Consider the following 72,089-nt stretch of genomic DNA (forward strand, 5'->3'; position numbering starts at 1 on the left):
ACCCACACTTGAAAGTTTTGAGAATATAAACAAACTTATAATATAAGCCTGGAAAAATACATTTTATTTTAGAACACCAGACACATCTTTGGGGGATTTCTGCAGGAATCAGAGCATCCTTATAGCTCTTCATGTCAGATGATAATCAGGTAAAGTGTATCTACATTAAACATCCGTTCAGTTTTTCTCTCATCAAGAACATATACAGTAATTGATAGCTCAGGCAGCTTGTGAACCTAACTGAGCCTCAAAAGTGAATTTAGGCTTGTATTCATTTTGTGGTCATCTGTTGTTATTTCTAATATAAGTTTTATTAACTTTCACATTTTAATCTTTAATTTTTTTTAAAGGTTACAGTCAAAATATTAACTATTTAAGATAGAAGTGTTATTTTTTCCATTTTCTACCAATAACTCTTCTTCTCCTGCTTCTGAAAGTGTCACAGACTTGATAAAGAGAATGCTGAGGCCTATGTGACCTATTCAATCAACAATCTGGGCAGGGATGTAAAGCACAGTTGCATATCATTTGCATTGGCCTGCTAAACCCAGGGTTGTGAGTTCAGTCCTTGAGGGGGCTACTTAGGGATCTGGGGCAAAATCAGTACTTGGTCCTGCTAGTGAAGGCAGGGGGCTGGACTCGATGACCTTTCAGGGTCCCTTCCAGTTTTAAAAGATAGGCATATCTCCATATTTTATTATTCTGAGAATAAAAATCATGCACGTTTTAGTCCTCATTAACATGTGTTCTTTTATTTGTGGGGCAAATATACCAAAGGACTCTTTCTAATCTCCTTATGAATTAGATTTTAGAATCGTGGTGCAGGAAGTGCAAAGATGGATGTATTCACAAATGAATACTGTATAAGCTGGAGTACTAGAGAAAGAATTATTCCTGATGGCTTGGATGAAATTAGAAATGAAGTAAAGAGTCTGCCTGGAACACTTCATGTAACTAAAATGTTTAGAAGGAACAAAAGCCAAATAATTCATCAGAGCTTACATCTTCAAACGTGACTAGCAATTTTGAGTCCCTCCGTTTTTGGGTACCCAGTATGAGACAACATAAAGGAATCTAAGTTTCAGAGGGCAGGTGCTCCGCACATTCCAAAAATCAGGGCTATTTAAGATGTCTCAAGTTTGTTATCCAAAACTGAGGCGCTCAAAATCACTAGTCACTTTTGCAAATATTGTCTTCAGGACTTCATTAGAGCCTTGAGAACACATCGTAAAAACACTGAACAGCATCAGACCACTCCAAAGTCATAGGAAGACAAGAGTAGGAGGTCAGAATTTGCAGCAATGACATCACCAACGAAGAAGCAGCTATATGAGTGGGTTTACATCATTAGTACATCCTACATACTCTGAGGCAATAGCAGTAATGTTAAAACCCATAAGCAATGTCACTGAGGCAACCAGAGGTGTGAGGAGGCACATACGTGAGTTAATAATACCTTTGCTGTGGAACACATATGTAATAGAGCACTAGTGTTTCTGTACATTATGGGTGGGATTTTCAAAAGCGTTCAGCATTGGCCTAACTCTGCTCCTATTGAAGACAGCAGAGTTAGCCCAATACTGAATGCTTTTAAATCCCCCATTTTATATGCCCATCTCATTTTATGGAGGAATCTCCTCCTCACCTCCTTTGAATCATTATCAACAAAATCGGTACTGACTAATGCTATACAAAAACAAATGAAGGGCATACGCCATCATAGTATCGTGTGGCAGATATAGCTTGGTATGAAACAAGTGCAAGAAAATGCTATCCAGTAGTTTTAGAAATTCATCATTATGTTATTTTATAGATATTACATTAAACAACAAAAAACTATGTTTAAAGAATGCTGTGCACCCATGATGCACCATAGCAACTCAATAACAGTCTGGATGGGGAGTAGGGCCCATAGAAGAGCCTGAGGGACAAGTACAACTCCCATGAAGTACTACGGTGGCTCAGGCAGACCCAGAGATTAATGCTGGCCCAAAACAAAATGTTTTGTTTTGATTTGCCCTATGGAAAGTCCAGGGCCGCCCAGAGGGGGGGGCAAGTGGGGCAATTTGCCCCAGGTCCTGGGCCCCGCAGGGGCCCCCATGAGAGTTTTTCGGGGCCCCTGGAGCGGGGTCCTTCATTCGCTCTGGGGGCCTCAGAAAACTCTCGGGGGGCCTGGGCCCCCGGAGCTTCTTCCACTCCGGGTCTTCGGCTGCAATTCGGCGGCAGGGGGTCCTTCTGCCCCGGGACCCGCCGCCGAAGTGCCGGGTCTTCGGCGGCAATTCGGCGGTGGGGGCCCCCCGCCACCGAAGACCCCAGGCCCCCTGAATCCTCTGGGCGGCCCTGGGAAAGTCCCCCAAAATCAATCTTTTCCCCTGGAAAATTTCTATTTCGATTATAGCCAATTTTCAGACAGGAAAGTGTTTTGTTAGAAATTTTTTGACCAGCCCTACTTATGGGTAAGTAACCCATTGTTTTCTTTATTTTTGTTTCTTACGCTATTGAGTTTTACTTTCAAGGTTTTACTCCTCAGGAGAGGAGCTGAGCTAATTTCAATGGACTGGGAAACAAAGCCCTTGGAAAAAGAATGTGTTGCACCCTGCTGTTGAAAATCATGGCTCTTGTTTTGTTTGGCACAAACACTCTAACTACACCTACTTCCTGAGCTGAAGGAGAATCTCTCATTAGTTGTTAGCAGCAAAAGTTGCTCCGTTCTGATTCTGTGGACCATCAGCAACCAGCATAAAAGAGAGCAGCCTTCAGGCTACATATTTTATGCCAGGAACCAGGATGACACCCAACAACTGGTGGCCCCAGGAATGGAAAAATATAAAGATGGCTTAAAATCATCTTTGCCTATCCTTCTGGTCTCACACCTAGTCAATCTAAAATTTAAAATGTCATTACAAAGCCATTCAAAAATTAGAAGAATCTAGTCAAACTAAGACAGGAACACTATTTTTGTTTTTTAAAAGTGTCAATTTAACCCCTTTAAGCCCTAAACTCTGTTTTTTTATTTAGAAAATGAAAACCTTACTCTAAGAGTAAATTAAATAAAATGCTTTATGATCAGTATTTGTTTTCATACCTAATAAAAGAGATTTGAACCCTGCTTTAAGTGATATACTACATGCAAACTTAACACCAAGCATTGCCTCCATCATGCAAATATATACGTACAATAGATGTAAAGTATCACAGAGATTTCCCTTTAATTCATCATTGTGATGCCTGTCTCTACAACGCATGCATGCATACCCATGGCATCTCCTCCTCTGCTAGACATGCTGCATTCATTCTCCTGTATCAAGGATTTGAATGCTGCAGCCCGCAGTAATTGGGATTTCCTTAAAAATATTGAACATTTTTTAGTATTAACCACTATCTTCAAAATCCTAGGGCAACGTTCCAAGAGCTTTGATTTGCCCCCAAATGATTTGGTTCCCAGAATGTTTCAATTTCTGGATTTAGCAAATCTGAGCTGTGGTGCAGAAAAAATATATTTTAAAAAATCTTTGAAGTTAGGTGCAGCGAAGAGCCAAGCAGACCGCTAGAAATTGCAGCATGCTCTATTTTATTTTTTCCAGCATCAGGATTCCAGCCCAGCAGGCACACAAACATAGAGTGTGTGCCAGAAAACACAATGAACAAACTAGATATCAGGATTTAACTTTTTCTAATAATAAAAAGGCAGAGGAAATGTGGTTGCTGATGTTAGTTTGGTAATTATCAGCTTCCATATTATCTGTCTTTTTTCACCATTTCTGATGGACACAGCCTGCTGAACTCTACTTTCAAGTTTATAGTCCTAGGTAGGGGCAAAACTGTGCTTGTATTATAAACCCTTAGAATAAGGGTAATTCTCTTTCTATCCTTTCTCCATGTCTTCGCATTTTTAACAAGAGGAATAAAGCCAGCAATCTAGCAGCAGCACTATGCCAGAATGTGAGTTATAAGTCCTCAGTTTGCTTTTTCACTCTGCACTCTGGTAAGAGCTGGAAACTCAAGGTGGTGGGAGAGATTATATTTAGTCCTTGAAGAATTTGCATCACTATCCAGCAGCTCCCACTGCCTAATTAAAGAGAGGGCATCGATATTTTCCAGAAAAAAGTTGTCCATATAAGAGGGAACTTGGCCACCTTGTAGAAATTGGAGAAGGTATGTGGTGGATATTCGAAGAAGGTATTTTAGGTCCAGTCTTATTAAGCATCTTTATTAAAGAGATAGAAGTGAAAGTAACCAGACTATAATTATATCTGCAGATACTAAATTGAAAAGAGTTGCAAACTTCAGTGGGAACAGAGAAATAATGCCAAGAGAGATTAGATACATAGGCAGAAAAATCACGAAATGAGGGGAAAGAATGGGGATGAAGAAAAGAGACAAGGCAAAAGAGCACCATTTTAGGGCAAGTAATTTTTTAATTGATTTGTGTTCCTATCTATTATTAGCTTTGTATTAGCTTCAAACAAATACCGATTTCAGATACTTAGTGGTCAGCCAAATACTATAATTGGATATTAAGTAGATTTCTAATAAGAATAGGATGAAGCTCTGGGGTGGGAAGCAGGTGTTTGTTGTGATGAGAACAAGCATCATAAGATTCACTTATCAGAGGGGTAGCCGTGTTAGTCTGGAGCTGTAAAAAGTGACAAAGAGTCCTGTGGCACCTTATAGACTAACAGATGTATTGGAGCATAAGCTTTCGTGGGTGAATACCCACTTCGTCAGATGAATGTAGTGGAAATTCCCAGAGGCAGGTATAAATATGCAGGCAAGAATCAGTCTAGAGATAAGAAGGTTAGTTCAATCAGGGAGGATGAGGCCTTCTTCTAGCAGTTGAGGTGTGAACACCAAGGGAGGAGAAACTGCTTTTGTAGTTGGCTAGCCATTCACAGTCTTTGTTTAATCCTGAGCTGATGGTATCAAATTTGCAAATGAACTGAAGCTCAACAGTTTCTCTTTGAAGTCTGGTCCTGAAGTTTTTTTGCTGCAGGATGGCTACCTTTAAATCTGCTATTGTGTGTCCAGGGAGGTTGAAGTGTTCTCCTACAGGATTTTGTATATTGCCATTCCGAATGTCTGACTTGTGTCCATTTATCGTTTTATGTAGGGACTGACCAGTTTGGCCGATGTACATAGCAGAGGGGCATTGCTGGCACATGATGGCGTATATTACATTGGTGGATGTGCAGTCGAATGAACCAGTGATGTTGTGGCTGATCTGGTTAGGTCCTGCGATGGTGTTGCTGGTGTAGATATGTGGGCAGAGTTGGCATCGAGGTTTGTTGCATGGATTGGTTCCTGAGTTAGAGTTACTATGGTGCAGTGTGTGGGTGCTGGTGAGAATATGTTTAAGGTTGGTGGTGTCTATAAAACTTATGTGTATGTGTTTGTGTGTAACAGAAAGAAAGGAGATAGTGCCATCTGTGTGATTTCATAAAGTCTTGTCCATGATTTAGTTGGGAGTGGTCCTGCTTTGAGCAGTGGGTTGGACTAGATGACCTCATGAGGTCCCTTCCAACCCTGATATTCTATGATTCTATGATCAGTTTCCAAGTGCAGGGACAGGCAGGTCAGAGACATATAGTTTTCTTACCCTGATGAACACAGGAACAGAGGAATGGCTAAATATGTTCTTAAAGGTAGTTGAACCTGGTTTGCTGACCAGGTTCACCCAGAATGCTGAGCAGAATTTTTGATGTTCTTTTATTCTTGATGTACAATGGCAGAAACTCAAAATTCTTTTTATCAATCAGGCTGCAAAGATGGCAACTTAAAGTACAGAAAAATACATGCAACAAATCTATGTGTGTGCATGAAAAAAATAAACTGGTTAACAAGAATGCAAAACAAAAGAGCAGATTGAAGGTTTGGTTTGGTTTCTGAAGGAGTCTTACAGACAGCATGTGCGCTATGTACTCCCTGGATGATGGAATATTTACATTGTGCTCCCAGTAAAGGCAGAGGATGTCAGAAGGCAGAACAAGAACAGTATGCTAAAATATTAATGTTAGTAAACATTGATTTGTTTAGATTTAATATGGAGGATTAAGGAAAGGGGAATGAAGAAATGGGAAGCAGGTAGTGCCCCAAGGTAAAATGCAGTTTCATAGTTATGAAAATTTAATTTGACTGCTTTAGGAATAATTGCTCATATTTGTAGCAGACTTACACCAGCAAGATAACAGTCTGCCAACGGGACATCACCCTGTAAATGCTCTTAAACAGCTGCATAATATATTTTGACTGGAGAATGGTGTTGTATCCAACCATTATAGAAGAACCACCAAGCTGCAAGAGAGATCAAGTAAGCCTAAGTAATACTGTAGTGCAACATCTTTATGTAATGCAACTCCCTCTTTGCTCTCAAATAAAATTCCTTTTAGAAGCCACAACCTTTTCTCTCTGAACATTGAAAATCTGTCAGACTACAAAAAATACCTTTTAGATCTGATTCCATTTACCTACAGCCTCTTTACACCACTCTGGCAGTGTAGAAGATCATTGAAGTGGGCTTAAATTATATTGAAACATTAAGATAATAAATTATATTGACATCCACTTTAAGGCACTTTATACTGCTAGAGCAGTGTAGTAGAGCCTTAGTGAAAATGAAAATCAAGCCTTTAGTGCTTAACTTGTGAGGTTCTTGTTTTGTGTTTTAAAATTCTGCTTTCAGTCAATAAAAATGAGCATGTTCTATCAAATGGGAGTGGCCTAATATTTCTTTCAGATCATTCTGTCATATAGGTGAATGAGGTACATGTTTTCTAGTGAAGAGCTGCAGTAGCAAATGCACTCCGTAACTGTGTGTCTCCAACAATACCTTTCTCTCTTTCTTTCTTTTTCTCTTGTCCCATTACCCTCCACTCTTCTTGACCACTGAGAAGACATCATTAATAACTGATACAAAGAATCATGCACATGTATGTAGATAAACTGAGGATGACAAAATATCAAGTTGCAGCTGTTCAATTGAAAGCCCTATCTATAGAACTGGTAATTACTTTTAATTTAATTAGGACTCTTGGTATTGTTTCTATCTCATAGATTACATTATAGCATGTAATGTGTTAAAGCAGCAAGACAAAGTGAGGAAAGAAACCACAGAAAATATTGCTTTTTTGTCTAGAAATAATACCATACTTAAACTCTTCCAGAAGCACGTACTACTAAAGGCCAATAAGCAATTTTTATATTCTGTTCTTTTTATGGGTTTTGAACATTATGTAGAGTCAAAATAAGCTGACTTGGGACGGTATATTTCTGGACTTTGTATAAATAACATCTGTTTACAAAAACTGACCTACATATACTAAGCAAAATTCTGCACTGACTTTCTGCCCCAGGCAATCCCGCTGATCTTTCCATCAATGCAAAATTATAATTCTAACTTCAGTTAATCAACAACACAATATAAGCATCAAGATAAAAGAAGAAAAGTTTAGCGTTTATTAAAAGAATTTTCAACAATATAATAATTTCATACAAAATACTGTGGAGGAAATTTTCTGCTGATATAAATGGTCACAATTCCATCAACCTCACTGGAGTTTCACTCATTTACATCAGCAAAAAATATGTCTCTTTGTGAAAAGAGGATAAAGATTAAAATGCTGAAAAATCCTGGCCTCACTGAAGTTACTTGGAATTTTGCTATTCATTCCTTGGGGTGATGATTTCACCCTAGAAATCTAGACAGGCTTCATTCTGATCCTTTGTACTTATGCAGTATGATAATTGTATGATCACATACTATTTTCCCCATAGGACATGATTTAGTGCAGAAGATGAAGGGTGCTTAGTTCAACAAGGCACTGTTCACTATTTTTATCTTTGTTATCCATTATATGGCCCCACGCCTTACATTTGTCAGTAAAACCAGGTAAAAGAATTGAAACAGCAAAACAATTATTATATGAGATGAGGAGCAATAGAAAAAATGTATCATCCTCCAAGCTAGAAGCTCACAGATCCATTCTCTCTTTTATGCCTCCCTCACACATTTCTGTCCCCCATCAGTTATAGTCACCTCTGATTATGGAGCATGAGGCCCAGTGTGCACATGGTAAATTAGTATCTTATTTCCAGTACTTCACACACGTGTGTCAAATCAATTATCACAATGTAATAAAGTCCATGACTCAGACACACTTTATGACACTACTTATTAGAAGTGTTTTGGAATATTCTTTTTCTAAACTTTTGGATCAACTATGGCATCTCTCTTTTGAGGTCCCTACATTTTTGCTTCAAATAATGTATCTTACGGGCCATGGAGAAATGCCTGTATATATTTTTGAGGATTTTTCTACATATCAAGCTCAGGGTGTTCCATACCCTGTAACTCAGAAAAGGGTAGCTAGATAGTAAAGTTTGAATTACAGAATAGTCTATAGTAAAAAGATTTCTCTGATAATCTGGCCAAATCCCCTGCATTGACAAGGACCATCCTGTGAACTAGTCCTACTGAAAAGGTTTGTTTACTAGTTGTTCTGTCACTAAATCTTTGCATGGAGTTGGGCAAGTTACTTTCGAATGCAGATATCAATAGTTAGACCCCAAAACCATGTGTAAGAACTGAAATAAATAGCTTGATTCTCAGCGGTGCCAAATATGTCTTTCCCATTCAAGCAAGTACATCTGGATCCACATCACAACTTCTCCTAGGTCCAGGGCCAAGAAGAACCAGGATTTGTTTCAGAACCATCCATCGGTAGTTGAAACCATGAATCCCTCCCCCCCCCAAAAAAACCCTCATACCCACAACCCCTCCTCACTGTTTCACATGGTTTCCACCTAAAATGACCAGTCAGCCCAGATTTAATGGACCTTTGCCAAGTTTGCTCAAAACGTAGTTCAAGTTTGCTGAAAATTTCAGGAACCACGACAAACCTGTCCTGAATTTAGGATTTCATTACTAAAGTTTCACATGTCTTAACTCAAAACATTCCTGGAAATTAAGTTATGTTTTATTATACAATTGCAAAATTGTGTCTGATACAGTCTTTTCATTCAGATAACTTAAAAACAATCAAATAGCTAGAGACTTAGGGATGCCATGATAATCTGATAAAGAATGCTACTGTTTCCAAGGACGAGTGTGTTGACAGGTTGATAAAGCATTACAACAAAAGTTGTCTATAATTACTGACACATTGGATTCTGCTCCCCACTTCACTGCCCTCCCCAGTAAGCATGGCTCTTCAAAGACTGAAGACTGATGAAACACATCAGTAGCAGTGGCAGAAGTCAGACCATAGTTCCAGTGGCAGAAATCTCCCTCGGAATTCTTTATGCCACAGCCAATTGATTACATATATTCCTATAGCACTGTTTTGAAGGAGGCTAAGAGAACCTCCTTCTCCTACACTGTAACGCCTTCTTAAATACTGACCAGTGAGGTGTTCCAGATAATATCAGTGGGATGCCTAATTAATCTGTCTTTGTCCAGTCACAGACTAATTTACTATCTGCAGTGAGAAAATTAACTAAATTTTAGATGTCTTTCTTGCAAATTAGAGTTGAAATCAGTGATCACACCATCTTTTTGTAATCTTTAATGAGCAGTCAGATTTGTCAGTAGATAAGGCCATTTGTTTAGTCACCACACAAGCACTGAGCTCAATCTGACTCTATTCATACTCTGAAAAAAATATCTACTTTCCATTGGGCATAACCAGAGGTTTAACACATAGGCTTTAGCATTGTTGCTCCCATAGTAGCCTAACATCATCTTATGTACATAACAACTCCCATTTTAATAACTTGAGAGTAACCACACACTCCCCTAATTCAGAGTTGCCAATAGCTCAAGCAGAGGTTCTGAGAACACCAAGGAAAGTTCATCTAATCATTTATGCCCTTTATGATTAATGACATGTCATGACTAAGTGTTCTAGTGAGGAACACTTCAGTCCACTTTGTCTGTCAACATCAGTGAGGACATTGTACCAGCTACTGTGAACTATGTAAAAGACCAACAAATGGTAAAGAAGGTGTCACTTGGTGCTAATAATCTAAAATTACCACCATGTCTCTTACTTCTCCTTTCAAGATCATCCTGCAGGTGATGGTGATCCCAAACCTGGAGCATTTGATCTCTCTCTACCCATATTGCAGACCTTTTCCAGTCAGACTTTAGAACTGGATGAGGAAAGGAGACAGTTTTGGTTGCACTTATAGTTAACCATATGGCCATGATCAGAGGTATCACATCCATTACTGACCACAGATGTTAATATTGCTTCCCTTATCAATGGCCTTTGATATCACTGATCATGAAGTGCTGTTGGTCTATCTCTGGGACCATACGGGATGAATAAAAAAGCATTACATTGGCTTCACTCAATCCTCTCTGACAGACCCCAGAAGATCAAGATGGTCAGTTGTTTTTCATCTCTGAGGCCTCAATCCCCTCATCTTTCTTATTCAACATGTAAGATCACTAAGGGAGACCGACACTTCCTCAGCATACTGATTATACCCAAATTTACATCTTTATTTTATCCAGAGCAGATAATACTGCTCTGCTGTCCAAGAATCTGAAGGAAACTGGAACCTGGATGAAATAAAATTGACCCAAGATACATCTAGGTAACATGGAGGTGATATTTGTAAGAAAAGAGGAAACACTGAAGAACTGACAACTGCTCTCCAGTGACGAAAGTGTCAAAGAACAACAAAGCCCCAAAAGCTCACTTTTTATCTTTAACTAGTCAGGAGTCTGTGACCTTTTTTCGCTGATATTTGCTACCATCCCCCTCACAAGCCGTGATCCCCTTCTCCCCTCCCATTTAAATTCCCATTACTCCTGGTCCAACCATCATCACTGCCTCTACTGGATTAAGATTAAGATTAATTTATAAGGGAATTGTAAAGTCCTTGAAGTTTTGTTGTTATTCTTACAACTTGGTAATAAATTAGTACTATGACTCGCCATTTTATCTTCTAGTCAGGAATATCAGGGGTGTTAATTTATATTACAATTCCATGTATTAATTACACACAAAAATTGTTGCAAATGTTGGACCAAGAATGGCTTATCTGCATTCAATTCTACTACCATAGCATGAAGTAACCAAAACCCCATAAACTACCATAGATAAGAATAAAAGAAAAAAGTATATGATCAGAAGAGCAAAACAAAAGGTTCCTCTATTATGATGTCTGCTTTCCAGTAAGACATTAGATCATGTTATGCTGAATAACACTGAGAACTGAAAGAATTAACCACAATTAGTTCAGACAAATGGCCAGACTATGACCTCATTTACACTGGTGTAAATCCAGATTTCACTGATTTTGGTGGAATTATTTTTGATTTACACCAGTGTAAATGAAAGCAGAATCTGTCCCAAAGAGTATTCTACTGACACTAATAATGATCTATCTCCAGCAATACACATTATCATTATTAGATTCCCCATTCTCTTGCCAAGCTGGAGAAGAGATTGTATCAAATAGTTGTAGATAAAATAGCAGGTCATGATTCTCAGTGTCTTCCACATGTTGTTTAGTTATAGACTATGGAGTCCATTCTCCCATTAATGCACATGCTTCTTGGATTAATGCAGGAGGAGGCATGATATAGTTCAACCATGTCACTAGAGTGATGACCAGTAACATAGTATAGTACTGTACAAGTAACATATTTGCAGATGGTACCTGACTGTGAAGTATCAGCATCGATTCCAAACTTACTGAATCATAATTTTATGAATAATGAAACATATTACACAGAAAAACACTGTCAACTTATATTTCACAGATCTTTGACCTATAACTAGCACACAAAACCTTCTACAGTCTCTCCCAACTTCTTAATAAAGATTTACTAGTCAAGTGCTGTTGTGAAATCTCCTTTGTTATTTTTACACAACACATCCTATGAGATTTTATCATAACTAATTAAAAATAAACTAGAAAAAATGCATTTTGAAACACAGCATCATAGCTTTTTAAATTGTACTTGTTTGCTTTTTTGCTAATTTAAAAAATGCAGTGATTAACAATGGGTATCCAGGTCATCAGTGCAAGCTAGCATATCTTCTATCTCCGTCTAACATATTATACACACAATAAATAATACTTTGAATAATACTGTAGATCTCTAAGTTATTTACATCAACATGTATCCTCAAAGATTTAATATTTTCCTTTTCAGAAAATTCTATCAGTATCTTCTTGTTCTTCTTCCACTATATCATTAAACTCAATATCTAGACTGACAACATCTCACCTGCTTCTAGAACTGCTGCTATTACCACCATATGATAGTGGATATGGATACATAGGATACAATGATGACATGAAGTGAAGCATCCCAAGTGCTTTACAAACTACAGACATAGAATCACTTCATTCACTCCTAAAATACAGACATTCTTGAAATTATTTGCAGGACACAGCAATATTACATGGTAATTTAGGTCAGGAAACATCACACCAGTTGTGAGTTCACTCTTTTTCCCTCATCCATAAAAATTTCTTAGTTAACTTTATTAATTTTATTTGTAATACAATAGTGGCCATAGACTCCAATCAGGGTCGGGTCCACATTGTGCTGGGCACCGCACAACTAATATACAAGACATTGCCACTTTGGTACTCTCTCATAGTGCTAATCTATCTCAGAACTTTGGAAAGCAGCACAATAATGGATTCAATGCTGTTATTATACATAAATATGACATGGGTTCCAAGCTTCATAGAATCAAAGAAAACTAGGGCTGAAAGGGACCTCAAAAGGTCACCAAGTCTAGCCCCTGGACTGAAGCAGGGCCAAGTAAACCTAGACTATCCCTGATAGGTGTTTATCAAACCTGTTCTTAAAAACCTCCAACGATGGGGATTCCACAATCTCCCTTGGAAGCCTATTCCAATGCTTAACTCCCCTTATAGTTAGAAAGTTTTTCCTACTACCTAACCTAAATCTCCCTTGCTGCAGATTAAGCTCATTACTTCTTGTCCTACTTTCAGTGGACATGGAGAACAATTAATCATTGTCCTTAACATCACATCATAACAGCCCTTAACATATCTGAAGACATTTATCTTTTCTCAATGACTAAAGATTGCCATTTTAAAAAATATTTCCTCATAGGTCAGGTTCTCTAAGCCTTTCATCATTTTTTGTTGCTCTCCTCTGGACTGTCTCCAGTTTATTCACATCTTGCCTAAAGTGTGATGCTCAGAATTGTACACACTACTCCAGCTGAGGCCTCACCAGTGCCAAGTCGAGCGAGACAATTACGTCCAATCTCTTACATATGACACGTCTGTTGATACATCACAGAATGTTATTAGCCTTTTCTTAGCTACATCACATTGTTGATTCATATTCAATTTGTGATCCACTATAATCCCCAGATCCTTTTCAGCACTACTATCACCTAGCCAGTTATTCCCTATTTTGTATCTGTGCAACTGATTTTCCCTTCCTAAGTGAAGTACTTTGCACTTATCTTTATTGAATTTCATCTTGTTGATTTCAGACTAATTCTCTAATTTGTCACAGTCATTTTGAATTCTAGTCCTGTCCTCCAAAGTGCTTACAGCCCCTCCCATTGTGGTCTCATCTACAAATGTTATTAGCATACTCTCCACTCTATTATTGAAGTCATTATGGAAAATATGGAATAGTACCAGACCCAAGACTGTGTGCCCACTAGATATGGTCTCCTAGTTGGACAGCTTATCATTGATAACTACTCTTTGAGTATGGTTTTTCAACCAATTGTGCACCCAATTTATAGTAATTTCATCCAGACATTTCCCTAATTTGCTCATGAGAATGTGATGTGGGATTATGTCAGATGCCTTACTACAATCAAGATATATCACGTCTACTGCTTCCCCCCATCTACTAGGCCGGTAACCCTTTCAAAGAAGGAAATTAGGTTGGTTTGGCATGATTTGATCTTGACAAATCCATGCTGGCTACTCCTTATAATCCTATTATCCTGTAGGTGCTTATAAATTGTTGAAAAATTTGTTCCAGTATCTTTCCAGGTATTGAAGTTAGGCTTACAGGTCTATAAATGGCCAGGTCCTCTTTGTTCCCCTTTTTAAAGATAGATACTATGTTTGTCCTCCAGTCTTCTGGGACCCCACCTGTCCACCATGAATTGTGAAAGATAATTACTAACAGTTCTGAGATTGCTTCTGCTAGTTGCTTAAGTACCCTAGGATGAATTTCATCAGGCCCTGCTGACTTGAATACATCTTACTTATCAAACCTGTTCTTTCCCTATTTTGGCTTGTGTTCCTTCTTCCTTCTTGTTAATATTAATTGTTTTGAGTATTTGGTCACCATTAACTATTTAGTGAAGACTTAAGCAAAATAGGCATTGAACACCTCAGCCTTTTTGATGTCATCAGTTATTAGCTCTTCTTGTCTACTAAGTAGAAGGCCTATACTTTTATTCATTTTTCTCTTGCTCCTACTGTATTTAAAGAACTTCTTCTTATTACCTTTTATGTCCTTTGTGTAACTATTTTTTGTTTTTGTCTCTACACTGGAGTGAGCAAACTACAGCCTGCGGGCCGGATCCAGACCATCAGGACTTTGGATCCAGCCCGTGGGATGCCCACCCCTGTGGCGCCGTGGGCCCTGCACTGCTAATGGAAGCGGCTGGCACCACGTCCCTATGGCCCCTGGGGGAGGGGGCGCAGAAGGCTCCCCGTGCTGCCTTGCCTGTGGTACCTCCCTCCGCAGCTCCCATTGGCCAGGAACGAGGAGCTGTGGCCAATGGGAGCTTTGGAGGAGGTACCCACAGGTGAGGGCAGTGCGCGGAGCCCTCTGCCCCCCCCGCCTGAGAGCCTGCCTGAGCCCCGCTGCACACTGCTGCCACCCCGGAGCCGCTGCAGGTAAGCGGTGCTGGGTCGGAGCCCACACCCCAAATCCCTCCTGCACCCCGCACCCCAACTCCCTGTCCTGAGCCCCCGCCGCACCCTGCCTGCACCCCAACCCCCTACTGCCCCCGCCCCCCTCCTGCACCCCAACCCCCTGCCTTGAGCCCCCTCGTACACTCTACACCCCTCCTCTGCCCCAACCCCTTGCCCTGAGCCCCTTCCTGCACACCGCACCCCCTCCCACACCCCGTACCCCAACCCTCTGCCCCAGCCCTACATTCATGGACCTGCATACAGTTTCCCCACCCACATGTGGCCCTTGGGCCAAAAAGTTTGCCCACCCCTGCACTACACACTTATGTTATTCTTCTGTATTCCTCCTTAGCAGTTTTTCCATGTTACCGCTTTTTGTAGGATTCCCTTTCAATTTTCAGTTAATTAAAGAGCTCCTGATGGAGCCATATTGGCTTCTTACTATTCACTTGGCAGTTGTGTGTTTAAAATTGTTTCCTTGAGAAACTGCCAGCTCTCTTGAACAATTTCATCCCTTAGATTTTCTTCCCATGGGACTCCTTTTCCAGCTCTCTGAGTTTGTTAAAAGTCAGCTTTTCTGAAGTCCATTGTCCTTATTCTGCTGCTCTCACTCCTTCCTTTCCTTAGAATCATTTAAGTTATCATTTCATGATTCTAGCTTGCCTATGCAAATATTTTTATAAGTGATACAGAAATAGCAAAGGACCTTGCTTCCTTTTCTTGTTTTTGTTTGTTTGTTTGTTTGTTTGTTTCAGTGTGGAAAGCATTCCCTCATTCAGAGATCAACTTTTTACTGTCATTTCTCTGACTAGCTAGAAGCACATTGCCCAGTATAACTATCTTCCTTCAGAACTTCCAATATACTTTCCTGTATTTCAGTGTCAGATTTACATAGTTTTGATCCAAAGATCTGTTCTTCCACACTGAAGTGCCTCTTCCTCTACTACTAGCACACAAAAAATTTATTGCAAGATTTTTCTAAAAGTAGCTTCTGAATTGAGCTCTCATTACTGGTGCAGCCATAATAAAATGACTCAAGTCCACATTAACAAGTCATGATAGTAAATCCAGGGGTGAAAGTAACTTAAAGGACTTACCAGTACTCTGGAGTCCTTAGGAGGGGGCGGAGCCTCAACTGGAAGAGGTGTGGCCTCTACCGGAAGAGGCGGGACCTTTAAATCCCCGGGCACTTTAAATCAGGATTTAAAGGGCCCAGGGCTGGGGCTGTGGTAGCAGCAGCTGGGAGCCCCGGGCCTTTTAAATCACCCCTGGAGCTACCAGCTGCAGAGGTGGCTGGGAGCCCCGGGGGTGATTTAAAGGGCCCAGGGCTCCAGCTGCTGCTACCGCAGCGGAGCCCCAGGTCCTTTAAATCACCATCGGAGGGGGCCCCAGCCTCTGGCAGAGCTTTAAAGGGCCCAGGACTCCGCTGCAGTAGCAATAGCCGGGAGCCCCTGGCCCTTTAAATCACCGCCAGAGCCCCGCTGCCGCTACCCCAGAGGGTAGCGGCAGTGGGAGCCCTGAGCCCTTTAAATTGTCCCCGGAGCCCTGTTGCCAGAGCCCTGGGGTAGCGGCGGTGGTGCTCCGGCGGCAAGTTACAGGGCCCGGGGCGGTAGCGGCGGCCAAGCCCCTGGCCCTTTAAATTGCCACCTGAGCCCCGCCACCGCCTCCCCAGGGCTCCGGCAGCAGGGCTTTAGGGACGATTTAAAGGGCCCGGGGTGGTAGAGGCTACCTGACCCCCGGACCCTTTAAATCGTCCCTGGAGCCCTGCCACTGCTACCCAAGGGCTCCGGGGACGATTTAAAGGGACCGGGGCGGTAGCTGTGGTAGGCGTCCCAAGCCCTTTAAATCGCCGCCCGAGCCCCTCTGCCGCTTCCCCAGGGCTCCGGCCATAGACGCCGACTCCGTGGGTGCTCCGGGGCTGAAGCACCCACGGAAAAAAATTGGTGGGTGCTCAGCACCCACCGGCAGCTCCCCGTGGCCCCGCCCCCCTTCTCCAGCTCACCTCTGCCTCCGCCTCCTCCACGAGCCCGCCGCCGCTTCCTGCTTCTCCTCCCTCCCAGCGCTTGCACCACGATACAGCTGATTCGCGGGGCAGGGAGGGAGGGGGGAGGAGGGGGAACGCGGTGCGCTGGGGGACGAGGCGGGGCCGGGGCGGGGATTTGGGGAAGAGATCCAATAGGGGCAGGGAGGGGGCGGAGTTAGGCGAGGACTTTGGGGATGGGGTTGGAATGGGGGCAGGCCAGGGGCGGGGATGGGGTGGAGTCGGGGCAGGGCCAGGGGCAGGGAAAGGGGCGGGGGGGTGCAGGCACCCACCGGCGCCGAGAAAGTTGGTGCCTATGGCTCCGGCAGCAGGGCTGTGGCGGCAATTTAAAGGGCCCGGGGCTCCAGCCACTGCTGGGAGCCCCGGGCCCTTTAAATTGCCATCAGGGGAAGCCGATCCGCCCCGGTACGGCACACCGGCTGTTGCCGGTACGCCGTACCAGGGCATACCGGCTTACTTTCACCTCTGGCTAAGTCCCTGGTCCTTGTTTCCTCCTATTTTTGTTCTTTTTCTTTCTTTCTTCTGATGCAGTTTGACATCAGGGGACACACACACACACACACACACACACAAGCAATCTTGCCATGAATAATACTGTGTATCCTTCTTTGGGTTTGTTTGGTTTTTCCTGCTTGGTGGCTCAGCCTGTGTCACAGTTTCAGACTTGCTCATTGCAACCCTAATGGCCAATTTCAGGCTCATGATGAAGAGTATGACAAATAGGAAAATGGCGTAAGCATGCAAGCTTGCAGGGGCTTTGTTGCCAGCTCATTATAGCTCCACTAATGAGATTTTCATTCAGTTTGTGGGATAGCAGAACTCAACTCAAAAAGGGGACAGAGCCATCAGTATAGTGAGATTACTATGCCTTATCAAAAAAGTAACCTTTCTAAAAATCATGATGCATTGGTTAGGGCAGTATCCTTATACACCGGCACAATATGTAAACAATTACTAGATCATTTATATTGCTCCCATCACTTGGCATAATTGCTAAAGTAATCTAAAACGCATGCAGTATACTTATTCATTAATAAATATGTAGTTTATGTACGCTCTTCAAGTAGGGGGGAGGGATAGCCCAGTAGTTTGAGCATTGGCCTGCTAAATCCCAGGTTCTGAGTTCAATCCTTGAGGGAGCCATTTGGGGATTTAATTAGGGATGGGGCCTGGTTGGAGTAGATGACCTCTTGAGGTCCCTTTCAAGCCTGCTATTCTATGATTCTAAAACACAGTTCAGATTATTTTGCTGTCAAGCAGAAACTGGTGCTGTTTATATAATTGTTTTCAGAATGATTCTTGAGATGTATAAAGTAAATTGGAAAAGAAATGGAGACAGTGTGACTCCAAAGTTGTAGTCCCTTAGCAAAACACAAAACGTTTTCCCTAATATTGCAGTAATACATGCAAATTGATCGCCAGAAAAGTTTAGAGCAATTCCTAGTGGCTCAGGGAAGTTTCTTTTAAGTTCACCTGAGAGATCTGCTATCTTCAAAGCATGAACGCTGATGTCTAAGTCTCAGTTGCAACGGTATTTGTTGTTTATTTATGACTATTTCTTTTGATTTCTGTGGCACCTATCTCAGACCCTACACATCTCACATCATTTAAAACACACAGCTATTATGGACAAAACTTGACATCTCAAAGTACAAAGTCTCCGATATCCAATTATTCAAAGAAATAGTTATTAGGCTGCTCAACAAGAACATTAAAACTAACCCCATCAGGCCTTTTCAAGCCGAGACCTCACAAAAGTTTAGATAAAGATAGCTGGCACCTTGGCTCACCCTGTCCATATCACAGATAGACAGTGACAATCCCAGCCAAAAGTACTTGCCCACTGGCCTTCACCAGCCGTCCACTTCACTGGATATGTTTCAGAGTGCCTTAGTACCTCCAGAATGTCTGAAAATAATATTCAAAAATTCAAGCAGAGAATAACTAGCATTTGTCCTTTCAGGACGTTGCTCTGTCTTTATGAACACACACAGTTCCATCCAAATCCATGTGATTTTTAACTGCAAAGTACTATAACAGGATTTTTTTTCACACTGAGAAAGATTCTCGGCTCTGTGATTGAGTGGAGTCAGCCTGGAATAATCAGGTAATCAATCACGCTGTGGAGTTCTACTGTGTGAGTCTCAGCAGCAGCTATAATGAAGGCAAAGAATTTTTCCCCTTCTCCTGGATAGGCAGAACATACACGATCAAAAACACTGAATGCTGCAATGGATCACATTTGGCATGAGACTTCCACCAGAGGGACTCTAGCTATCTCCACTCTCACTCAATCAATCACAGGATATTTGTAAATCATGGTGACCTGGAAGGCAAACCTGCATTTAGGGATATTTAGGGGCCACTGGAAAAATGCTAGATGATAACGATTATCATAATATCCTACCAAACCATCAATCAATCAAACCTCAAAAAATAGTATTCATCATTACAGCAGTATTGAATCTCACAGGCTTCATTAGCCTCAGAAGCCACCAATTGATACTCATCCTTGCCGTGTAAACAAATGTCATAAAGAAGAGCAGAGCCAAGAACTGAACCCATATTTGCTGAGTCTTAGTTCAGTACATTAGCTACAAAATTGTCCTTCTTCCTTCTAATATGTCATATTTTGTTTTTACAGGTATATTTAGAGAGAGGTCCTTGATTAACATGCCAAACAAGGGTGCTCAGTAGCCCCAGGGAACACAGAAGCTTAAGGAGATGCATCTGTTTTAATAATTGCAGTGGATTTATCATCAACTAATTTTTTGGTTAGGGGGTCAATCATTAAAAAAAAATCTTGAAAGGGAACGTTTATGTATTGCTTCTAATTTGATGCTGAGGTTTATATTTATGTAGCAAGAAAGCATAATTTTAACAAGGATTCCCTGACAGCAACTTGTGATTGTGAGAAGCCTTCACTGCCGAACAGCCTCTCTCTTGCCATATGGCTTCTCCAACACCTATGGAGAATTGTTAAATAAAATGAAATTAAGATCTGAAGGACCAGCAGGAATTTCTCTGTTTTGTCCTTCATACTTTTTCACATAACTTTTCCTATAATGGAAAACAGGTAGAGGAACTGAAGGTATGGTCACAGGATAGAGAATAAATGCTTCCCCACAGGAGTATGGCACGGGAAACTTGAGTAAGGTTTTCAAAAGCACCAGATTGATTTAGGAGCAAGTCTTAGGCTCTTAAATCACCTAGGTGCTTTTCAAAATTCTATCCCATGTCAATATTTCTGGAGTTTTGTGATCCTGAGGATTGGCAAACACGCTGAGCTCTACTGTTCCCATCTGGTAACACAGATTTACCGTTTCCCACTGGTGACTAACATAAAATGTTTCCAACTGTTAACATAAATCTATCAGTTCAGGGAAGACTCTTCTCAGTAGCCTTTTCCTCGACAAGTCATTGCCGATCATATTCTTTGACCTGAAAATATGTTGGGAAGTCATGCTATATTTCATGCTCTAAAATCATAACTTCTAAATTTTTAAAGCCAAACTGACTATAATTTTTACTGTGACCTGGTTCTGGCCAGTTTGGCCAAGTCAGACATTACAATGCAGCTTCTTTAAAGTGCTCTAGCTCTAGCTTGTTTGTATGGAGTGGAACTGCTGATAAATCCAACAGACCACTTACATTTTGATGAGGAAAGGAGCCATCACAGCTTGGCTTTGAATCATATGTCTCCAGACTTTCTGCAGAAGAGAGATTGGTATGACAGGAGGAGATTTCTTAGCAAAGCTAAGCTGCCTGTGTCAAGCAAAAGCTTAATTCTGATGTGAAGTCTTTTCCTTGCTTTTAATTAGCACCTTTCTATGCCTTGGTAATACAAACTGCCCATAGAGAGAATAGGATGTAGTAGTACCAAATACCCCAGTATATTTTGCTAAGTACTTCTCTTTATTAGACAGAGAAGCACTTCCTTATACTTGTTTGTTAATTGATTTTCTATTAGCATGTTTATGGTTAGAACCTTGGAATATACACCATGAAGTCTAGAGTGAAAGAAAAGTTTAACAGATACTTCTTGTGTTTATTTGTAAATTCAGTGCCTGTAGCAGAGTCTAGTGATGAAAATTGCAGACCTGGAAACCCTCCTGACTCTGCTGAATTCATAATATTCTCTGAACAGGAATTTATATTCCTAGATATGTTAGGGAATCAATAGTTTTTAGACTCTCAAAACTATTCTGCAAACTTTGGGAGCAATGCACAGGCCAAACACCAGTTTCCAGTTATTCAACCCTACTTTCCAGAAAGACTTCAGATATCCCTTGAAATCTGTGTGCATGGAAATGCTAAGTGGGACTTGCTCTCTGTAACTCTTAGGCTCTCCATGAGAAATGGCTCGTCAATGAGAGATTTTAGGCACATCTCTATGTATTTCCCAGCAAACTTGAACAATATTTTGTAGCAAGGATACCAGGTTTTTGCAGCACTTCACTCTGAAAGTTTTGAAGTAATAACAGTTTAATTTAAAATATTGAGGGGAGTTTACTAAATGCAATAGTACAGCCAAAGGAAGGATGATCTTGTGGTTAAAGTATTGCAGGAGAACTCAGAAGATAAGGATTCAGTTTCTGATTCTGCCATAGACTTCCTATGTGACTTTAAGTTTCTTTCTCCTCTCTGCCTGTTGCCTCGGTCTCTTAAGACTTGTCTACCTGGAGAGTTATTCTGGAATAACTATTCCTGATTACCTCCATGTGTGAATGCTCTTATTCCAGAATAACGGCATGTCTACACTTACCTCCGGATCGATCGATCCAGCGGGGGTCGATTTATTGCGTCTAGGGAAGACGCGATAAATCGACTGCCGAGCGCTCGCCACTGGACCGCCGAGTGCTCTCCACCGGAGCGAGAAGCGTAGGCGGAGTCAACGGGGGAGCGTCAGCAGTTGACCTACTGCAGTGAAGACACCGCGGTAAGTAGCTCTAAGTACGTCGACTTCAGCTATGCTATTTTCGTAGCTGAAGTTGCGTAACTTAGGCGGACTTAGCTCGCCCCCCGAGTGTAGACCAGGCCTAAGACTGCCATATTCTAAATTAGTTTAATGCACTTTGGAAGTGGATTCAACTAATTCAGAATACGGCACTCTTATTCCAGAATAAGAGCATTCATACAGGCAGTTAATCAGGAATAGATAATCCACTTTCAATTAACTCCTTATTTTATTAAAGATTAACTTTCATATATAGACAATCTCTTACTATTTGCATGTACAGCATTTAGCACAGTTGAGTCCAATCTTGGTTGAGGTCTCTTGGTGCTGTTGTAATAATAATAATACATAATGATAAAACAATCCATCCAACAAATATGAGTGAATTATTTTTTTCTATTTTGACAAATTTTACAAAGTTAAGTGACACTCTCTGTCGCATACTGGACCAGATTATGTTACCTTGACACATAGTGAGTAGTACCTTACTCCTCAGTTAGTCCCATTAGTTTCAGTGGGACAACTTGCAGAGTAAAGTACTGCTCAGCATGAAAAAGATTATCACAATTTGGCCCATAACAAGGAATACAGCTAGAAACTCTCAAAAATGGAAATAAACTTTAAAGTTTCTTACTGTTTTATTTATTTTTACAACATTCACCTTTTGACTCTAACCATAAATTTTCAATATGCTACAGATATTTTTACTGAAATGCAGCATTGCATTATAGATGGTGCCAGGAGCAGAGACCAGAGCAAGGGTAAAGCTGGAGGTTTGGGCAGCTGTGTATGGAGCAAATGAGGATACCTGGAAAGCAGTGATAGATCATTTTGGGTTGTGGAGTAAGAAACAGCCTCCAAGGTGAGGAGCAGTTAAATAGTTAACAATAGTGGCCTATAGATTATCATTAGGTTTCACAACAGACAACCCAATGAGATGAATGGGGTAAGTCTGTTAGAGCTATGATTTCAGACTGTCCACAATTTCAGACAGACTATTCTTTATCAGCTCACTTTCAATTAATGTTTTGGAAGCTTATGATCACAACCAGACAGTGCTACAGAAGAACTTATATTTTAAATTAGTATTTAGATTCTGGAGCACAATTCAGCATCAAGTAGAGGACTCTGTAGCTGATGATACAGCTGAGGAATTAAGAAAAGCCTGGGTCCTTGGTTTTAGGTTTAAAAACAATGCAATAATCCCCTGTGAGTTTGATGACTGCAAAAAAATTATCCAGCCTCCCTGTATCCCAGTCAGCACCACTTCAGAGATCTCAGATTCTAGGCCTTCATGGATTTCTTCCTCAAAGTCTGGAAAAAACCTCTGCCTACATTTATCTGTGAATGATGACTCCTTGCAGGGAACTGAAATCAATAAACCTTTAGCCACTCTGCAACCTACTTCAAAACTGCCTGGGAGTTTATTAAAAATCTTTGCCATGTTTCAGTTCAGAACATTAGCTTACTTCTTTTAGCAGGTCCAGAAAGCTTTGCCGGACTGTAGAAGGTTTGTCTCAAGACAGCTGAGACTTTAACCTTTTAGCTAGTGAGACAGAAAGTAGAAACTGCTTACTCTGCCAGTATTTGGAAGTGGTAAGGGAGTCCTGACTCATGAGTGCAGGTTCATGATGATACTGAAGGGACTCATTTTCTTTCTTGACTGCTTTTGGGGATGACCATATCAGTTGTTTGCAGTCAGATCAGTCTGCATTGAAGCCTGCTACTGTAATGACAGTAGACAATACCACATGTGACTGGCTGATGCTGGCTTCTGAGTGGCATTCAAATAACTTAGCAAACCACAAGAAGTACCAACAGCTTCAGATGAATGAGTGTCTGGGACCCCCTCTGGAGGAAATGCTATCAAAAAGTGGAAGAGTTTAATCATGGATTTAACCAATGGCAGCCACAAACTTCAGGAAAGGCAATGGGAAACAACCCTTTCTCCCATGAGAACTATCAAAGCAGAACAAAGGCAAAGCACTGATCCTTGTGTGGTGCTGGCCATAGACCAGAAGGTGTGACAAATTATACTAGGGAGAATGTTCTTGCCATTAAGATTGTGGTTAGGATGATGAGGCACCAAATCCTTCAGGAAGTACAGTGCCTGATATTTGCACCAAGGAAAATAATGAACGGAACCTTTGTAAATGAATTATCAGAATAGAAATATGGAACATGAGAAGTATATATGAAGGGAAGCTTGCCATTGTGACCAAAGAATTGGAAAATATATATATGGAATCTCAGAGCTGTGATGGAATGGTAGGAGTCACTTCATGATGATGGATGGATATGCAACATACAACTGAAGATCTGAGAATATGAGAGAAAATAGGGTAACATTTATTTTACTCTAGGAGACATCAAAGTGTGTGCCTGCATATGACCCAACAGTGATATAATCACTACAAGTCACTTTTGAGTGAAGCCAGTCGATATTGGTCATACAAGATTACGCTCCTACAGCAGCAGCTGACTCTACCATGATTAATGAGTTCTATGACTGGCTTGAAGAGACACCCATTAAAATACCAAGCAAAGGTATCACCCTTGTAATTGGAGACCTGAATGAGGAAGTTGGAAGTTTAAGCTCTCATAAAGATATAATAGGAAACAATGGTCTGGGTTGACAAAATGACAGAGGGAAGTGTTTTCCTGAATTCTACTGCTCAAATCATCTGGTCATTATAAACACCATTTTCACCCAATGTGCTATTTGTTTATACCCATGGAGGTCACCTGATGGTGAAGAAGAACCATGTAATTATACAGCAACACTGGAGATTGAGTGTCCAATGAACAAAGATGTTCCTGAGTGCAGACTGTGGTCAGATCATTGACTGTTAGCATCAAACAGGAAATTAAAACTGAAAAAGTTAAGACATTCAGCATGTCCACTGTGTCTGGACTTGTCCAGAATCAGCAAAAACTACTTCAGTCCAAAATGGATCTGAGGCATTGTCACAGGTGAAAGTGGAGAACAACCCAAAAAAACTCTGGAATAAAATGAAAATTATTGTGCTCAAAGCCACCAAAACACACATTCTGAAAAGTCAGCTTCATGGTTAACTGAGAAGGTCTTTGAGGCGGTGAAAAAAATTACAAAGCGTGGAAGAGAATAGCTTGTAGACTGAAGAATGTTGGAGAAACTACCAGGAACTAAGCAGACAGATCCAGAGATAGGCTAGATGAGAAAAAAGTGAATATATTCGGTTAAAATGCATGGAATCTGAGAATCACAGAGATTCACAGTGGTCAAATTTCTTACCAAAGGTTTGCCCGTGATTGAACACTGTGCCACTCTGTATACCTCATCAGGGCCATTTACAATACAAGACAACAGAAAGGAGGGTATGAAGTTAGAGCCATCAATCCTGCGAGAGAAAGTGGTGCATATTATTTTGAAAATGAAGCCGGGAAAGCACCAGGAATACATAATGTACCAGCAGAATTGTTAAAAGCAAGTGGCGACTGTGGTATTGATTTTATGTGGAAAATTTGCAACTTTGTATGGATGACTAGAAATTGGCCAGATAGCTGTCTGAAGAGAATGTGTCTTTCCTTAAAAAAGAAAGGAGACATAATAGTGAATAACAATCATATTATCTCCCTGATATTGCACGCAAACAAAGCTTTGCTCTACATAATCCAGGATCACACGAAGAGAATGCTAGATGCAGAGCTATCACCAAAACAAGCTGGTTTTAGTGAGGGACAAGGCACAAGTGATCAAATCGTGAACTTCTGTCACATAACTGAAAAATGCAGAGTACAATCACCCATTGATCAAGTGTTTCATCAACTACTGGAAAACATTTGGTAGGTTTTTGACACAGTGGAAGGAGCAGGGATTTCCATTGGTGGACATCTCTTAACTGACCTCAGATATGCTCATGACACAACACTCTTTGCTGCAACCACTGATGTAATGCAACAACTGTTGGAGACTGTAAAAACAGTGAGTGAGGAATATGGACTCTCCTTAAATGAGGCACAAACTAAATGACTGCTTGCTGACACAACCAAAAAATACCCCAAACCCAAGATGCAAGTGGACATCACAATTAACAGACATGTTGTAGAGGTGGTAGATAAATTCATTTATCTGGCACCATAAATATCCAATCAAGGAGGCTGTTCCAAAGAAATTGGAGGAAGACTAGGAATGGCTTACTTAGCTATGGCCTTTCTTATGAAAGTCTGGAGAAAAAACTATGGCATCTTGAAACGTGCTAAAGTTTCATTGGTGAAAAGCTCAATTTTTTCCACAGCGATTTACAGATGTGAATCTTAGGAAATTAAGGTTGTCTACACATGAAAGTTAATCTGTAATAAAAAAGGGAGTTAATTTAAAGTGGATTAGCTATTCCTGATTAACTGTGTGATTAGGCCGCCACCCCAGGTGTGTGGTCAGCGACAGGGGGACAGGGGAACCAGGGCCCACCCTACTCCACCAGCCCAGGGCCCTAAAAGTGGCGGGGGATCCCGCCATTAGGTCGGCAGGAATCCTGCCAAAACACGCTGACCCATACTGCGACAGCACAACCTAATGTCTGGTTCCCTTGGGCTACTTCCTACCACAGTCCATTAGTGTGGCTCCATAGTCTGCAGGTCCTCAGTCTCCTTGGGGTATGTGGTGAACGGCAGTTCCAGCAATACTTCCCCATTCTCAGTTTCCTCTGGGGGCGGAGCACCGCAAGGCTCAGTGTCTGGTCCAGAGTCCTGCAGCAGGCTGGAGATATCTGCCTCCTTCGCTGGCTCCAACCCAATTAAGCCTCTTATACTTCTTGTCCCTCCCCTTTGCTTCCGGCATGGGGGGCAGAGCTGGCTTACCTCCACCCACCAGGGAGAGTGTAGTAGTCCCTCCTCATCAAGCTCAGGGGGAGGCCACTCTGTCTCACTACACCTTGTCTGATTCCATGGCAGTGTGAAGACTGGAGGTAATTTACTAGAATTGTTTGTCAGCACTGCTTTCTGATTTGAAAAAAATGCCAGATACATGCCTCTTGCAGTGGACAATTCAAGCAATTTAAGTGACACTGCCCAGCTATTGCTGTTTGTTAGAGTTTATGATGGTGAAATTTTCAAGGAAGATATTTTTTGCTTAATACCATTAGAAACCTACACCACAGATATGATCATTTTTGAAATGGTAAAAGGCTTTTTTGAAAAAAAAAAAAGGTTTAGATCTGCGGAAAGTAAAATTGCTTGTTACAGATGGAGGTTCCTCCATGACAGGGAAAGAAAAGGGCTTTGCTTCATATTTGGCAGTGATACACCCTTAATTAAATACACTTCACTGCATCATTCACCAGACTGTCCTGTGTGGTAAGGATTTGAAAAAAATCCTGGGGATTTGAAAAAAACAATGAGTATTGTGATGAGGTTAGTGAACTACATACGTTCAAAATCTAGCTTGCAGCAGCATCTTTTTAAAGCTCTTTTACAAAACGTTTCAGCCAAATACAGTGACCTGTTGCAGCAGAACAACGTTCACTGGCTACGTAGGGGCGTGTGTTAGAGAGGTTTTGTGTGCTTCAAAAAGAAATAATAGAATTTCTTTCAAACCACCAGACCAACATGAATGATGTCCCCTCTATGTCACAGGTAGCTTTTCTATGTGATATTACTGGTCACGTGAATTTCCCCAACTTGCATCTCCATAGCCATGCAAGCAGTGTTGGGGATCTGTTTGAAAAAGGGTGTGATTTCAGAAGAATCTTGAAATCTTTCAGAAGACTTAACAGAAAAGATGTTTCACTTTCCCACATTGCGTGTTGTTGCTACAGATGAAACTTTGATTAAATGAATGCAAGAATTTCTAAATAATCTGATCAAAAATTTTAAAATGCAATTTGAGAATTTTAAAATTCCAAAGGATTTGCTTTTATTTGTTTGTGCTCCATTTGTTGTCTCTGCCAATGGACCTTGTCCTTCTGAAGCAAACAATATCCTTGATTCAATTGATGAAGGTGCCTTTCAGTTAGAAATTGTAAGGCTCCAGAGCCCAGATGTCTTGGAGGCAAAACTCGGAGAAGTGGGACTTCGTGATTTCTGGGCTCAATATGCTGACCAGTTTCAGAATAGCCAGTATCTAGCCATCTATCTTTTAATAATGTTCAGATCAATATACCACTGCGAATCTGGGTTTTCTACCATAAACATTATAAAAAACCAACACCACAATCACCTGACAGGTGAGCATCTTCACCAGTGCCTTGCCCTGACCTGCTACAAACTACTTTTCACAAAGTTTCCCAATGTCACCTCTCCCATTAGAGATTGCCACAAACACAGGTAATAATGTTGATTTATAAACTTTGTTAAAAGATAGAAACACTAATACTTGTGTTCCAGTCAAGGTCTTTATTTATTGGCAGCTGAAATTTTTTTATTTATTTATTTTGTCAGCCTTCTGCGCAAATGGCCTGCCTCGTGTCATAAAATTCTCAAATTGGCCTGCGCGTAGATCTAATTGGGTACCACTAGTGGGTCCCAATACACACTCCCCAACTCCCTCCAGCACCAGGCTCCTCCCAGGGCCCCAGCCTCTGCGATTGCTCCTCCCAACTGCCACGGAATCCTCCCCTGCTGGCAACCTATCGCCCTCCTGAGCAGGAGGAAAAGAGCAGCTGCAGCATCACCACAAGCAGATTCACCACACTGCCCTCTGCTGACCCATCACTGCTCAGGGGATTCATCACACAGGCTGAGGCAAGACTGGATGTGCCAGGAAGCAGGGCCTGCAGCACAGCCAGTGACCAGGCAACCTAATGAGCACAGCTGGCCTGACTCCCTAACTGACTACATCACCTGATTGGTTGGACAAGTCAGCAGACTGTCTCTTAAGCTCAGCAGCAGCAGCCGTTCAGTGGCTACTCAAAGCAGGGCCGGCTCCAGGGTTTTTGCCGTCCCAAGCAGCAAAAAAAAAAAAAAAAAAAGCCGTGATCGCGATCTGCGGCGGCACCTCTACCGCCGCTTCAGTCTTCGGCGGCTGGTCCTTTGCTCCGAGAGGGAGTGAGGGACCCGCCACCGAAGAGCCGAACGTGCCGCCCCTCTCCATTGGCCGCCCCAAGCACCTGCTTGCTGGGCTGGTGCCTGGAGTCAGCCCTGACTCAAAGCATTTGCCCACGGCTGCAATAGCTCCTCTGCTTTCTTGTTTCTGCCTTGTTCCAGCTTTAGCCCCAGCCCTAGTCCTGGCTTACCTCACTCCAAATAACTCAGCTCTGACTATCAGCTCTGATTCCTGACCCCTGACTTCAACTCTGACCCTTGGCTCTGGCCTCTGACTCTGGTTCTGACCATGGGCTCTGAATCCTGGTTCCTGACTCTGGCTGTGACCTTGACCCTGGCCCCCACCTCTGACTCCAGCTCTGACCCTAGACTCTGATTCCTGGCTACTGACACCTGATCTAACCACTAGGCATGACTACTCACATCCGAAGCACTGACAAGCTGACCCACCTGAATGGCTCCAGTCCAGCCTGCCACAAGGTGGTGGGAAAACTGGCAGAGCCCTTGTGACCAAAGGCTGCCATACAAAATAAGGAAGTCTTCTCAAGATAGGAGGGGAAGTCAAGGACACCTTAACCCCTGCACCATCTGTTGTGTGTCTCCTATGGTATTATAGAGCATGGAGCAGGAAAACTGTGGCTGGATTTGGCAAGCATTTGTTGGATGGGACAGAAGACAAAAAGTGGTAATAAATGAACAATTTCAACATAGCAGTAGATTAGCAATGGGGTGCCTCATGGATGTATACTAGGACAGTTGCTTTATATAAAGATCAATGATGTGAAGAAGGGTGAACATCAAGATGGCAAAATTTTCAGCTGACATAAAATTATCTAGGACAGCCAACCCTTGATGAAATGATAGGAATTTCAGAGGGACCTTACAAATCTACGTTAATGGGCAATATGATGGCAGGTGAAATTCAGTGTTACAAATGTAAGGTAATGCACACTGAGAGAAATAATTTGAAATACTTTAACAAGTCAGGAACAAACCTGGGCATCATTGTGGAAAGTGCAATAAAAATCTCCGCTCAGTGTACAGCAATGGTCAAAAACAGAAATGAAATTTTAGACTGTATAAAGAATTGGAGAGAAAATTATACTGACAATGTTATATATAAGTCATTATATAAATCAATGGTGCACCGCCAACTGGAACACTGTGTTCAATCCTGGTTACCCTATTTCAAAAAGAATATAGTAGAAAGAAGGGGTTCAGTAATGGGTGATTACAATTATTAGAGGCATGGAAATCCTTCTATAGGAGAAGAGATTGAAAAAAATATGCCTGGTTACTTTAGAGAGAAGACAAAAATGAGGGGACAAGATAGAGGTATTATCAATAATGGAGATGGCAATACTTCCTTTTTCTGCCCTTTGTCTGTCTTGTCTATTTAAGCTCTTCAAAGCAGGAACTGTTTCTTACTATGTATTTCTACCATGCCTACCATGACAGGGCACCAATCTCAGTAGTGCCTCCAGATGACATTAAAATACAAATAATAATAAGAAACTATGAATGATATAAACAAGATAAATTAGCCATTCCTATTTAACCTCTCTCATAATATAAGAAAAAGGGGACATTCAATGATAATGAAAGGTGGTAAAGTTAATTAAAAGAAATACTTTTTACATAGCAAAATAATTACCTTGTGGCAATGAGTTCCACAGGGTATTATTGAGGCAAGAGCTTATCAGTGTTCAAATGAGCACTAGATGTTTATATGGATAATGAAAATATCTACAGTTACACTAAATAGGATTTTTAAAATATTAATGATATAAACTTTCATGATTCATGGAGAAAGTCAATCCCAAACTGACTGTTTAGGAGAATAGGTTTTTCCATAACTGTATACTACATAGTTTCTTGTGTCTTTCTCTGAAACACCTGACACTGGCCACTGTCAGAAGACAGAATACTGGGCTAGATGGACCTTTGGTCTGACCCAGTTCCTCTCTTCTTATCAGCAGTCTTGGCATTTAGCATATCTGCAAACTCCTCCCAGACCAAACTATTGTTGGTCATACAGTCCAGTACTGAGTCCAGGTTGAATTTGAAGCAGCCACCATCACAGAAACCTCTAAGCATCATTGTTGTCTGTTTGTCTCCCATCCCCTTCTATTTCTGCTCCAGCATTTTTTGAGTCACCCTGGGGAGTAAGGGCCAGATCTTTAAAGGTATGCAGGCACCTAAAGATGCAGGTAGGCACATCGTTAAGTGCCTAAATACCTTTAAAAATCTAAACCTAAGTGTCTGATTCTACTCCCTTTGAAGTCAATGACAAAACAATTGTTGCCATCAATATTGTATACCCAGACCTCAAAAGAAATTAGCATGGTTTAGAAAATATAGTAGGGCCCCTGTATAAGATCATAAGAATGGCCATACTGGGTCAGACCAAAGGTCCATCTAGCCCAGTATCCTGTCTTCTGACAGTGGCCAATGGCAGGTGTTTCAGAGGGAATGAACAGAACAGGTAATCATCAAATGATTCCCATTCCCACTTTCTGGCAAACAGAGGCTAGGGACACCATCCCTGTCCATACTGGCTAATAGTAATTGATGGACCTATCCTCCAGGAATTTATCTAGTTCTTTTTTTGAACTCTATTATAGTCTTGGCCTTCACAACATCCTCTGGCAAAGAGTTCCGCAGGTTGACTGTATGTTGTGTGAAGAAATACTTACTTTTGTTTGTTTTAAACCCGCTGCCTATTAATTTCACTTGGTGACCCCTAGTTCTTGTGTTATGAGAAGGACTAAATAACACTTGCTTATATACTTTCTTCACACCAGCCATGATTTTATAGACCTCTATCATATCCCTCCTTATAGACCTCTATCATATCCCTCCTTCGTCATCTCTTTTCCAAGCTGAAAAGTCCCAATCTTTTATAATTTCTCCTCGTATGGAAGCTGTTCCATACCCCTAATAATTTTTCTTGCCCTTTTCTGTACCTTTTTCCAATTCCAATATATCTTTTTTGAGAGGGGGCAACCAGATCTGCACACAGTATTCAAGATGTGGGCGTACCATGGGTTTATATAGAGGCAATATAATATTTTCTGTCTTATTAACAATCCCTTAATTAGAAAACAATATGACCAACTGAGGGAAGTTGCAGAGCTACAACAAATTTTAAAAAATAACGTTATGGGATTTTATTTTAACACACTGGGAAATTCCTAAAAGAACTCCCATGTACACATAGTATAGTTAAAACCCAGAGAGTAGAAAACACCAAGCTTTGATACAATCCCTCCTTGAAAAAATGTCAAGGACACAGGAAAGAGAACATTCATCAGCTACCTCTGCATATTTCAACTACAACCAACTTTTAAAAACAATTTAAATGCCTAAATTCAGTGCTATTCATATCAAGATCCATACCTCTAATTGATCATCAGTGGCATATATTTCAGATAGTTGCGTACACCTCTGTCAAAGAGGTATAAATAAAGGGCCACAATTTGATACCCTTATTCATACTGAATAGCACCTTAAAACACAAGTCCCATTGTCTTCATTTAGTCCTGTAGTTGGGTGTTCGCTGGTGCTGTTGCCTAGTAATTAGGGGATTAGGCCTTTGTTCGCCATGACTCTAATCTTTCCCCAGACCACCCTCATACACTGGGGTGTTTTGCCTTTTGATGGGAGTTGACCCAACCCTCCAGTCAGGTCACTAATCAGTCTCTTCCCTTCCCAGTGTGACAGGGTTCCAAGGAAGATATGGGGGTCTGTCTATTGACCCCTACGGTCATCCAATCCCAATAGGGGGTTTCCAAAGGTCTTTACCCTTTCCTTCCTTCCTCCAGAGAGAATCTAGAAGTGAGGGTTTTCTTGCCCTCCTTAATGAGAGGGGTTGGTAGGGAAGTCCAGGCGCTCCCACTACATGGGGCTCTGGCCCAGGATCCTGTAAGAGGTACCAATGTCCAGCTCCCAGGAATACCTTAAGTCTGCCTCATTGGGCCACCTCCTATCACCCAGTCTCTTGCCAAAGTCTTACAGTTTGCCTCACAGTAGTAAAAGGAAAATAATAAGTGAACAATCAGCCCCTCTGTGCTCAGCAGGAAGCTCTGGAGAAGGAGCAGTGCCCTTCCCCAGGAGCTCTCAGGCCCCTTATGAGCTGTCTGGCTCCCTTTTAAGCTCTGCCTCCAGTTGGAGCATGCTCTGCAGGTGTGGGTGGGCAGGGTCACCTGGGCCCAGAGTTGATCCTTAACCCATTCAGTTCCAGTGTGGGGTTTACACACCCTGTCACACACCCTCCCCATCACATTCAGTGCCAGGGTACCCTCCTGTGGCTCTTGTTCTCCCCACTCCCATAAAAAAAAACCTGTTTTCTTATGGTGTCCCCTTGCTTGGTGAAGTACTGGAAAACTATATGGCTTCAAGGAAAGGTACCATTGCATGATCATAGGGTTGGTATCTTTCATCGAGTTCAGCCAGTGGAGGGGTGCATGATCTGTTACTAACAGGAAAGGGTTCCCCAACAAATAATATCTCAAGGTTTCCATGGTCCACTTCATGACCAAGGCCTCCTTCTCAATGACACAGTAGGATACTTCTCAAGGAAACAGTTTCCTGCAAAGGTAAAGTATGGGTGTTCTTCCCCTTCAAAGTCCTGTGAAAGTACTGCCCCCAGGCCTCAGACTGCAATATGAATCATCTTGAAAAGCCAGGGTGTGAGAGAACTGGTTCCTGAATTAGCTTTCCTTTCAGCATCTTTAATGCCTTGTTGCAGGCTTTGGACCACTGAATTTTCTTAGGGTTGCATCCTTTATCAGATCTGTCAGGGGGTGCTGCAATGGTGGCAAAACTCGGTACAAAGCATCTATATTAGTTGGCAAGGCCCAGAAAGCAACACGCTTGCTTTTTTGTGGTTGGTATGGGGCACTTCTTCAACACTTGTAGTTTTCCAATCAGCAGTTTCAGACGTCTGCCCCCTACTGTATAGCCCAGGTACCTTCCCAGCTGGCCAGCCTACATTTGGCAGTGTTGGCCATTAGTCCTACCTCCTTGAGGGCTTGCAGTACTGCGACAATGTGTCTTAGGTAATTGTTCAACTCATAATTATAAATGACAATATTGTCAATGTATGCAGTGGCATAATGTCCATTGGGTCGAAGTACATAGTTCACCAGGTGCTGGAAGGTGGCTGTGGCCCCATGGCCAAATGGCATGGTCTTAAACTGGCAGATACCCAACGGGGAGGAGAAAGTGGTCTTCTCTCATGATTTGGTTGTCAAAGGAATCAGCCAATAACCTTTGTTAGGTCAAGAGTGGATATATACTTGGCAACCCCTAGCCTGTCCAGCAACTTATCTACTCTAGGCATATGGTACAAATCAAAGTTTGATATTGCATTCACTTTTCAGAAATCAGTGCAGAACTAGGTTGACCCTTTGGCTTTTTGCACAAGTATTATGGGGCTCCTCCACTCACTGAAGGACTCCTCAATCATCCCTAAGTCTAACATGGCCTGCAGTTCTTGGTGGACCATCTCCCACATTTTCCGTAGAAGGGGCTATAATCCTTCTTGGACATTTATCCTCAGTCTGGTGTCTATGTGATAGAAGGCCAAGTGGGTGCATCCTTGCAGTGCTGAGAATACTGAAGGGAAGGCCTCAATCAGCCATTGTAAATGTTGTTTTTGTTCAGGCTGGTGTTCTTCCCCCAGGGTATTGGTCCTGTATTGTGCCATAAGGGTGCTCTTGGGACGAGCTCATGTTCGGAGGAGAAGGCGCAATGAGGAAGCCAACTTAGTCCCACCAAGCCTCTTGCAGGTTCACATGATAAATCTGCATTGCTTTTCTCTTCCGTGGCTGGTGGATTTCCTAATTGATCACTACCATCCTCCTTACCACCTCGAATGGACCCTGCCACCTGGCTAGTAACTTTGACTCCAAGGTTGGTAGTAACAATAATACCCTATCCCGGGGCCCAAATTCTCAAGTCCTGGCTCCTCTGTTGTAGGTCCATTCCTGGTTCTGTTTGGGACTTCAGCAGGTTTTCTTTAGCAAAATTCCTCAATGTCTCCAAATTATCCCTCAGGTGGATCATTACTCTACCATGTTTTTTTTTGGGGGGGGGGGGGGACTTTGTTCCTCTCACGGAAGAGGCCTAGGATCCCATGTGGTTGTCTCCCATATAGCAGTTTGAATGGTGAGAACCCTGTTGATGCCTGTGGCACTTCACAGATGGCAAATAGGAGGGGCAAGAGTAACCAATCCCAGTGATGGGGGTCTGAGGTCACAAATTTCCTAAGCATCTCTTTCAATGTCTTATTGAAGTGCTCCACCAGCCCATCTGTCTGTGGCTGATAGACTGATGTCTTTAAGGCCTTGATTTTCAAGAGATCACACAATTCCCCCTATTACCTTTGATGTAAAGTTGGTCCTGTGGTCAGTCAGTATCTCTTTTAGTATCCCTACTCATGCAAAAACTTTCATCAGTTCAGTAGCAATAATTGCTGCAGTGGTCAAATGAAAGGGAATGGCCTCTGGGTAACCATTATAACCAGAATATAGTGGTACTTGCACTCTTTTCCAGTGGCCCTACAAGGTCCATGCTGATGTTCTCCAAGGGAACTCCAACCACTGGGAGGGGGACTAGTGGAGCTTTTGCTGTCTTTTTGAGTCCTGTCTACTGGCACTCCAGACACAATGTCCTTGACTTTGCTATGCCCCCCAGGCCAGTACAATCTAAGGCCTATCCTTTCAATGGCTTTCTCTCACCTTCAGTGTCGTCCCCCCCCGCCCGCCTGCCCCGGGTACCAGATGTGTCAGCTGTAGTATTTTCCGGAGGAATTTATTTGGGACCAGAAGTTGTACCCTTACCTCTCTAGTTTGGTAATCTTTGCCACTCGGTATAATCTCTTCTCTCTGAGTTCAAACTAGGGCCACTGCTTCATCTGTCGTGGGTCTATCACCTCACCATTTATAATGGCAAATTGGTCATATGCCCTGCTCAGAGTTAAGGTCATCTTTCTGTTCACCTACAAAATCTATGCTGGCTGTCAGTAAGTCAAAGTCTTGGGAGGGTGAAGTCTTCTGTTTCCCTTGATTGTGGAAAGCTTATTATTCCTGTCAGGAGGTCCCTTTACCAGGATCTTTCATCTTTCTAACTCCTGCTAGCTTTCCATGGTTTTGAGACATGAGGGCCTCTACCTCCTGAAGAATTCCCAATCCCAGCCCAAAATCACTGGGTAAACCAGCATATGGGCCACATCTGCTCATACTTTGCCCATGCGGTTCCCCATGGTGAGCTGTACCTCCTTTGTGAAACATGGCCATATATTCCCATGCATGCACTGGAGGTAGGTGGTGTACCCAAAGTTATCTCTGGCTCGTTAGCTGTTCCATGATCAATGTTTAGCTGTACGCTGAGTCTATTAATGCTGGTACTTCTACCCCATTGATCCCCACAGGGACTAACATCTTGGCCAGGCCTCTTTTTCTAGCCGTGGTGTCCACCATCCATGCCTGCCCATAGGCATGATCCATGAAAGGTTAATAGTCATGTTGGAAATGACCACACTGTGTGCACAAAAAGCAACTTCTTTTTGAGAGACTTGCTCTGTCCCTTGATTGCTCTTGGGGGAGTTGGGTGTCCATGGAGGAAGAGAAGGAAGGACATTGGCATGGGTAAGTCCTCATCTGGAGTACTGTGTCCAGTTTTGGGCCCCACACTACAAGAAGGATGTGGAAAAATTGGAAAGAGTCCAGTGGAGGACAACAAAAATGATTAGGGGGCTGGAGCATATGACTTATGAGGAGAGGCTGAGGGAATTGGGATTATTTAGTCTGCAGAAGAGAAGAATGAGGGGGGATTTGATAGCTGCTTTCAACTACCTGAAAGGGGGTTCCAAAGAGGATGGATCTAGACAGTTCTCAGTGGTGGCAGATGATAGAACAAGGAGTAATGGTCTCAAGTTGCAGTGGGGGAGGTTTAGGTTGGATATTAGGAAAAGCTTTTTCACTATGAGGGTGGTGAATTACTGGAATGGGTTACCTAGGGAGGTGGTGGAATCTCCTTCCTTAGAGGTTTTTAAGGTCAGACTTGACAAAGCCGTGGCTGGGATGATTTAGTTGGGGATTGGTCCTGCTTTGAGCAGGGGGTTGGACTAAATGACCTCCTGAGGTCCCTTCCAACCCTGATATTCTATGATTCTATGACCTGCCCGTGAACCTGTTTCTCCACTGCCTTGGATCTTGCATTGGCATTTATACGTGCGCAAAGTGGTATAGAATGCTTCCATATCAGAACAGGAACATTCTATATTCCCTTTGCACAAGTGTAAATGACTACACAAAGATGTAAGTCAGTGGAGCAGCAGGCCCTATATGTTGTTTAATCGGATGACTGGTTTTCTCAGATTGACAGTTTTGTCACTTTGCTTCTTCAGAGAGTATTCTACTGATGCACAATATTCCAGATAAAATGGAATAAAGGAACAAGACAAGCAACAGAGGTAGTAACCCTCTGTAACTCAAATTTAGTTGATGAACTTGAATAACCTGAAGGATTTGTAGAAGTGGAATTTAGAGCAATCACTGTATTCACAGGTCATTAACTTTATCATAATTTCCCCATTAGTACATCATTGTGTATACTTGACTAATTGTAGTGATGCTACTTATATTTCTCTATATCCAAACTGTTCTGTTTTTAGTATATTTTTGTATGTTGAAGGCAGCTAGCTAATTGCACTTAAACTATTATCAAATCTATAGAATTACTCTGAGCAAAACTACATGATGCTAATTGTAATGGGTTTGGGATGTCTTTTCACTTATCAATTGGATCATTTTAGTATGATTCTATACCTATGAATAGGACACCAATTATTCTTCTGTGGACCTATTAATTAAAGAACAAAACAACATTTTCAAAACTTATCAATAACATATAATCCATGTACTCTGTATGGCAGTAAACTAAATAAAGTTTTCTGTTTTATTTTGTTTTTAAATCTCAAATGTGTTTATTCAGTGATGGATATGGTCATATACACACAAAATTTAGATTGGCTTAATTTTGACTATTGAACAAAGAGTTGTGTCATTTCTTCTCATATCTAAATCCCAGTTTTACCATTCTCAATTTTCAAACATGTTGGTGTGTTACAAGAGCGTTTACCAGTAAGAAGTCAACAGTTACCATTAAAAAGTCAACAAGTTACCATGCAGTCCTTGGAATGTGAAAAACCATAGATACGTCTTGTATGCAAAACTACAAATAACTGCAGTATCTCATATCCCATTGTTGGCAAATGATTGCTTTGAATTCACATGGTACTTTTTACAATTTTTTAAAATAAAATATAAAGAATTAAAAGGAATGTTGAAAATAATACACAGTACAAAGACTGACTGCTTTCAAAAAACCATTTTATAAGAGTTTGTAATATAATACTTGGGCTAAATTCATCCCTGGCTTAACTCTTAGTGGATATAGCTACTATGGCCTTTTGTTTTGGAGAAATATATTGCACTAATTATTCATTCTTTTATTCAGTTTGGCTGCTTCTGAGGTTTAGAAAGACGTATGAATATTGTTGAGTATCACTTTAAATCCCATCCCATTCAAAAATGCTTTGAGTAAAGTAAAGGCAACTAAATTTAAAGTTTAAAATAAAACAATCCTTGCAGTAAAAAATCAGTCACTTATCAGTAGACTTCCATGCAGCTCATTCGAAATTCACAATTTGGAACACAAATTTAGAATATTGAACATGGCATTATTCATTACCTGGCACACAGTCACTCAAGGCAGTTAGCCAAACAAGCTATCTCTCTACTTACAGGTGAAACAACGTTTCTGAGAATCTTAAAAATTTGAAAACATTCATAAATCAAAATAGGAGGTTTTCTAAGAGGGAAGTTAACATGCCAATTTTAAATATACCGGATAGGAAAACAAGTCAGCTTTTAAAAAGGCTTTTTTGACAGACACTTCCACTTATTCAGACAATATCAATTAGTGTCTATAGAGCAGACTTACTAAAAATGATATTTCAATCAGTATATTTTCCAGAGTGTAGGAAAGAGGATAACTATGGAACATGGACTGGGTTACAGTATGACTGCTTACAAAAACAATTATAACAGTCAGTTCTGACCACTGAACTGCAAACTTTTCCACCATGACCATTACCATCTAGTAGTGCTTAACCTGTCTAGGTAAATTAGTTTTTCTTTTTAGCATCATCCTAAATCTATAACTCAAGATGTAACTGGCAAATATCCCCCATCTCACAGGGGGGATGTTGGTCAGACTGGCAGGGGGCAGGACAGCCCAGAAGGGAAGGGAAGGGAAGGAAGAGGGGAAAGTGCATGCCTGAGAATGCTGGGCCTCAGCCCCTATTCCTTCCATTGACCAGCCAATGGGGAATGAACAAGCTGATTGGCCTGCACACTCCCATCCCAACTAATTAATGTCCTTCCCAGATTTTTGGGGCCTCTTGTCCCCTTCAGCTGCCCAGGCCTTCTTCCCTGTAGTTGCAGTATATGAGCTGAGTTTTCATGATGCTGTTGCTGTGACTGATCACCTGGTTTGGGGTCAGGAAGGAATTTTTCCCATTGGGCCAAACTGGCAAAGTTCTGTAATTTTTTTCACCTTCCTCACAGCATCATGGAGGTGCATTTAGGTTTAAAGAATAATAATAATACCTACCTCTTCTATAGCAAGGACTTGGAAATTTAATATTTAATTTAATATATCTAATTTAATATTAGATATAGGAAAGTTTAGTTTGTCACAACTTACAGCTGGTATCCAGTACAGATAAAGGCCAAAATGGTCAGTTCCAGAGGCAAATGAGACCCAAGATTTCAATGGCAGACCTTGTGCCTGTTGGAGAAGGAGAAACCTGGAGTCTTCACAGACCAAGGTCTCCCTTTGGGTACCCTCCTGAGGGGATGGGCGAGAGGATTCAGGGGTAGGCTGAAGAGGATCTACCCTGAGTTATTGGCTATATGGTGGGAGCCCTGTAACCCCACACTGTACCAACTTACATGTTTGGTATGTGAGAGACAGAGGGCAATGTTAAGTTAATAAAGTTGCAGCCTGCAATTTAAATTCATCCCCGTGTCTGTCTTCATTCATCTGTATGTCATGATCAACCACTTAATGCTATTAGAGATTGAAGAGTTAGTGGCATTCTGTACAGATTACAGTTGGGTGAATTACTGTGGTTGATTGAATCGATACAAAAAGTGCCTTCTGAATATTTTCACAAATAAACATGTTGATTTTCTTTAACTCTTATTTCTTAAGTATCAGGGAGTGGACTACATCCACCCTGATTGAATTTTCCCTGTCAACACTGGTTCTCCACTTGTAAGGTAACTCCCTTCTCTTCATGTGTCAGTATAATAATGCCTGCAGCTGTGATTTTCACTCCATGCATCTGAAGAAGTGGGGTTTTTTACCCACGAAAGCTTATGCCCAAATAAATCTGTTAGTCTTTAAGGTGCCACCGGACTCCTTGTTGTTCTTATTTCTTATTTATTTACTTGTTTCCAAGTATATAGAAAACTGCCACTTTATTCATGAAAAAATGTTCAGGATTCCCCAAAGTTTCAGCAATTTTAGCATAATCAGTCACACATGATGAATAACAAATATCAGACAGTGAATGCTCCAAGTGAACAGTACACAAAAAACACATAGTCTAAAAAACTTATTTCAGTCAATTTGGAAAATACTTACGAATAAGGAACACCTTAATAAAATTAGGATCAATTTGCAAAAAATTCAGAAACAGAGAAAAGGATTAAATTTATTGGATAAATTACAGAAGCTGCCTTTCAGTGGTAAGTGAAGAGTTTCATATACAGACACAGAGTTGGACAGACAGATAGCTCGATAAATAGACAAATGGAGAGGCAGATATGTACATGGTATATTCATAAATATAAAGACACTGTATGTACTCTTGTATATTTACAAATTAGGTCAGATCCTTAGCAGTTATAAATTGGCACAGCTCCATTGACCTCAATGAAACTATGCCAAATTATATCAGCAGATCATATAGGCCACAATATTCATGTAGGTCCGTTAGCTCCAAGAAATCCTAAAGTGTTTTGTGCTTTAAAAATAAGCTATTATCTATTTCAGATGGGTGACTAGTAGTAATTGAATATACTATCTGACCAAATTTATTATTTTTATTGAATAATTTATTTAATAAATACTTTCATAATGTGTTTGAGGAGTCCCATATGTGGTTGAACACTGTCTTGAATAAAGTATTCAATAAATAATGGTGATATTTATCAAATAATGTATTGAATTATTTTCTTTTTAAAAAATATTTTGGTATTCATCCAGCTCTAATCTATATCTCTACCTAAGGTATTTGTAGGTCCCTATTACTGAAGTATCTAAGTGCCACAGAATCTTTAATATATTTATCCTTACAGCACTCCTGTGAGGTTGGGACGTACTATTATCTCCACTTTATAGATGGAGAACTGAGGCAGAAAGAGAGTAAGTGAGTTTCCCAAGGTAATACAAGAAGTCTGCAATGGAGTGGGGAATTGAACCCAGGTTGCTGGGAACTGAATCCTAATCACTGGTCCATCCTTCCTCCCTGCATATTGATGTAGTGATCTATGTCTATAGAACAACCCATAGAGCACTGTCTAAGCTCAAAAGCTTGTCTATCTCACCCACAGAAGTTGGTTCACTAAAAGATATTACCTCACCCACCTTGTCTCGGTAATGCACAAAAGGATTGGTCATGCATTGTGATTTGCCGGGGTATAAAAATCATTACTTCATGAAGGATTCAGGCCATACTTTGCAAAGCTCTTTGGAATACTGAAGGATGAAAGTTGTCAAATTATTAATTATTATTACTACTGCTTCTACTAAAGCCTATGTAGTTTCTAACCTTGGACAACTATCTATAGTAAAGTAGACAAAGACAAATTTGCTATCTATAAAATTGTGATCTATCATGATCTTAACTGATTTTATCTTATTGGGAGTGATGTGCATATATTTAAATAATGATCACATCTTCCTTCATCTTTATCTTTAATGCTTTTCATAGTACTCATGTAGACAAAATAATATGAAGATATTAAAAGCAGTAGTTAGGGTTTTTAAAAATTTAAATTAAAAAAAATTCTGTGGTTTAATTCCATATAAATTAATCTCACTCTGGAAAGTATTTTTCACTTCGAGAATCTATTAAATGCTCTTTTTTATACTCAACCTGCTGACAAAAATTAGAAAGCAAACAAATGAGATGAGTTGCAGTGAGGAAACTAGATGCCAAAAGAGCACAGTATATAATTGGAAGAGCACAGGAGAATGTTTAAAATAAGTTCAAGAACAGTGATAAGGCTGAAGATGATGTTATCTGTTGGACAGAAGAAGCCATTAACATACACCAGAGTGTTTTCAATCACTTAATCAGAAAACCCTTTTCCTGAGCACTGTTTCTTGTCCATGTGCCATGAACAAACATAAATATTTTGGATTTCCTGCATCCTTTACTCTGATAATGGGCTCTTAACTGTAAGCCCTTCCCACCTCAAAGCAAAAGCTAAAAACAAATGATAAAACATGAAAGATAGATATGATTTCTATGCCAGATGAGTTACTGAATTCCATAAAGCACTCATTGTGGGGGTTTTTTAACCACATTATTACTTTTTACTTTAATATGAATGCACTTTAAAATGAGAGAGAGGGGGAAATGCTTTAGAGGTCCATTATTGTCCCCACTGAGCTCCAATGGCTAAACTCTTAACTGACTGCAATACTATAAGTCAAGATCAGCCCCATATTAAAAAGGTTTAACTGCTCTCATTTTACATTTGTGCATTACAGCAAACTCCAGATTCCACTTTTAGTATCTCTGAGCTCACTGGGCTGGTGTAAATTGGAGCAGCTCCATTGACTTCACTGGAATTGTGCCAGTTTACACCAGCAGATAATTTACCCTACTGTTTAATTAGGGACTTTTCCATCCTAAAACTTCTATGTAGTTTGCATAATAAATGGGAAGTTGTAAACAAAGTGTGACAAATCAACACCTGTAAAATTGTATTAAATAAATGTATATAATATATCCCTGAAATCTCTGTTCATGTTGTGTATCCCTACACACATGCACAAGCACACAAACACCTTAAAGATAATGATGAATTATGGTAGATTTGTATATGATTTGGAGGAATAGCAAGGGGGAAATTCCAAAGTGAAGTTCACTGAAAAAAACAACTGAAGAATGGTCACTGTATTTAATACAAATTCACATTTTATTGCATATAATAAAAATATAATATATAATCTAAACCACACAAGAAACAATCCTTTATCCTGTGTCAAACTTCAATACATGAGTTATGTGCTGGAAAGCGCCTTAGGAGCTGAACTCCTCCCACTCACACATACACACTGTAGACTGACTCTATAAGCAGCTTCAAGGCTGAAGCAGCCTCAGTAGATGGGGTCTAATCCTGTGAGGTGTCGAGCTCCTGTTGATTCCAGGAATGACCCTAGGGTGCACTGATGCCTTCTGCAGAAGTACTGGTTGGTGGATCCATATAGTTGTAGATTTACCATCCCTGCTTCTCCTGATGCCCACTCCTACTTATTACAGCTCCATGGGACTCAGAAACTAGATACTCTATATATAGGCTCCTGGTATCCTGACCAACCCTTTTATATACTGGAAATGTATGACACTGCATCCGTGGAAGACAGGGCAGGATATACCCTATATATATCAGAAACAACCTAAGAGCCTCAGGAGTTGTTTTTAGATAATTCTGACACAACTGATGCAATGTTTTCCTGTGTCCAAATAAGCTGTATCAGTCATTTGAATAGTAATGAACTAGAAACCGCACATTGTGTTAAAACAAATAAATCAAGTGGGATACTTGGCATCAGGAAAAACTAACTTTAAGTGATCATTAAAGGGAAAAGGAGACCCATATTTAAATATATTTTTTCTGCTCTAAATGGCTAGCAGGCAAATTTGTTTGTTCTGTTGTGTCCTGATTGTTATGGTGTTACCTGAAAATGAAATCATAGACTACATAGTAGACTGATCACCTGTCAAATTTTTACTTCCCATTTGGATCCCAGCATCTGTACAAAAATATTTAGTGCCAGATCATCTGCTGCTTTGAGCAACACCGATTTACACCAGATGAGAATCTGGCACAATATATAGTCCAGAAACTTATAAATAATAATTATGGGTGTAATCTCTCCTGCACAGAACAAAATTTAAAATTTCCAACATGATTCAGGCTCACATGAGAATGTAAAAAGTAGCTAGGTAAAGAACCAAAGAGCCACACCACAGAAAATAATTCAGCTCAATTCAAATATTTGATAAATATGATCTGATTCTAATCAATATGCAAAATATGTCTTTTGTCAGATGACATATACTGTTTTCCCATTTTACATTTATGAGCCTTAAGTCATGAGTGTTTTGTGCCATATCAAAATGGATTTAAAAGCCCAGACCTATATTCCAATGCACACAGATTCCAAGTGAAGTCAAATGGAATCTTGGATGCATGAGGAATTCAGAATCAAGTCCTTAAAGAGTCATGGTTTATTCCGTGTGTGTGTGTGTGTGTGTGTGTGTGTGTGTTTAAGCATGGCAAAAAGAAAATGCATGTGACTTCAATGTTTATGACATTTCCCACTTGTTTTTCTAACAGGTGAGATGCACTGTTAATAACAAGAAGATGAAAAATTAATTTATCTGGGTAAACTGCTAGTGAAATCTGATGGTCTCATTACGGAGGCTGTTGCCTTGCAATAAACATTGCCTCCCATTACTAAGGAAACTGCCACTAATCAAATGTGTTTCTGAAGTACTACAAAAGGATTTGGCAGTAAATTTCAAGATAATGACTGTTAAGTGAGGCTTGATTTATTCCTAGTCTTTCTTTATTTTTAATCTATTATTATTTTATTCTTTTCTTAGGGTATGTCTACACTACGAGAGTAGTTCGATTTTACTTAAATCGAATATGTGGAATCGATATTGCAAAGTCGAACGTGTGTGTCCACACTAAGGACAGTAATTCGACTTTGTGAGTCCACACTAACGGGGCAAGCGTCGACATTGGAAGCGGTGCACTGAGGGCAGCTATCCCACTGTTCCCGCAGTCCCCGCTGCCCATTGGAATTCTGGGTCGAGCCCCCAATGCCTTCTGGGGAAAAAAATGTGTCGAGGGTGGTTTTGGGTAACTGTCGTCATCCAACCGTCACTCCCGCCCTCCCTCCCTGAAAGCGCCGGCGGGAAATCAGTTCGCGCACTTTTCTGGTCAGTGACAGCGCGGACACCACAGCACCACGAGCATGGAGCCCGCTGCGACCATCGCTGCAGTTGTGGCCGTTGTCAACGCCTTGCAGCTTATCATCCACCTTTCCCAGAGGCAGATGCAGATAAATCAGGCGAGGAGGCTACGGCACCGCGGTGAGGGCCTGAAGTCTGAGAGTAGCACAGACCTGTCAGAAAGCACGGGACCCAGCGCCGAGGACATCACGGTGGCAATGGGTCATGTGGATGTTGTGGAACGGCGATTCTGGGCCCGGGAAACAAGCACGGACTGGTGGGACCGCATAGTGCTGCAGGTCTGGGATGAATCCCTGTGGCTGCGAAACTTTCGCATGCGGAAGGGGACTTTCATGGAACTTTGTGAGTTGCTGTCCCCTGCCCTGAAGCGCAATGACACCCGGATGCGAGCAGCCCTGACTGTCCAGAAGCGAGTGGCCATAGCCCTCTGGAAGCTTGCAACGCCAGACAGCTACCGGTCAGTCGCGAACCACTTTGGCGTGGGCAAATCTACCGTGGGGGTTGTTGTGATGCAAGTGGCCAACGCAATCGTTGAGGTACTGCTCTCAAAGGTAGTGACCCTGGGAAACGCACAGGCCATCATAGATGGCTTCGCCGCGATGGGATTCCCAAACTGCGGTGGGACTATAGATGGAACTCACATCCCTATCCTGGGACCGGACCACCAGGCCAGCCAGTACATCAACCGAAAGGGCTACTTTTCAATGGTGCTGCAAGCACTGGTGGACCATAGGGGACGTTTTACAAACATCAACGTCGGATGGCCGGGCAAGGTTCATGACGCTCGTGTTTTCAGGAACTCAGGTCTGTTTAGACGGCTGCAGGAAGGTATTTACTTCCCGGACCACAAAATAACTCTTGGGGATGTGGAGATGCCTACAGTCATCCTCGGGGACCCAGCCTACCCGCTAATGCCCTGGCTCATGAAGCCCTATACTGGCGCCCTGGACACTGAAAAAGAACTCTTCAACTACCGGCTGAGCAAGTGCAGAATGGTGGTGGAGTGTGCTTTTGGCCGTCTCAAGGGGAGATGGAGAAGCTTACTGACTCGCTGTGATCTCAGCGAAACCAATATCCCCATTGTTATTGCAGCTTGCTGTGTGCTCCACAATCTCTGTGAGAGCAAGGGGGAGACCTTTATGGCGGGGTGGGAGGTTGAGGCAAATAGCCTGGCTTCTGATTACGCCCAGCCAGACAGCCAGGCGATTAGAAGAGCCCAGCGGGACGTGCTGTGCATCCGGGAGGCTTTGAAAGCTAGGTTCCTGAGTGAGCAGGGTAACCAGTGACTTTTCAGTTTGTGTACAGAGAAGCTGTTTGTGTAGTGTAGTGATGCAAATGACGCTTCTAAACTCCAGGAATGACAGACTCCGCAGTGGTGGACTGGTGGTTTCAATGGAGCCTGCCACCCCTCCAGTTCGGGACTCTGTGTGGGGGGGGGCTATGTGACTTTGTGGCAGGGGGAGGACGGTTACAGATCCCCTGCTGCGTGGCTCTGTGATCCAGGATAAGGACCACCGCATAAGATCTGTAACTGCCCTCCCCCGCCACAAAGTCACAGAGCACCCCCCACCCCCCACAGAACACTAAAACCACCTCCCAGACTGACCAGGGTAACTAGTGACTGCAATGTGTGTGTGCCCTGCTGCTGAACCTGCCCCCGCCTCTGTACCGTGCTAAAGGTGACTGTCCTGTTCAATTACCAACCCCCTTCCCCCCCTTCAGACAGACTCTCCTCTAAAGAACATGATGGAAACAGTAATTAACAGAAACGTATTTTTTATTATCAACTACACATGAAACTGGGGGGTGAAACTGGGACGGGGGCTTGGGTGAGGCGGGAAGGAAAGGACTTGTCAAATTTTGGGGAATGAGAGCCTTCTAGTAGTAGAGCAGTCTGCAGGGATGGAGTGAGAGTTTTCACGGACTCTGCCGCCCCTCCTTCTTTGGACTTTGGGTGAGGGGGGTATGGGACTTGGTGGCGGGGGAGGGCGGTTAGAGATAGACTGCAGCGGGGCTCTGTCCTCCTGCCTCCGGTCCTGCAGAACATCCACAAGGCGCCGGAGCGTGTCCGTTTGCTCCCTCATTAGTCCAAGCAGCGTTTGAGTCGCCTGCTGGTATTCCTGCCGCCACCTCTCCTCCCGTTCCATGTGTGAACGGTGCATTTGGGACAAGTTCTCCCTCCACTGGGTCTACTGTGCTGCCTGGGCTCGGGAGCAGCCCATAAGTTCCGAGAACATGTCCTCCCGTGTCCTCTTCTTCCTACGCCTAATCTGCGCTAGCCTCTGGGAGTGTGATGCCAGGCTGGGTTGGGAGACAGTCGCAGCTGTGGGAATGGGAAAAAGGGAGTGAATTCCTCAGAAAGATAAATTTAGTTGTGAACAAAGAACATAGTCTTTCTCTGTAAAGAAGACCATGCACAGCACCTATCACATGCGCACTCAGGACAAGGTCGAATTTTCGGCCTTCGCATTCAGTGCCTGGGGTCTTGCAGTGCAGATCAGAGAAGCGGGGCAGGACACCGGAATTTGTGTAGCAGGCCGACATGGTAAGCCGTAGACTTGTGGCTGCTTAAAACTTTAATAGTTGCACTGGCCTCCTTTCACATTGAAAGCAATGCCAGTCCCTGCTGCCAGCAATCCGGCAAGCATGAGCTCTGCCCCTGTCCCACCCCCTCGCGGCTGTCCCAGGGAAAGATCCCTGTATGCTGCCCCTCTCCCGCCTCCACCGCGTGGCTGTAAACCGCCGGTTACAGTTCTGTAAAGGAACGGGCAAGCAGTCCCAATACTAACATTCCCCTACCTAATTCAAAGCAGGTCACCATGAGCGACATCACCCTGATGAGGATCTCAGACACGGAAAAACAAAGAATGCTTCGTGAAAGCATGCAAAGACCAGGGCCGTATGCCGCCATGCTCTGCAGGGCAATGATCCCGGAGTACTTGCTTGTCTCCTGGCGCGGAAATGTCTGCTATTACGGAGGACCCAATAAGGCCGCTCTCCCCAGGAACCTGATGCAAAGGCTTTCCAATTACCTCCAGGAGAGCTTCGTGGAGATGTCCATTGAGGATTTCAGCTCTATCCCCGGACATATAGACCGCATTTTACTGTAGCTGCACTGGCAGGGACTAAACAGTAGAGCGGCTTGGGCAGAACAATCATGCAAAACCGGACATGGTTAGATTTTTTTTCAATAGTTGCACTGCCCAGGACTGAAACGTTAAGCGCCTAGGGCACACTAATCATGAGAAACCCATTGTTGTTATTGCTAATATTCCTGTTCTGTTAAAAATAAATGTTTAGATGTTTAAAACACTTACTGGATGATCCTTCCTCTGATTCTGTGTCCGGGTTAACGGCTGGGGACGGTTGGTAGGGGATCTCTGTAAGGGTGATGAAGAGATCCTGGCTGTCGGGGAAATCAGCGTTGTAAGCGCTGTCGACTGCCTCGTCCTCCTCATCTCCTTCCTCATCTTCCCCATCCGCTAACATGTCCGAGGAACCAGCCGTTGACAATATCCCATCCTCAGAGTCCATGGTCAGTGGTGGGGTAGTGGTGGCGGCCGCACCTAGGATGGAATGCAGTGCCTCGTAGAAACGGGATGTCTGGGGCTGGGATCCGGAGCGTCCGTTTGCCACTTTGGTCTTCTGGTAGCCTTGTCTCAGCTCCTTGATTTTCACGCGGCACTGCGTTGCATCCCGGCTGTATCCTCTCTCTGCCATGGCTTTAGAGATCTTCTCGTAGATCTTTGCATTCCGTCTTTTGGAGCGCATCTCGGAAAGCACGGACTCATCGCCCCACACAGCGATCAGATCCAAGACTTCCCGATCAGTCCATGCTGGGGCCCTCTTTCTATTCTGGGATTGCACGGCCATCTCTGCTGGAGAGCTCTGCATCGTTGCCAGTGCTGCTGAGCTCGCCACGATGTCCAAACAGGAAATGAGATTCAAACTGCCCAGACAGGAAAAGGAATTCAAATTTTCCCGGGGCTTTTCCTGTGTGGCTGGTCAGAGCATCCGAGCTCGGACTGCTGTCCAGAGCGTCAACAGAGTGGTGCACTGTGGGATAGCTCCCGGAGCTATTAGCGTCGATTTCCATCCACACCTAGCCTAATTCGACATGGCCATGTCGAATTTAGCGCTACTCCCCTCGTTGGGGAGGAGTACAGAAGTCGAATTTAAGAGACCTCTATGTCGAACTAAATAGCTTCGTGGTGTGGACGGGTGCAGGGTTAATTCGATGTAACGGCGCTAAATTCGACATAAACGCCTAGTGTACACCAGGCCTTACACACTGGAAAATGTGCAGTATTACTCGTTGTGGAATTTGGGGTATAAATCTGAATAAAAGTTGTTTACGTAAAATATTATTTCATTTTCTTGGGGGGGAAAATGCTATCTGACTTCATACAAAATGTTACAGAAATGAACAGAATCCAGTTTTTTTTTAAATAGTTGAATCACATCACAATCTCAAGACAATTCCAAGATGAACCGACTCTGAGAGTAAATGACCTCTTCATCTCAGTGATAAAGTTCCAGCCAAAATATTCTCTCGGCCTGAGACGTGATTCATTAGAAATATGTGCATGGTGTGGAGCTCTACTCTCTATCTGGCAGAGTCCGGCCTGCAGACTGATAAGAAGCAAATGCAAATGTCCTGATAAGAACTGAATGCAAATATTTATGATATGATATTCCCTGGGAATTATGTGCAGATAAAACAAAGTGTATTATTTTCCTGCTTCTCTTTCAGGTTTGCCAAAATGCCCTTTTTCGCTTTCGGAATTTGCATTTCTTCAAAATTGATTCGGCTTGCGTATTATGTTAAGCTATTTGTTTGCTAAGGATGGTAATTAGTTACTGTAATTACAGCAATGACAGTTGCTAAATTGTTTTTAAAGCATTACAGTGAGCCTGTGCCAGAAGATTGCAGTATTTTTTTGGATTTAAGCAGAGGCTGGAAAAACTCCCACTCTAAGGCCAGCATGGGATTTTCGACTACAAAGCTGCTTTTCCTGATTGAAATATTTTTTTAAAAAAGAAATCATTAATTTGCATTGATTGCAAGTTACTAACTTTAAATTTTGGTTTATTCATAGATCACAGAAATATTAGTGATAGTGGGAAAGGAGATGCAACGGGGACTCCCATCTTAAATAAAAGTGAAAGCTGATAGCAGAGGGAAAATGGTATAACTATTACTCTGAGCTTGTTAATGAAACTCTTTACCCTGTTTTTTTAGACAAATTAAAAACAATTTTAAAATGCCGGATTGAAAGTCATTTCCGAACTTTTCTGACGTGCCCACAGCTAAAATGAGAAACTCAGAAAATACTATATTTTCCAAATCTGTACTGTATAGAACTTTGTGACTTGGAAAAAAGTAGATGAAGAAAACAAACAGCTCCTCCAAATACATTCACGAAGTTACTTGGAAAGAAATGTTTGTGTTTTTTTTACTTTAACCTAAAACATACAGCATATTTTTGCCATTCTTACTTATAGATTAACAGTGGATAGATTGCAGTGACTGTGACTGGGGTGAATGTCTGGCACTAAACCCAGAAAGCTTCAGGTTTCATCCTTTACCCCTTTTCCTCTAGCATTTCCTCCAATGGAGGTACTGACACAGCGGGAAGAGCATGCAGCTCAGCAGTGGAAGAGCCCCGGGCATCTTAGCATGAGCTCTTCCTCTTCCAAGACATGTGGTCTCAGGAGATTAGCTGGTGTGTGTGTGTGGGAACCCTAAGGGTTCACCCATCACTTCATTCTGTTCCTCCTTCCACCCCACCCCCGTATAATCTCATTCCTCACAGTTTATAGGAACAATCACTCCACTTTTCTTCCTTCAGAAAACAGGCAGCCTCCTTTAAGTCAATAGATTTGCTCTGTAATTGGTAAGTAGAGCACCTACAACCAGGCCTCCACCAACTTCATCATTCTCCTTGATTCAAATTTCATATATTGCCTTACTGTCTGTAACCTGGGAATTTATCTCAAGATAGCCCCCACCTCCTAGAATATCTCCCATTACCTGCTTTTAACTGACTATACAACTTGCTGCAAATACTGTTTCCAGAACCATTTCATTTCCTGAACCCCTCACTAATAAATAAATAAATAAATAAAATAAATAAATAATAACAATACTACTACTAATAATAATAATAAAATCAAATGCTATGCCAAGAGCCTCCAAGTTTCCCCATATTCTATCCTTCTCTATAAAACTTTGTTGCCTTTTTCATCCCTTCCTCACTGCTGTTGATGTTAGTTGCACAATATATTGTAACCTGCACACATTATTGTATTTGTATGGATGTGGAATGCATTTGTCTATTAAGCATTCTGCAATTCTTTTTAAGGGGAAAAACTATATGAAAGCAAAATATGCTTTATGATTTGCATATGCACATTAGTGTTTTGATAGGCAGATAACACTGGTCTACAATTTTTGAGAAGTCGTCTGCTTCAGAGATAAAATTTGCTATTTATTATGTATTTTGATGTGCTGAATTCAAATATGACAATTAAAACAACTGATTGGCTACTGTTTCTAAGATATTTAAGTTTTTACATTTTATGTCTATGTATATTGTGTAGATAGTAGAGTTTAATCATAAATTGTAAACCTAGGTCTTTTCATGTGTTTATGGTTGCTTTACATGATAATATTTCACCTGTCCTGTTTATGTAACACTTTAAAAATCAGCAAAAGGGTTATATAAATAAAATTTATTATAAAACAAAAGGCAAAAAACTATTCTGTACATAGTTTAGTCCTATTCAGTGTCTACTCGGTGCTTCTTGGCTTGTCTCTTGTATTCATTAAATGGAGCATCTCTTGTCACTGTCCAGCAATAGTCTGCAAGCATTGATGGGTTCCATTTGCCCTGATAGCGTTTCTCCATTGTTGCAATGTCCTGGTGAAATCGCTCGCCGTGCTCGTCGCTCACTGCTCCGCAGTTCGGTGGAAAAAAATCTAGATGAGAGTGCAAAAAATGTATCTTTAGTGACATGTTGCAACCAAGGCTTTTGTATGCCTTGAGGAGGTTTTCCACCAACAACCTGTAGTTGTCTGCCTTGTTGTTTCCGAGAAAATTTATTGCCACTAACTGGAAGGCTTTCCATGCCGTCTTTTCCTTGCCACGCAGTGCATGGTCAAATGCATCATCTCGAAGAAGTTCACGAATCTGAGGACCAACAAAGACACCTTCCTTTATCTTAGCTTCACTTAACCTTGGAAATTTTCCATGGAGGTACTTGAAAGCTGCTTGTGTTTTGTCAATGGCCTTGACAAAGTTCTTCATCAGACCCAGCTTGATGTGTAAGGGTGGTAACAAAATCTTCCTTGATTCAACAAGTGGTGGATGCTGAACACTTTTCCTCCCAGGCTCCAATGACTGTCGGAGTGGCCAATCTTTCTTGATGTAGTGGGAATCTCTTGCACGACTATCCCATTCGCAGAGAAAACAGCAGTACTTTGTGTATCCAGTCTGCAGACCAAGCAAGAGAGCAACAACCTTCAAATCGCCACAAAGCTGCCACTGATGTTGGTCATAGTTTATGCACCTCAAAAGTTGTTTCATGTTGTCATAGGTTTCCTTCATATGGACTGCATGACCAACTGGAATTGATGGCAAAACATTGCCATTATGCAGTAAAACAGCTTTAAGACTCGTCTTCGATGAATCAATGAACAGTCTCCACTCATCTGGATCGTGAACGATGTTGAGGGCTGCCATCACACCATGGATGTTATTGCAGGCTACAAGATCACCTTCCATGAAGAAGAATGGGACAAGATCCTTTTGACGGTCACGGAACATGGAAATCCTAACATCACCTGCCAGGAGATTCCACTGCTGTAGTCTGGAGCCCAACAGCTCTGCCTTACTCTTGGGTAGTTCCAAATCCCTGACAAGTTCATTCAGTTCACCTGGTGTTATGAGGTGTGGTTCAGAGGAGGAGGATGGGAGAAAATGTGGGTCCTGTGACATTGATGGTTCAGGACCAGAAGTTTCATCCTCTTCCTCGTCTGACTCAAGTGAGAATGATTCTGGTGCATCAGGAACCGGCAGTCCTACTCCGTGGGGTACTGGGCGTATAGCTGATGGAATGTTTGGATAATGCACAGTCCACTTTTTCTTCTTTGACACACCTTTCCCAACTGGAGGCACCATGCAGAAGTAACAATTGCTGGTATGATCTGTTGGCTCTCTCCAAATCATTGGCACTGCAAAAGGCATAGATTTCCTTTTCCTGTTCAACCACTGGCGAAGATTTGTTGCACAAGTGTTGCAGCATATGTGTGGGACCCACCTCTTGTCCTGATCTCCAATTTTGCAGCCAAAATAAAGGTGATTGGTTAAGAAAGCCTTAGTGGTTATACTGCGCTTTTGTGATGCAAAAGTGACTTCACCACAAACATAGCAGAAGTTATCTGCACTGTTCACACAAGTACGAGGCATCTCTGCTCACTTTGGCTAAACAGAAATGTGTCCCTTTGCAAAATCAAACACTGACAAATAAGGGAGCACGACACTGTATGATTTCTAGAGTTGATACAGGGCAATTTGTTCAGCAGAGTGAATTAAGCTTCGTTATGATTGCATCATCCATGACTTCTAGGAATAACATGATGCAATTCATATCCTGTATGACGCAATACCAGCTTCAGATTGCATCATTCATTGTTTTGCCTAAAAAGCAAGTACTGTCCAAACCCAGTCATAGATGTATTCATAGATCCAGTCAAAGATGTATTTTAGTCATTTCTGGTTTAAATTGAGATCCCTTCCCTTTATAACTCACTTATCCCCCGCCATTCCCAAGTCAAGGGTCGTATATACTGACCCAATAGCATATCTTGAAAACTAGAGCCAATCAACAATTTTAAGCATCATTTTCGTTCTCAGTGACCCAGAATTAGTAAAGTTTGACTACATTTATTTCAGAAGCATTTTGGCTGTAGAGCAGTGTAATCACTCTTTCAAAGATACATAGACAATATACTTCTCTTAATCCCATTTATGTATTCTCCAGTTAATAGATGTTCCCAGTTGGTTAACCAGAAGTCAGATCTTCATCTCCCAACATCAACATACCCCATAGTTTGCTTTGAAAGGGCCAGTTTCACAAAGCTGAAACAATTATGAGCCAAATCTGCCAGGAGGAAGAATTTAATCAGAAAAATGTGAATGATAATTGGAAATAGTTTAAGAATACTTTACTAGCTGCCCAAAAGGCCACAATCCCACAATTGAGGAAGAAGGCTGTATTGATTAAAAAACTGACCTGATTTAGAGGGGAAGTGAAGGGAGCTGTAAAAATAGTATATAATAAATGAAAGAAAGGGGAAGTTGATAGCAATAAATATAAATCAGAAGCTAAGAAATGTAGAAAATTGATCAAGAAAGTAAAGGGACACAAGGAGAAATCTATGGCCAGCAGAGTTAAGGATAATAAGGTGTTTTTAAAGTATATTAGGAAGAAAAAGAATCCTACCAATGGTATTGGTTCATTACTACATGGAAATGGTAGAATTATTAATAATCATGCAGAAAAGGCACAAGAGTTCAATAAAATATTTCTGTTCTGTATTTGGGGGAAAAAACAGATGATGTAGTCATATCATATGATATCACTCTTTCCATTCCACTAGTTTCTCATGAGGATGTTAAACAAAGGCAACTAAAGTTAGATCTTTAGAAATCAGCAGGTCCAAATAACTTGCATCCAAGAGTTTTAAAAGAGCTGACTGAGGAGCTCACTGGACCACTAATGTTGATTTTCAGTAAATCATGGAACGCCAGGAAGTTCCAGAAGACTGGAAGAAAACTAATATTGTGTGACTACTAATAGTTTAAAAGGGATGACCCAGATAATTATAGGTCTGTCAGTCTGACATAAATCCTGAGCAAAATAATGGAGTGGCTAATATGGGACTCAATTAATAAAGAAGAGGTTACTCATCCTGTGCAGTGCCTGTGGTTCTTTGAGATGTGTGTCCCTATGAGCGTTCCACTCTATTGTGCTTGTGCTCCATGCACCTAAGAGCAGAGATTTTAGGTAGCAGTGTCTGCTGGGCCCACGCATGTGTCCCCCACAGCCTTTTTTCCTGCACCAGGGCTATATAGCACTTCATGGGTGAACTGCCTTCAGTTCCTTCTCTACCATGGAGCCCACTGAAAAGCAGAGGGGAGGAGAACGGGTAGTGGAGCACCCATAGGGACACATATCTCAAAGAACCACAGTTACTACACAGGGTGAGTCATCTTCTCTTCTTCTTTGTGTCCCTATGGGTGCTCCATTCTAGGTGACAATCAAGCTGTGCCCTCTACAGAGGGGAGGATCTTCAGAGTCATATCTAAGATTGAAGCTAGAATAGTAGAGCCACATATGACATCAGAAGCTGAGTGATGAGTAAATGCATAGTGTTCAGCAACCATATGAATGAATGTCCAAGTCGTGATTCTATGTATTTCTGTGATGGGAACGTTCTTAAGAAAGGCTATCGAAGTACAAAGGGATCATGTGTAGTGAGTTAATACTCTAGAGGGAGGTTGAAGCTCGTAAGACTTGATAGCATGAGGTAATGCATCCAGATATCCATCTGGAAAGACTTTGCTTGGAAATTGGAGATCTCTTAGTTCTGTCCACTCATGGTTCTGATCCACCCCAGACAGCATGACAATGCTCATCTAGTCTGACCTCCTGCACATTGCAGACCACAGAACCTCACCCAGCCACTCCTCTAGCAGTCCCACAACCTCTGGCAGAGTTAATGAAGCCCTCAAATCTTGATTTAAAGACTTCAAGTTACAGAGCATTTACTCTAGTTCAAACCAGCAAGTGACCTATGCCCCATGCTGCAAAGGAAGGCAGAAAAACCCCAGGGTCTCTCTGAATCTGACCTGAAAGAAAATTCCTTTCTGACCCCAAATATGGTGATCAGTTAGACTCTGAGCATGTGGGCAAGACCCACCAGACAGACACCTGGGAAAGAATTCTCTGTAGTCCCCCTCTAGAGTCTCATCTCCAGCCACTGGGGATATCTGCTAATAGCAGTCATAGAATTATAGAATCATAGAATATCAGGGTTGGAAGGGACCTCAGGAGGTCATCTTGTCCAAACCCCTGCTCAAAGCAGGACCAATCCCCAACTAAATCATCCCAGCCAGGGCTTTGTCAAGCCTGACCTTAAAAACCTCTAAGGAAGGAGATTCCATCACCTCCCTAGGTAACCCAGTAATGGATGGGCCATATGCCACTGTAGGCAATCCTATCATACCACCCCTCCATAAGCTTAAGCTCAGTCTTAAAACAAGTTAGATTTTTTTGCGCACACTACTACCCTTGGAAGGCTGTTCCAGAGCTTCACTCCTTTGATTATTAGGAACCTTCTTCTAATTTCACACCTAAACTTATTGATGGCCAGTTTACAACCTTTTGTTCTTGTGCCAGCATTGGCCCATAATTTAAATAACTCCTCTACCTTCCTGGGATTGATCCCTCTGATGTATTTATATAGAGAATAAGCATACCTCCCCTGAGCCTTCATTTTGTTAGGCTAAACAACCCAAGCTCCTTAAGTATCTTCTCATAAGGAGATTCTCCATTCCTCGGATCATACTATTAGCTCTTCTCTGCACCTGTTCCAGTTTGAATTCATCTTTCTTAAACATGGGAGACTCTAGAGGTATGAGGTCTCACAGGTTCTTGTATAATGGTGATAACACTTCCCTATCTCCACTGGAAATATCTTGCCTGATGCATTCTAGGAATGCTTTATCCTTTTTCATGGCCTCATCACACTGGCGGCTCATAGTCATCCTCTGATCAACCAATACACACAGGTCTTTCAATTGATACGTCCCCAGCTCAAAGCAAAAATTCTTGTTGTTAGTCCTTAAGTGCATGAACTTGCACTATAAAATTTCATCCCTTCTATTTTCAAGTTCATCAAAATCTTCTTGTATGATACTCCGGTTCTCCTCCATATTCGCAATGCCTCCTGACTTTATGTCGTCTGCAAATTTTATTAGCACGTTCCCATTTTTGTGCCAAAATCATTAATGAAAATGTTAAATAAGGTTGGCTCCAAGACTGGTCCTTGAGGAACTCCACTAGTAACTTCTTTCCAGCCTGACAGTTAACTTTTCAGTATGACCTCTTGTAGTCTCTCCTTTAATCAGTTCCTTATCCACCTTTTGATTCTTGTATCAATCCCATCTTCTCCAATTTATGTAACAATTTCTCATGTGGCACTGTATCATATGCTTTCATGAAATCCAGGTAGATTAAATCTACTGCATTTCCTTTGTCTTAAAAATCAGCTATCTTCTCAACGAAAGAGATCAGTTTGGTTTGGCACAACCTACCTTTTGTAATACCATGTTCTATTTTATCCCAGTTACCATTTCCTTTACATCTTTAATTTCTCTGACTTTCAAAATTTGTTCTAAGACCTTGCATACAACTGAAGTCAAACTAACAGGCCTGTAGTTTCCTGGATCACTCCCCTCACCCCTGCTCCTTTCTTAAATATAGGTACTATGTTTGCAATTCTCCAGTCATGGGGTATGACCCCCAACTTTATAGATTCATTAAAAATCCTTGCTATTCGGCTTGCAATTTCATGTTTCAGTCTCTTTAATATTCTTGGATGGAGATTATTCAGGTCCTCTGATTTGGTCCCATTAAGCTGTTTGAAATTGGCTTCCACCTTGGATGTGGTAATTTCTACTTCCATATCCTTGTTCCCATAAGCCACCCTTCCACAGCCTACAAGCTCCTCATTTCCCTTATTAAAAACTGAAACAAAATATTCATTTAGATACTTAGATAATCTTTAATCTCCACCCCATTGTCAGTGTTTAGCAGTCCCACTTCTTCGGTCCTTGTTTTTGTTTCATTTTTATTTATATGGCTAAATAACTTTTTACTGTTGGTTTTAATTTCCTTTGCAAGGTCCAAATCTACTTGGCTTTTGGGAATTCTCACTTTCCACTAGACTTTCTGTCCTCCAAGAGATAGCTTCCTTGCTGATCCATTCCTTCTAGACTTTCTGATTTCTCTTAATAACTTGTTTGATATGCTTGTTCATTTAGTTTGGTCTGCACACCTTTCCTACAATTTTGGGATTCAGGCTTCAGATAGTTTCTTAAATTTATATGACTGGATCACTCAGAATAGGGGAATCTTGCGCTTGTTGTTAATGGTGAGGAAAAAGCAAACTCACGGTTCATAAGAAACACATAGTGTGAGATCCTGGGGTCACTTTTCTCTACTGTATTTAATTTTACAATAGTAGATTTTGACTGAACAGTATTGGATCAAAGAACAACTTCAAAAAGCATAAATTACAATCAAAATATCAGCTATGTGATGCTTAGTTACAGAAAGAAAAACATCTCTCCTGGAGCCCAAGAGATTTTTCTGGTTTCAGAGGCTTGTTATTCACTACAAGGTTTATTGGACTTATATTGGGATTCTGGCTCCTCAGTTTGAAGTTCCTCCCAGGGATTTACCTCTAGACCCCACAACAGTTGCACACTGAGTATATCAGGACTACAGCGAGTCAGGAAATGGTTTTCCCATCCTGTGAATATTTTTGAAAGTTCAACATTTTTCCCCATCTGAAATCAGGATGAAAAATCAAAATTTTGAAAATATTTGTGAAGCAATTTTTTTTTCCTTTTTGGGTCAATTGAAAAGTTTTGTTTTGCTAATTTCAAAATGTTTTGTTTCAGTTTTGACCTGTTTCTCTTTATTTAAACCTTTTTCAGTCTAATTGGCTTACATTTCAAAATGAAGTCATTTCAAACCGAGAAACTAGAAAATTCAGTTTGGAACATGTCAAAATGAAATGTTTCAACAATTTTGAAATTTTCTTTACATTTTTGAGTTGGGAAATTTATTGAACCCAACCCTGTTTCAAGAACAGTTTCAGTTGTCACAAATCAGCATTTTTCTAAGTTTGTCAAAAAAATCTAACCAGCTCTAATCAGGACATGAATGAAAGGCCTATTTATCAACATGTAGATTTCTGTCTACTTTGTGCATGAATTTGGTAGATAGGGTTTCTAGGAAAGGATCGGGGCATATTTTTGGGGCCATGCTTTATATGAAGATTCCATTTATAAACGGTTAATAAAAGATTAATGAATATTATAAGCATGTTTCACAAATTAGTAGTATGTGTCATAGATTGGTATCAGCCCATCGGCAGAAGGTGTTAATATATTTATAGGCCATGGATATTAACAATCTAATTATCCATTAGATTCTACAACAATCCATAACAATTGATTAACCATTTATTAAAACATCTGTCCTCTATTAACCCTTTATAATCTATTTATAAATAAAGACATAATATAAAAAAGTGTCCAATTTCAGGGTGAGTCTTTTTGGAGTTCTCATTTTTATTGTCTGCTGATAAAGGTACATTGCTATATGTTTTTGATTATAGATGGATGCTAACTGGTGAAGTTAGGTAATTTGTCTTTAATTTGCAGTGTGGTTATTGTACATTTATTATTGTGAGAGTGCACAGATCTTTGTATGGACATTTTTTTACATGTCAAATCTAAATAAATCAAACTATGGTAAATTATATGATGTGTGCATGCAAATTCTTGACATAACACATAGCTAGATAGGCACCTATCTGGCCACATGCATGTGCAAATTTGGGATTTGCACTCTCATATGCAATATTGTACAACAAAAGAGGTATACAGAATGCACATTTATCTCATTACTGAAAATCCAGGTCTGAAACTATAAAAAGACATGCCATATCCAGTCACTTCAGAAGCTACTACTAGAAGTCATAAGGGAAGTGCTAATTCAGATGATTGGTGTTCTGCTAGCCCTATTCTAGTAAAATAAAACTGGGGTCCAAAGTGGTGTGGGTGATGAAGTGGGTGGCATGCTTTCTTCATATTCAGTCATTAACCAGGTTCTCCAACACTCATGATTTTAGCATGAGTCTCATTATGTTTGGTGTTTTTCTTAAATCTCCCACTACTAGAATCAAGAGATTCCACGACAATTTCAATTTTCATTAAAAGAATATGTTTCTAGCCCACATGGATGTTGAGAAAAGCTTGAGCACCCTGAATGGGTTACCTAGGGAGGTGGTGGAATCTCCATCCTTAGAGGTTTAAGGCCCGGCTTGACAAAGCCCTGGCTGGGATGATTTAGTTGGTGTTGGTCCTGCTTTGAGCAGGGGATTGGACTAGATGACCTCCTGAGGTCTCTTCCAACCCTAATCTTCTATGATTCTATGAAGGCTCAGAAACCAAAAGGCAAAGAAAAAGAATCCAAAATTTGTTTTTTTTTAATTCATGATTTTAAAGCCAATCTTACGCTTTTTTGTGGCATGCCTCGTGCCTTTTGAATTCTTAGTGTTGGCAATACTGTAAATCAATGTGTTCGTGTGCTTTTAGGGGACACTGTGCAAGGCACTGGATACTGGACATAATTCTGTAAGAAGAAATTTTGCCCTGGTTGATGATAAATGAGATGATTAAATAGATCCTATATATCTCTGATTGCTCTGATACTATATGCTGCTTTAGGTTCTGTCTTTTGTATGCAACACTGACAAATGGTTAGTTACCTAATTAATCCTGGTATCCTGTCTGTAATAAAAGTTTGACACATAGGAGTGATGGTTAGAAACTGGTGTTTATATCCTGGCCCAGTCACACGAAAATGGATCAGGGTAACAGAGTTGTATCTGTGTCACATGAAGACGGCCCATATCCAGTGATTTTAGTGGCTATTGCTACATCTTCCTTTTTATTTTAAATCAAATGCAAAGAAAATATAATATTAACCGAGACTTGATGTTTCATATGATATGCTAGTCTGAGGAGTGTTCTGATGTTCTAACAATGCTAGGTACGGATCCCTTAACTCTTCCTGGACTATTTTGATTAAGTTTTTTGCTATTTGCATGGACTTTTCTGTTTTCATCTATGATGCTTCATAGGAAAGGCTGTGGACTCTGTGCCTGCACTGAAACATCAAAGAGAAGTGACAATGTGAGCTACTCATGAATTGTGGGCAGGAGTGAAAGTAACTTAAAGGACTTACCAGTATGCAGGTGGCTGCATTCCTGGGCAAGGGGGGGGGCAGCTCTGGGTCCCTGGAAGTGGCGGGGCCTCGGGCGGAAGGGGCGGGGCTGGGGACAGACTCCCCAAGCCATCCCTTCAGCACTGCCCAGTCCCCGCCGCTTGCGGCTCCGGCAGCAATTTAAATGGCCCGGGGCTCCAGTGACGATTGAAAGGGCCCAGGGTTCCCAGTCACTGCCAGGAGCCCTGGGCCCTTTTAAATTGTCGGGCACTGGGGCAGCTGCCCCTTTTGCCCTCCCCTCCCATCAGCGGCCCTACCAGTACGGTGCTTAAAGTGCTGCTGTGGCAGCGCTTTAATGTCGGCTGTGTACCGGCCCGTACCGGCGGCCACTTTCTTACTGGTATGCCGTACTGGCCCATACCAGCTTACTTTCACCTCTGATTGTGGGCCATTGTCTGTGAATAACTCATCTGTAAATCACATGGTGAGCAAACTGCAATTTTACACTGTTGTCATATTGTTACTTGATGTGTAATTGATCAATTATAAAAATTAGTAGTCCACTCAGAGCAGTTAATATTTCCTCTTTAATTCAAACAGATCTGCACCAGCCTTGGATCATAATCATACTATAAATCACCTTGAACGATCGGTCCATCAGCCCTCCCAGAGAGCACCGAGCACAACATATCACCCTATCAGCATAGCGCACCACAGCCCAGAAGCCCTGAGCGATCCGCCAGCCTCAGCCTCCCAAGTAGCTAGGATTACAGGCATGCACCATCACACCTGCATACTATAAACATGTTAGGAATTTCTTTCAGTAACATGACAACAGTTTTCTCCATATACAATGTAAGTTAAAAGATATCGCCCACCCTGCTTACTTGGAAAAGCTTGATTTTAACATAGGAAGACCATATGTGGGAGATACATAAGTGCAGGAATGAATTATCCAAAGAAAATTCACAATAGATTTCTAATGGTTCTATATGGTTATTGGGAATCCAATTTTATTTTAACTTAGATCTCTAATCTTAGTTTCACATTTTGTTATGGTGGCAAAACTCTAATCCTAACCCAATGCAACACAATGTGATAAAAATAAATAAATAACAAATAAATAATTAAATATTGTACTTTTAGCTCAGATGACTAAGAAAATGAAGCCAGTAGTTTATAACATTGAATGAATTCTTAAATATCTATGGTATATTTAAACAAACAAATGTTTGCTGTCACACATGTAAAGATGATTCCCTCGTATCCCACCAGGAAGAGGATGAATGACTCTTAATCACATCCTGAGATAGTCACAAATTCCATCAAAGGAAATTCATTCAGACCAGGTGCACCTCTGTCCCCATAAACCTATGATGGTAGATGATAGATGCTAAATATGAATTAGCTGTACTGGATCAAAGACCAGCTGCAATGATGGGGAGAGAAAGGCCACATTTATCCATTTTAAAGCAGATGGCATCACAAAATGGTGCTAGATCACTAAGTAGAAGGGAGACTATGTGTAATTACGAAGACCACACAGGTGTCCAAATTGTACAAAATGATTAAGGCTATGTGAAAAAAACCTTATTTTATAATGGAAGTTTGCAAGCCATTGCGCAGCTCTATTATTTAAATCTTTAAAAAAATCATGAAAAGGTTTTTGAATCACATTTTCATAATGTCTCGTTATAATACATTTTGACGAAAATCAATGTTTGCAACATCAAAACATAAATCAGCAACTTTAAGGATTTCGCTAACAAACTCACCTTTTAGTGGAAACTAGTCAGTTGTCGCACAAAATGGTTCTGTTTTCCATTTTTGCAGGGTTATTTTTTTCTACCTTGTGAAACTGGAGACTAGTTTCTAAAATTTCAAAAGAAAAGCAAAAGCATGTTGAAGTTTTCTAATTTCATTATGAATATTTTACACAGCTAAATGATCCCATTCTTGCAAAGTTCAAGGGCAGCAGATGATAATATATCACAGTTTACAATGGGTACTCTCTAAAAGAGAAAACCAAAGTTCTCCTGAACTTTATTCTTTTGCATATCATTTATTTCCCCCAAGAATATCTGCTCATTTTGTGTAAAAACCAACACTCCTTCCTGAAATATTTAATGCTTCAAATTAATTATTTAAAACTATAAGCATCAAGAGCCAGCCTTTGAGCTTTCTGAAACCTGTGGACACAGGTCTCAGTATTTGAGGGAACAGAGAATGTAAAGGAGAATCTCAGTTGTTAGGGTTTAAGAGAACAAACAGCTTGGCCTCACTTCAGCCAACAAAGGCAGAGGAGGACCTAAAGATTCCCCAAATTCTCAGGCTGACTGTGCACAGAAGTGTAATCAAGGAGATAGGAGTTGGTAACGTATGTATAGACATGACAAAAACATTGTTTTGCAGGTCCTCCCAATAATTTTGCTTTGTTAATGAATAATAAAAATAGTAAATTCTTCAAATTTAGCATTATCTAACTGTACTACAAAAACATACACCCTGACTATCTTCCATAGCTGATCAATATAGAAAGTCAGTCTACCATTTCTCCTCAGTCTCTGATTCCCATTTGATTCAATACAGTTAGCCGATGTAGACTTTGGAAGATTAGTTTGTTGCATAGATTGTAAGCCCTTTGGGGACAGGAACCATCTTTTTGTTTGTGTTTGTACAGTACCAAGTACTATGGGGTCCATGACTGGGGCTCCTACGTACTACCACAATAATAAAATAATAATAATTCCAAAAAAGGATATCAGAATAATCTGCCAGCTACACGGTGGCAGGCATGATGGTGTTTCAATTGATACTGTACTCTTTGAACCATTTGAAATCTCCACTGGTATCATGCAGGATTTGTTTGGCCTTTTAGAGCTATACTGAACAAGGACACAATGGATCTAAAAAGAACAGATAATGCATTTCCACACTTATGCAAAACAGTTTAACCTCAATAGGCTGTAAAGTCATTGAAGGTTCTATTTGTGAATTTCTCTGTGATTATGGCTACATTGTGAAGAAACTCTGCTACTGGCCTGCAACTAATAACAGATTGTTTCTTCCCAGCTCCCAAGAATGATGATTCAACTATCAAACAATCAGACAGATTCTTCATATCCAACAGAACAGGAGTATTTTGCACTCCTTAAAAATGGTGACTGACAACACAAGACTAAATAAAGCAACCCATTTCATCTACCAAATTAGTATCCCCATCTTGACACAGAAAATAAAGCTTAGAAGACCAGCTCTGCTTCTGGGTTAGCTAATAAATAAATAAAACCATATCTTCTTACGGTGAGCTATGCAAGCAATATCTTGACCAAACATGGCGTTGTTTTGTGAACTAAGATCAGGGTTTATGCTCCAGTTCAGACTATATTCCTGATGTTTGTGTAAGAAATATACCATGCTAATGATTCTTAGAATCCTAGAGTTTAAGGCCAGAAGGGACCACCAGATAACATGAGATCTTAAATTTCTTATTATTCACTTGTTTGCTTCAAAAAAGATGGGAGATATCTTTCCTTTACCTCTTCAGTCATGTCTCAACAAATATTAAGGCACCAGCCATTAGCTTAAAAGGTGGACCTCCTGTCAAAATATACTTGCATAATCCTATTGCTATGAAATACATTCATGACCTAAAACTATTGGGAAAAAATTACCCTGCATTAACTTTCTTTCTTAACCTAGTTAGTGTGGTATAGTTGGATTGTTAGTTTTTTTCCCATCAACAATGGAAATAATCTATACTCAGCTCTACTGATATACTGATCTTTTTTAAAGCAACAGTGCCAGAGCTTAAATAAACATAATTACAAAGTCTGTTCTTGTCTCCAGCCCCAAATCATTTCCCCAGCTTGCTGGGACATTAGATTTATTTGTGAGCACATTGCTATTAAACATTGTCCATGTAATATGATGTGCACAGGTGTTTCCTAGATTCTTCCCATCTAAAGATGCAATTTTGCTCCAAGTGAAGTCAGCAGCAAAACTTCCATTGACTTCAGTGGGAGCAGGCTCAGGTACTAAGACAGAATGGATGTAACTTAGAGCAGCCTGGAGGCTGTTTTAAATTATGCTGATGGTCATCATCCCTTCTGGATAGCCCCGGTTTGAGGAATGGCAAAGGTTACTCCCCTTCTCCTCTGCTGAGCCATGACTGAGGAACTAGCCTTATATTTTTGATATGTTTGAAAAACTGAATAAAAATACATAGCTCATCCTAAATCAATTACTTCAAACTGTGGCCTGACATGTCTGCTATACAAGCCATCCTTATGGCCTACAAAATGCTAAATCATAGAATATCAGGGTTGGAAGGGACCTCAGGAGTCCAACCCCCTGCTCAAAGCAGGACCAATCCCCAACTAAATCATCCCAGCCATGACTTTGTCAAGCCTGACCTTAAAAACCTCTAAGGAAGGAGATTCCACCACCTCCCTAGGTAACCCATTCCATAGTGCTTCACCACCCTCCTAGTGAAAAAGTTTTTCCTACTATCCAACCTAACCCTCCCCCACTGCAACTTGAGACCATTACTCCTTGTTCTATCATCTGGTACCACTGAGAACAGTCTAGATCCATCCTCTTTGGAACCTCCTTTCAGGTAATTGAAAGCAGCTATCAAATCCCCCCTCATTCTTCTCTTCTCCAGACTAAACAATCCCAGTTCCCTCAGCCTCTCCTCATAAATCATATGCTCCAGCCCCCTAATCATTTTTGTTGCCCTCCGCTGGACTCTATCCAATTTTTCCACATCCTTCTTGTAATGTGAGGACCAAAACTGGACACAGTACTCCAGATGAGGCCTCACCAATGCTGAATAAAGGGGAATGATCACATCCCTCGATCTGCTGGCAATGCCCCTAGTTATACAGCCCAAAATGCCATTAACCTTCTTGGCAACAAGGGCACACTGTTGACTCATATCCAGCTTCTCGTCCACTGTAACCCCTAGGTCCTTTTCTGTAGAACTGCTGCCTACCCATTCGGTCCCTAGTCTGCAGCAGTGCATGGTATTCTTCCGTCCTAAGTGCAGGACTCTGCACTTGTCCTTGTTGAACCTCATCAGATTTCTTTTGGCCCAATCCTCTAATTTGTCTAGGTCCCTCTGTATCCTATCCCTACCCTCCAGCATATCTACCACTCCTCCCAGTTTAGTGTCATCTGAAAACTTGCTGAGGGTGCAGTCCATGCCATCCTCCAGATAATTAATGAAGATATTGAACAAAACCAGCCCCAGGACCGACCATTGGGACACTCCGCTTGATACCAGCTGCCAACTAGACATGGAGCAATTGATCACTACCCGTTGAGCCTGACGATCTAGCCAGCTTTCTATCCACCGTATAGTCCATTCATCCAGCCCATACTTCCTTAACTTGCTGGGAAGAATACTTACAATCAAATACATACAAATTATGACCCTAGTTAGGTAATTATTCTGTGAAGCACTACGGTATAATGCTTGCACTTCTAATTCTAAAATGGCCACTTTGACTACCAACAAATAAGAATTGCTAGAGTAATAATTCCTGATTCTAATTCCTGATCATTGCCTTTGGATATAAAAAGCAATTCAGCAAAATGATGTATGTAGTTTTTACTTTTTTACACTTTGCCAACACTTGTATAGCTCATCATGCCAAGAAAGTCTCATTCGAATGAATTGAGCTGCATAGTTAAGACAACACACCCCATTCTGCTGTCATTGAAAAAACTGTCATTTTGTAGGTTAACAGTAATAAAGAGTTATTCAAGTGTTTACTAGATGGCTAAGCAATGGGACTTACTAATAGCTCTTCTTTTAGAAAGGGTTATCAGTCAACTTTACTTTTATGTTTTGTGTCTTTTATCTAAGGAGCACTTTTTAGGCCTCGTATTTGTGAAAAACATAGTGAGGTCCCATGCAGATTTCAGATTGCTAATCAACTCACATAATTTATCAATGAATGACAACCTATCACATCTGCTTAATGTATGGCATTCTTAAAATAAGCAGGGCTGCAATATTAACACAAAAGGGCTATTTCATTGCCAACAAAAGACTGTTGTACATAAGTTTTTAACAATGTGTTACTGATTCCCAAATGGTGTGTTAGTGATCGTAAAACTAGTCTATATAGTCATTCCAGTGAATGCTTAAAGCACAGCACTCTAACTGGGGATGGAAATTGTTGAGTATTATTTAGCAGTTCATCTTTGAAATCACAGAAAATTAATCACTGATTCAAAATAAATATAAACTGAAACTCAGTGGGTCAGTCCCTTGCACACATATGAAGGACTGAATCAGGTACTAAAGACTTCCAGAAACTGAAAGAGAAAATTCTTAGATCTTGGTCATGATGAACTAAGATGCAGATATATGTCAAATAAAATAGGGACATATTTAGATCTCCTCCTTTTTACCCTAGAGCCATCATGTTTGTTGCTTTTTTAAATCAAGTTTTAGCAACGTTTATACACACCATGAAGTGTTGCTACCAAGTATAACATTTTTTTTAAAAGTCAGTATTATCTGTGTTTGAACTGTTCACCATACATTCATGTCACATGCGGAGTACAATTTTCAAACCAAAATAGGACACCCACATCCTGTATTAGAATGTTTTTCTTACTAAATAATACGATTCCATGATTCCCTAGATATATGTATTGCTATATATTGAGACATACAGGGAACACCATAAATGCCAAAATAATAACTAGTTGCAAAGGCATAAGTTGAATGTTTTAAGGGTTACTACTGTATAATATAGAGAGACTTCTTGCCACACATAGTTCCACCAGATTGGCAGGGTAAAGTTGGCCTAAAATTTTTGAGATTTAAATTAAGCTCATGCTCCACATGTATCCCACTGACAAGACTCGGCAGCTGCTATCTGTCAGATTCTTAAGCAGCTGAAATTTCCAGAACAACTTCTATGTAAATACTGTAGTCGTCTCTCTCGGCAATGAGGTGTTAAGAACAACACATTTTAAACACGTCCTCACAATATAATTTCAAATTTATAAGATATTTTAAGGAAAAAACAGTCCATTTAGCAAATTCTTAATCACATAAATAGCTCTGATTTCATTGAGACTGCAATGGGATTACTCACATGAGTAAGGATTGTTCATGTGAATAAGGCTTGCAGGACCAGGCCTTAGTGAAGTGTTTAAAACTCATTTTTGTATGAGGACACGATGAAAACGTGCTGTCTTGACCACCAGCAGATGGATAATGAAGATACCTATGGACCATATTCTACCCTCTTTGACAACAGTAGGGGCCACAAAAGGCTGTGTAAACAAGAAGCAAGTCGATAGTCTAATATTGAAAATGCAGTGCTATGAATCAGGGCATCTTGGTTTTATTCCCAGCTTTGCAGCTGATTTTGTTTGTGAGCTTGGGTGAATCACCGAATTTCTCTGTTCCTGAGTTTCTCCGCATGTAAAATGGGGATAATGATGACATCACCCTTTCAGTGGTGTTCTGAGGCTGTATTCATTAACATTTATAAAGCACTGTGAAATTCTTGGACAGAAGATGCTATGAATGAACAAGTGTATCCAAGGCCAGAAAACTTTTAATGAACCATTCAACACAAATGTAATATTCATACCATCTACCCAGGAACATATGTAAAGTATTGGTACTTAGCATAAGTATTACTACACCTCATGTTGAGCTGAAGATGGAATAGCTTGTCTGGTTAAGAAGATACTGTAAACTAACTAGCTCACTGCTAGCCCTCAGCACCTGCCCTTCATAACTTTAGCGCTTCTTCAATTTTAGGGTTGGCTAATAAAAAGTAGTACAAAAGATTGTAAAACTGTGGAAATTAATGGAAATACAAACAGAAAAATATTAATCCAATATTAGAATTATCTTCAAAGTTTGACTCTGATTATTATTGACCTTAAAACTTACATTTGCAAGTTATATAAAGAAAAAACACATGAATTTTCCCAACTCTAATTGTTGTAACTTATCCATGCATTCCAGCACAAATTTTCAGTGCGCTCCAGAAATGTTTGTTCACTTGCTACAAACCATGTCACAAATCTTCAGTGCAGCAGCTAATATTTTACAATTGATCAAATAAACTGGGATATGTACTTTAAATATGTGACTTAATGAAAACAACTTAAAGATTTATGCTCCATTTAATGTACTTAACTAAAGTCTCATGGGATTGCCAAAGGAGATAAAAACTGCAGCATGGGTTAATGCTTAGTTATCTTTTGGTTAACTTATATAGCTTAGTAATCAAAGAACATGAAAGAAAAACCTTTGATAAAAATTAGCGTATTTTTAAATTCCACAAAAGGCAGTTGCCTTTTATAAACACTACAATGTAAACTTTTATACTTACAAACAAGAGCTTGTGGCTAAATTTCATTTGCAATTTATAGACAAGAAAGAGTGTTCTTAGTTGTTTGGCGTCCTATAAAAAGTCCAAATCAGTTTTGTGAGCAAGACGAAGAATGTGAAATGATAACAAGCACTGATATGACTACATAGTTCTCTCTCCCTCTAGTTTTATAAGAAAACAGCAAAAACAAATGAGATTCTATAATATAGAAAATGACACAATAAATAAGAGAAAAATAAATGAAATATTGGGGACATATTTATATATCTGTCCACTAAACCCAAAATCTGGCAAGTTGCAGACAACACTGTAAAACATTTGTTTGGTCAGGCCTTTGAGTGACCCTTACTAGTGCAACGATGTTGTTTACTTTTATTATTATATTACTTTGTGGGTGGTTATTTTTATTGATACAAGTGCTGTGAGGATGCCATTACATATTTGTAAATAAAAATACATTGATTTCAGACACAATAATGATAATAGTATAGGTGTGTATCAACTAGATCTAGCCTAACATCCAAGACAGACAGTAATCTCAGAGTCCCACCACTATCTTTTTACATTCAGTCTTCATTGTCTGGTATGCTGGAAGAAAGACAGGAGACACAGGATGTGGTTTAATTAGTCCGCAACTTTATTCCAAAATGTCTGGGCATGCTTGCAGATAAAATTTGTACAGTGCAGGTAATTCCATAATCATTTACAGATACCCAGGGGGCTGCTGGCAGCCCTCCCTTTTCCCCATCCAAATGCTTAGCCAACCTGTTGCTCGGACCTCACCCCCACCCCCTCTTGAATGAGGGTTAATGGGGGCTATAAATTGGAGGTTTGACTCCCTGCTGTACCAATCATAGGAGCTCTGACACCCACTCCATTTCCACTCCTTTAAAGGATACCTCCTTTAAATCATTTTCCAATCCATTTTCTCTGATCACCATAAACATTCCCTATGAAGCACCTGCACTGGACATCTGCCCCAAACATACATAATGAGTTGCAACATCAAAGCCTAATCCCCCTTTCATTTCCCCCCCACACACACACTTAGCCCCCAACCCACTGTGGGGAGGCAAAAAAAAAACCCACCTCACCTTCGCCAATCTGGTGGTAAGGGAAAATGTCTTTCCAGGCTTCCTCCGAGATAGGAGCAACTAGCATAATGCCCAGGGCAGATCATGACAAAACCTGGTATTTAAGCTACTTCCATGACTGGGAGGGTGAGTGCTGCTCAGCTTGGTCCAGGTGAAAACGAGGGCTTTTACTGCACAGATGTGGGCATAAATAATTCCCTTCTCGTCTGGTCACCTGGTGGGGGGTGGGGGGGAGGGGGGAAAGATAGGTCAGCATCCCCAAACTGACCTGGTATGGAGCTGCCTCCATGTAGGAGGTAACTCTAGTTCTCTAGCCCTTAATGGGGCAACTCTTCTTCTCCAACAAGCCAGACAAAGGGCTCCACTGCTTAATATGGGATGAGGTAATTGTTTCAGATTCAGAGCTACCAAGTTCACATGTCATTGAGCAAAATGATTGAAAGAGTTCTTTAAGCTGATCTGGTGTGAATGTCTCTTGGTGGAGTACCAGAGAACAGAGCAAATAATAAAATAAATTTTACTTGTCTCAAAGACCATTGAATGAGATGTCACTATACAAGAAGTAAGTGGGTACAAATGAAGATAGAGGGACAGACGTTAATTCTATACAGGCCTTTAGACAGATTTTGGTTTCCTCTCTTTCTGAAGTGTTACTATGACGTACAGGAAGGGCAGACCCTGCTGACGGGGACCTGTATAGATGGACACTGGTAGTCTTGGAAGGATTAGATTTTTATCATTAAGTGTCAGTAAATGTCAATTTCACTGTGCACACACAAACTGACAAAAGATATTTCCATCGATACTAGAAATATACAAGTATACAAAGAAAGAAAACTGATGCTTGAGAACTTAAAGTTTGATCTAAGGATATTTACTCTGTATATTTTGACAGGTGATATTGGCAATTTTTGATTTAATGGTAACAAAACTTTAACTTTTTGAATTTCAACATCTACTCTCATTAAATTATTATTATCTGACATCCCCTCCACAACTTCCTGCAACTGTGAAAATTTATATAAATAACAAATATTGATATTATCTGTCAAAATTATAAAAAATAAAAATTGAATTTTGCCAAGCCTAGATACTGGTGATAGAAAGGGACTCAAGATCAGAAAAAGAAGGGAAGTCTTAGTACATTTATTTCCTATCACCTTGCCCGCCTACCCACCCCATCCCATCCCATCCCTTATCTTTTTCTGCACCTGGATTCCTAGCCAGTTAAGAGTATATTATTCCATAGGTACATGGTGTCTAACCT

The sequence above is a fragment of the Emys orbicularis genome, chromosome 2 (assembly GCF_028017835.1).
Source record: "Emys orbicularis isolate rEmyOrb1 chromosome 2, rEmyOrb1.hap1, whole genome shotgun sequence".
NCBI lineage: Eukaryota > Metazoa > Chordata > Testudines > Emydidae > Emys > Emys orbicularis.